General features: G+C 47.7%; 12 non-coding genes across 12 annotated transcripts in view; all 12 read right to left on the bottom strand.

Annotated features, from left to right (window-relative positions):
- Positions 1-2798: 2798 nt before the first annotated feature.
- Positions 2799-3098, bottom strand: LOC146854349 (signal recognition particle RNA). Its single transcript, XR_014981628.1, has one exon.
- A 4787-nt stretch (positions 3099-7885) lies between these two features.
- On the bottom strand, positions 7886-8181 carry LOC146854348 (signal recognition particle RNA). The gene has a single exon (XR_014958880.1).
- Positions 8182-24627: 16446 nt separating this feature from the next.
- LOC146854347 (signal recognition particle RNA) lies at positions 24628-24928 on the bottom strand. The gene has a single exon (XR_014981653.1).
- Positions 24929-29680: 4752 nt separating this feature from the next.
- Positions 29681-29980, bottom strand: LOC146854346 (signal recognition particle RNA). Its single transcript, XR_014959124.1, has one exon.
- Positions 29981-34736: 4756 nt separating this feature from the next.
- LOC146854345 (signal recognition particle RNA) lies at positions 34737-35036 on the bottom strand. Its single transcript, XR_014959123.1, has one exon.
- Positions 35037-39823: 4787 nt separating this feature from the next.
- Positions 39824-40123, bottom strand: LOC146854344 (signal recognition particle RNA). Its single transcript, XR_014958879.1, has one exon.
- A 4789-nt stretch (positions 40124-44912) lies between these two features.
- On the bottom strand, positions 44913-45212 carry LOC146854343 (signal recognition particle RNA). The gene has a single exon (XR_014959067.1).
- A 4792-nt stretch (positions 45213-50004) lies between these two features.
- LOC146854342 (signal recognition particle RNA) lies at positions 50005-50304 on the bottom strand. The gene has a single exon (XR_014959345.1).
- A 4782-nt stretch (positions 50305-55086) lies between these two features.
- On the bottom strand, positions 55087-55386 carry LOC146854341 (signal recognition particle RNA). The gene has a single exon (XR_014981580.1).
- Positions 55387-60169: 4783 nt separating this feature from the next.
- Positions 60170-60469, bottom strand: LOC146854340 (signal recognition particle RNA). The gene has a single exon (XR_014959339.1).
- Positions 60470-65261: 4792 nt separating this feature from the next.
- Positions 65262-65561, bottom strand: LOC146854339 (signal recognition particle RNA). The gene has a single exon (XR_014959145.1).
- Positions 65562-70352: 4791 nt separating this feature from the next.
- Positions 70353-70481, bottom strand: part of LOC146854338 (signal recognition particle RNA) — a 300-nt gene continuing 171 nt past the window's right edge. Inside the window, exon 1 of the transcript XR_014959165.1 lies at positions 70353-70481. This exon is cut by the window's right edge and continues 171 nt beyond it. This is a non-coding gene — a non-coding RNA (signal recognition particle RNA).

Raw genomic sequence — 70481 nt, 5'->3', positions numbered from 1 at the left:
TCAGGAAAAACCAGTCAATGTTACCCTATGGAGAAGATTGAGTTATCGGTTTAAAGGTAAGTACTCGACTGGCAGAGTTAAGGTTCTGGGCATAGACTCAGGCGTCTCCCAGGGTCAGGTAGGTACAGTTGGTTCACCCTCAGCGGCACAAGGGCGGCCGGGTGCAGAGAGAGTTAGGCCCAATGTTATCCTATGAGAGGTAGGGGGGCCTTGGTTGGTGGCTGCTGACTAGCAGGCCACGTGGCTGTGGGAGCTGGGCTCCTGGTCACTTATCCAGGGCAAGTGGGGAAGTAGATAGATGTAGAGTTTGTACTGCCAGGGCCACTCGGGTGGCTGGGTGCAGGGTGCTTTTGAGCATTCGGGCGCTCAATTGATTTGAATGGGAAATCTCTGGTTTAGAAAAAGACTGCAAGCTCGGGGACGAAGATTCTTCAGGTGCCACCACCACTTCGAGAGGTAAGTTGGGTAGTTGGAGGATAGGTAGGTACCCCGGGATTGGGCACAGGGGGCCGCGGGGCGCCGGGTGCAGGGGTACCTTTTGGTGTCGGGAAATCTTACCCTCTGTTGATCGCGGTTGGGGGGGCACCTGGTTCTGAGGCTGCAGGCTTCTTCAGGAGTGTCGAGGGAGGTCCTTGGGTGCCGGACTCGGGGTCACAGTCGCCGTGGGTTCGTCCTTGTGGTCTTTGTTCACTCTGGCACAGGCCAGGCTTGGTGGGTGCAGAGTGTGAAGGGTTCGCGGTTCCGGGCTGCTGCCAGGGATTAGAAGTAAATTTGAGTAGAGCCTCTACTCATGGGAGTCCCAGGGGTTTAGAGTCAAAAGGTAGCCAGGTCCTCCAGGGTTTGTGAGGTTGCTGGCCAAAAGAGATGCCGGGTTGGAGCAGGAGCAGGTTCGAGGGTCGACAGGCCGGTAGGGCTGGGGCCAAAGCAGTTGGTGTCTTCCTCTTCTTAGCAGCTGCAGGGCAGGTCTTCTTTCTTCTAGCTCTTCTTCGGATTTCGGAATCTGGAATCTGGGGAAGGAAGGTTCAGGGTGCCCCTAAATACTAGATTTAGGGGCGTTACAGGTAGGTGAAGGGCAGGGACCAATGGGTCCCGTTCCTGGGGTGGGTACACCCCCTATCCTGCCTCTCTCCTGTGGGAGGAGGGCAGTAGCCTAGTCCTTATTGGGCAGGGCTTTCCATCTTGAAGATGGCGTGAGCCCGGAGATGTGCTTCACCTCGCCTCCCCCACCTGAGGGGTGGGGTTGGCAGGCTGGCACATCCCCTGTCCTTATTTGGGGTTTCCGGCCAAGCTTCCCGCCAGAGTGGGGGTTTGCAGTGGCCTGGGGAAGCTCACAGAGGCGGCATGCCTTTGAAGCTTCCCCCTGCCCATCCTGGGGGAGGAGATTTAGCACCTCGCCCAGGATGTGCATTGTTGCAGGCCCAGGAGAGCAGGGGCTCTCCTACCCAGGGGTCCAGCAACATGTCTGCAGTGTGGCAGCCTGGGCAGTCTCAGAACAGACATGGGTTGTAGGCTAGGTTTTAGGGGGCATCTCTAAGATGCCCTCTGGGGGGCTTGGTACATTAAATCCCACACTGGCATCAGTGTGGGTTTAATGTGCTGAGAAGTTTGATACCAAACTTCTCAGTCTTCAGTGTTGCCATTATGGTGCTGGGAAGTTCGTGTTTGACGAGCTCTCAGCACCATGTATTCTTAAATGGCAGCACTGCACTTACAGTGCCCAGGAATGTACCTGGGTACTGTAGGGGCACAGGGCTCCTGCTCCTGTGCCCACACCATTGGTATAGGGCACCCAGCTAGAGGGGTGGCTGATGTATGCCATGGCAGTGTAGGTGGTGGGCATGGCACACAGGGATGTGTGCCATGTCGACTCTTTGTTTTGTCTTGTACCCAGACACCCAGCCTGCAAGGGCAGTGTGTGTGTGTAAGGGTACAGGGCCTCTAAGGGTGGCACAATGAGTGCTGCAGCCCTTAGAGGCCTTCCCTAGGCAGAAGGCCCTGGGTACCCAGGTTACCATTTACCAGGGGCTGACATGTGTCCAGGGTTTGCCAATTTGTGTTTTGTGTTTTTAGGGAAGGAACATAGGCCCTGGGCACCTGATTGGCAGGAGTCCAGGGCACACTCAGTCAAAGTACATTCAGCAATTCAGCAAAAAGTGGGGACATACCATGCAAGAAAGATGGCACTTTCTCACATGCAGCGCCTGTCAACCTTCTCCTTATCCTGAGATTTTTAAACAACATCAACATTTAAAAGTATTAAACCGGTAAGAGTTAGCTGGAGTAAAGCCAGAGGCTCCAACGTTTGGGAGTTGCACAGCCCTCAGTCTTTTCAAGTTTCGCTCAAAGAGTGAAGGGCCCTGTAATTTCTCCTTGTCATTCACATATGAAAAGAATGAGGGCTAATCAAAAAATGAATTAGAGCTGGACGTAGAAATGCAGCAGAAGGGCCAGCAAGCGCATTTCTAAGTTGCTCTATGAAGGATGCTTTTGTACTTGACAGATCAGTTTAATCCTACAGGTGCTCTAAAAGGAAGAATGCATTTGAGTCATCCTTGCTGAAAATCACACAGCCATTTATTCTAGGTTGCACTGAGTTTTCAGTCCTCTCCGCCTGCTAGCTTGTTGTTGCAATATGTTTCAATTCTGGAGAATTGTCTGCTATGCTGAAATGCGTGGCCCAGTTCAAATGTTCATCATATTTCCTGGAAAAATATCAAAAGGAAAACAAAGATTTGGTTTTAAGAAAATAATTTATTACACCTTGTAAAAATCAAAACTTTCACATTTGAGTCAAAAAAGAGAGGCTAGGTCTCACTATTTTGCTCAGGCTGTTTTACACGTACTGCTCACAGGTGCTGTCCTGCTACCAATGGGCATGGAAGCTTTGGCCTCCTCTGTTTCCAGCCTGGGTCGGTGCACCTCTCGTTACACAACCTGAAATTCTAGAGCTCCCTCTAGAACACCATATTGATGCCCAATGCAGCATGGACACCTGATCAACACAGCTGAGTGCAGCCCAGAACCCCTGAGCTCAAGCAGTCCACAAGCCTCTGCCTCCCAAGTAACTAGGACAACAGGCACACGCTACCTTGCCCGGCAAACACTGCAGCTGTCCTAATGATGAAATGCATTCCATAAGTAAGGATAATGATAAAGTAAGGTGGAATGAATTGATGGTTTCCCAACTATGTTTCAAGAAAATCAATTTCACTATCCTTCAAAGAAAGGAAAAAAATGTCTTATCAAGAAGCAGTGTGAATATGGGAAGGGCCTTTAAAAAAGATGTGGAGTTTCCTAAAGTAAAAAAGAGGGTTGAACTGATTGAAGGGAGAGAGGAAGTAGGGTCGGAAAGATTGTGACGGGGAAGTGAATACAACATAAATACTAGTATTTAGAGAGTGAGAGACAGGTAGAGGGACAGAAGGGAAAGGAGAGTGAGAGTGAGAGAGAAGAGCCAGGTTAGGGCTTAGTTTCTCTTTATCTGCCAGTGACTCCCTGTAGAAGCTTGCCGGCACAATTTAGGCTGTCCTGTAGGCATCCCTTGTTATGCCGAGCCAGCCAATATTGAGAAAAATAGCATGGGTCACAATGATGGAGCTCGTCTGCAACATCTGAAGTTTTAAAGTGGAATGGAGTGGGAGGGCTAGAAGAGTTACCATAAAGAATGAATACGCATCATTCTGTTCTCTAGCCTCAACAGCTGCAAGAGAGGAACTCCTGCTGGCCAAGAGGACCAATGTCAGTTCAGCTTTAGCAGGTGAAAGCATGCCTGATTCTGCAAAGGTATGAGATTACACTTTTGCGTCAGAGGTGGTCACGGGCTATTGCACATTAGGAAACCGTTTATTGAGGTGCAGTTGGATTACTCTATCTTCTACCACCTCAAAATCAGCTGCTCATGCAGTGTTCTATACCGATGAGCTATTTTGGTCCTCCCTGCCCCTTCCAGCTAGTGGGTCCCCTGACTAGGGAAAGTGATTCGAACAGATTTGCATATCTTTTCATAGGAGACTTCTTGACTTATTTTATACTGTGCCAAATCAAGGTAGATTGAGTAATGATCTTGACAGACCTATATTGGAGAACTGCAGTGTGAGAAAGTGGCTCTGTATATACTGTTCCCAAATAGATACAGGGTGTACAGAGTCCACAGTCCCCAGAGGTTTGGCAGAGGCTAAAGTTAGATATAACCTTACTCTCTAAAGTGGTAGCTTGGTCGAGCAGTAAGGCAGTATCAGAGGACAGTGTAAAGCATTTGTTGCACACACTCAGTCAGCAAATGGTCTCACACACTCAATAACTGAACTCTAGGCCAATGGTTTATCTACAAAAAATATATGCTTGTTTTATTTTAGAACCAACAATAGGTATTAAAATATACTTTCTCAGAATGAGATGCTTTATATGAATACTTTGGCAATATGCAATTGACTTTTGTAGAAAGTTACAAGTGGTTGCAATAGGCAACAAAATTTTAAACACAATAATGCATTGAGCTCAATGGAAGTTTCAAGTTATTTGCAACAGATTACTTTTAGGATTACTTTTGGAGTTCCAGGACTGGATCCTAGATTCAGTCCTGGGTCAGCACTTGGAATCAAGTGATAGAAGTCGACTTAATTACTGTGATGATTTTTAGACAATATGTTGCTATTTTAAAAGTTGATAGAAAATATTTCATTGAAAACAGTCAATGATTCCCTATGGCAGAAAATTCAAGTTGCAGGTATAGTATGTTCTCGTTACTTTTGTAATCCAGAACTGGGTGCCTAGACTCAGTACTGGGATCTTTATCCAAAACAGGTAAGTAATTACGTTTTCAGAAATTATACGATTTTTAAAGAATATTTAAAGTTTGCAGAAATTGACACTTAGAAGAAATTTCACAGAAAAACAGTCAATGATTTCCTATGGGAGAAAATTGGGTTACTGGTAAGTACAGTTGTAAGTATTTTTCAGTCAGTGCTGGGCACCAAGATCCAGCACTGGGAGCTCACCTAATAGCAGGTGAGTATTTTCGTTTTCGTTACTCGGCTGATTTTTGGTGAATATTTTAAGTTTTGAAAAGTCCACACTTAGAAGAAATTTCAGTAAAAACCAGTCAATGTTACCCTATGGAGAAGATTGAGTTATCGGTTTAAAGGTAAGTACTCGACTGGCAGAGTTAAGGTTCTGGGCATAGACTCAGGCATCTCCCAGGGTCAGGTAGGTACAGTTGGTTCACCCTCAGCGGCACAAGGGCGGCCGGGTGCAGAGAGAGTTAGGCCCAATGTTATCCTATGAGAGGTAGGGGGGCCTTGGTTGGTGGCTTCTGACTAGCAGGCCACGTGGCTGTGGGAGCTGGGCTCCTGGTCACTTATTCAGGGCAAGTGGGGAAGTAGATAGATGTAGAGGTTGCACTGCCAGGGCCACTCGGGCGGCTGGGTGCAGGGTGCTTTTGAGCATTCGGGCGCTCAATTGATTTGAATGGGAAATCTCTGGTTTAGAAAAAGACTGCAAGCTCGGGGACGAAGATTCTTCAGGTGCCACCACCACTTCGAGAGGTAAGTTGGGTAGTTGGAGGATAGGTAGGTACCCCGGGATTGGGCACAGGGGGCCGCGGGGCGCCGGGTGCAGGGGTACCTTTTGGTGTCGGGAAATCTTACCCTCTGTTGATCGCGGTTGGGGGGGCACCTGGTTCTGAGGCTGCAGGCTTCTTCAGGAGTGTCGAGGGAGGTCCTTGGGTGCCGGACTCGGGGTCACAGTCGCCGTGGGGTCGTCCTTGTGGTCTTTGTTCACTCTGGCACAGGCCAGGCTTGGTGGGTGCAGAGTGTGAAGGGTTCGCGGTTCCGGGCTGCTGCCAGGGATTAGAAGTAGATTTGAGTAGTGCCTTTACTCATGGGAGTCCCAGGGGTTTAGAGTCAACAGGTAGCCAGGTCCTCCAGGGTTTGTGAGGTTGCTGGCCACAAGAGATGCCGGGTTGGAGCAGGAGCAGGTTCGAGGGTCGACAGGCCGGTAGGGCTGGGGCCAAAGCAGTTGGTGTCTTCCTCTTCTTAGCAGCTGCAGGGCAGGTCTTCTTTCTTCTAGCTCTTCTTCGGATTTCGGAATCTGGAATCTGGGGAAGGAAGGTTCAGGGTGCCCCTAAATACTAGATTTAGGGGCGTTACAGGTAGGTGAAGGGCAGGGACCAATGGGTCCCTGTCCTGGGGTGGGTACACCCCCTATCCTGCCTCTCTCCTGTGGGAGGAGGGCAGTAGCCTAGTCCTTATTGGGCAGGGCTTTCCATCTTCAAGATGGCGAGAGCCCGGAGATGTGCTTCACCTCGCCTCCCCCACCTGAGGGGTGGGGTTGGCAGGCTGGCACATCCCCTGTCCTTATTTGGGGTTTCCGGCCAAGCTTCCCGCCAGAGTGGGGGGTTGCAGTGGCCTGGGGAAGCTCACAGAGGCGGCATGCCTTTGAAGCTTCCCCCTGCCCATCCTGGGGGAGGAGATTTAGCACCTCGCCCAGGATGTGCATTGTTGCAGGCCCAGGAGAGCAGGGGCTCTCCTACCCAGGGGTCCAGCAACATGTCTGCAGTGTGGCAGCCTGGGCAGTCTCAGAACAGACATGGGTTGTAGGCTAGGTTTTAGGGGGCATCTCTAAGATGCCCTATGGGGTGCTAGGTACATTAAATCCCACACTGGCATCAGTGTGGGTTTAATGTGCTGAGAAGTTTGATACCAAACTTCTCAGTCTTCAGTGTTGCCATTATGGTGCTGGGAAGTTCGTGTTTGACGAGCTCTCAGCACCATGTACTCTTAAATGGCAGCACTGCACTTACAGTGCCCAGGAATGTACCTGGGTACTGTAGGGGCACAGGACTCCTGCTCCTGTGCCCACACCATTGGTATAGGGCACCCAGCTAGAGGGGTGGCTGATGTATGCCATGGCAGTGTAGGTGGTGGGCATGGCACACAGGGATGTGTGCCATGTCGACTCTTTGTTTTGTCTTGTACCCAGACACCCAGCCTGCAAGGGCAGTGTGTGTGTGTAAGGGTACAGGGCCTCTAAGGGTGGCACAATGAGTGCTGCAGCCCTTAGAGGCCTTCCCTAGGCAGAAGGCCCTGGGTACCCAGGTTACCATTTACCAGGGGCTGACATGTGTCCAGGGTTTGCCAATTTGTGTTTTGTGTTTTTAGGGAAGGAACATAGGCCCTGGGCACCTGATTGGCAGGAGTCCAGGGCACACTCAGTCAAAGTACATTCAGCAATTCAGCAAAAAGTGGGGACATACCATGCAAGAAAGATGGCACTTTCTCACATGCAGCGCCTGTCAACCTTCTCCTTATGCAGAGATTTTTAAACAACATCAACATTTAAAAGTATTAAACCGGTAAGAGTTAGCTGGAGTAAAGCCAGAGGCTCCAACGTTTGGGAGTTGCACAGCCCTCAGTCTTTTCAAGTTTCGCTCAAAGAGTGAAGGGCCCTGTAATTTCTCCTTGTCATTCACATATGAAAAGAATGAGGGCTAATCAAAAAATGAATTAGAGCTGGACGTAGAAATGCAGCAGAAGGGCCAGCAAGCGCATTTCTAAGTTGCTCTATGAAGGATGCTTTTGTACTTGACAGATCAGTTTAATCCTACAGGTGCTCTAAAAGGAAGAATGCATTTGAGTCATCCTTGCTGAAAATCACACAGCCATTTATTCTAGGTTGCACTGAGTTTTCAGTCCTCTCCGCCTGCTAGCTTGTTGTTGCAATATGTTTCAATTCTGGAGAATTGTCTGCTATGCTGAAATGCGTGGCCCAGTTCAAATGTTCATCATATTTCCTGGAAAAATATCAAAAGGAAAACAAAGATTTGGTTTTAAGAAAATAATTTATTACACCTTGTAAAAATCAAAACTTTCACATTTGAGTCAAAAAAGAGAGGCTAGGTCTCACTATTTTGCTCAGGCTGTTTTACACGTACTGCTCACAGGTGCTGTCCTGCTACCAATGGGCATGGAAGCTTTGGCCTGCTCTGTTTCCAGCCTGGGTCGGTGCACCTCTCGTTACACAACCTGAAATTCTAGAGCTCCCTCTAGAACACCATATTGATGCCCAATGCAGCATGGACACCTGATCAACACAGCTGAGTGCAGCCCAGAACCTCTGAGCTCAAGCAATCCACAAGCCTCTGCCTCCCAAGTAACTAGGACAACAGGCACACGCCACTGTAGAAATAAGATCCTTCCAAGTTTGATAGATGAAAAGGTTTATTCAGTTAAACAGGTCCACCATTAACGGTCTAGCCAGCAGCACAGCTCCTCAAGTAATGAACACATAACCCCCCAACATTCCATGACATACCCAAGGTTCTTTCAATAACATTCCTGGCTAGATTACAACACATCTCCCTTCCCATAAAAACAAAAAAAACAATAACAATAAAAACTAATGATAAAATTAAAAACACGATTCACCTCCAAGGTCATGCTGGTTCACTTCATAACATAGTCTTTGAACCTAACAGGGAGACTCCCACTTCTTCGAGCAGACCTATTAGAAGTAGAATCCCTGTTCAAAACCTGACCACCTCTATGAGGAGAAACACTCTAATTTCCATTATCACCAACACCCCTCTCACTTCCAATAGGAAGACACAAATCCTTGGAACTCCTCAAACATTTCACCAACCTAGACATACTCCACACACACCCAGTGTTCACCCTCACAACATTTTTCCAAATAGAAACTATCGTGAAAGGGCCAATGAAAGAAGATCTCCCCTTCAACGTGTGTTTAGGATTCTTAACCATGACTCTGTTACCAACATTCCACTTTTTACTCTTCACACGCATCCTGGATTCATAATCTACTTTATACTTGTTTTGGTAATCCAAAATTCTCCTTCGTCTCACTTCCATAGGAACTACAACACCAGAACTCACAGGCAGCCAAGATGGATTCAGCTTAGAAATAGCTTTCCTTCCCCTCAAAGCCTCAAAAGGCGACACCAAAGTGATCGCATTCGGTGTTGTACGATGTGCCCACCAAGTGTCTCTCAACACATTACTGAACGAAACCCTAGAACTAACAGCACGCTGTGCGCAATCTTTCACTATACGATTCATTCTTTCTGACAAACCATTGGCTTGAGGTGCATATAGTGCAGTCTTCTGATGCACAATATCGTGATCTTTGAGAAACTTTTGCATTTCATGAGATACGAATTGCACCCCATTGTCTGTGATTAAAAATCTAGGCACACCCTCTGAGACAAAAACATCCTTTAAGAAATCAATCACTGTCCTAGTATTCACTGATGGAACACACTTCGTAACCACCCATTTGGAGGTGTAATCCACAAGCAGAATGACATATCGCTCATATGATGGTAACAATTCAAATGGGCCCACAATATCCAGTCCTAACTTAGACCAGACTTTATCAGGAACCTCTACAGGGGATAACGGCGCTCGGCTGGACACATGAGATTTGTCACTAGATGCACAAGACACACAATCTTTAACAACCTCCTCAACCATGCGATCCATGCCAGGCCACCAGTATCTTTCCCTCACCCGAGCCTTGGTGAGACTCCTTCCCAGGTGTCCCTCATGAGCCGTGTTGATGATCTTACTTTTGAATTCTACAGGCGGCACTACTCTATGACCTCTCATAAGATTTCCACCAATATATGAGAGTTCGTCCATAACTGACCAATATGCCTGCATCCCAGGATCCAACACTTTGTAGTCTGGCCAACCTTGATTGGCCCATAACCTTAACAACTTCAATTCCTTGTCTTTATCCATACCATCAACCCATGCATCCTGTGTCAACGAAGATTCTACGACCCAACACACACTCTCTTCTTCAACATCCTCATCTGTCACTTCCAATGGCAGCCGGGAAAGACAATCTGCAGACTTGTTTTTGGACCCTGGTATGTATTGTACTGTGAAATTAAATTCTTGCAGACCTTCACTCCAGCGTTTTATCCTAGGTGTGATATGTTCACTGCGCCTGCAAGAAAATATCTGTACGATGATCCGTCCTAACTAGAAAAGGAATTCCCCATAAATAGAATTTAAAATGTTGTGCAGTCCAATAAATACTCAGAGCCTCCCTCTCAATACAAGAATAATTCTTCTCCGCTCCCCTAAGAGCCCTTGAAGCAAAAGCAACAGTCCTGTGTTCTCCATTGACCTCTTGAGACAGAACTGCACCTAATCCCTTAAGACTAGCATCCGTAGTTAATATTGTCTTTTTATTAACATCAAAATGCCCTAACGTCGGCATCTTTCCAATCTCAACCTTGATCTTATCAAAAGTCTTTTGACAATCACTAGACCACCCAAAATGTGCCCCCTTCTTCAATAAAGCTCTGATAGGCTCAGTCACACATGCAAAACCCTCAACAAACTTCGCATAAAACTCTGCGAGACCTAAAAATGACCTCACTTCTTCTTTATCCTTTGGAGTTGGAGCATTCACCACACTTTGTGCTAGCTCCACTTTCGGTTGAATACCCTCACCGGATATCACATGACCCAAGTACGAAACTGTCTCAACCTCAATTCGACATTTCTCTTTCTTCACAGTTAGTCCCTTTGCCTTCAACCTTTCTAAAAACTCAATCAATGTTTGGCCGTGTTCTGCTTTTCCTTTGCCATAAATCAAGATATCGTCCTGAAAAAACATGATGTTATTTATACCTCCCAATACCTTCTTCATGACCCTCTGGAAACATGCCGCCGCAGATGCCAATCCAAACAGCATCCTTAAAAAGCGGAATGCACCCAGAGGAGTCACAAATGATGTAAGGTGTCTAGAATCTTTGTGCAAAGGAACTTGGTGGTAAGCTGACGATAGATCCAGCACACTAAAAACGCGAGCCCCTTTCAGTGTGCTGAGAGACTCCGATATATTAGGTAGGGGTTGGCGATCTACCCAAATCCACTCATTCAAACCCCTCAAGTCCACACACATCCTGATCGCCGTACCACCATCCTTCGGGGCCAAAACAATCGGAGCCAACCATTCTGAGGACTCTATCTCCTCAATAACTCCTAATTTCAACAACTTGTCCAGCTCAATTTTCAATGGTTCCATCATCATATTGGGTACCTTTCTCACTTTATGTACACAAGGTACAGCTCGGTCCTTTAAAATGATTTGGTGTTCAAAATCCTTCAAGCACCCCAAATTCTCAGTAAATACCTCAGGAAATTTACTGAAATACACACAGTTTTGATCGCCATTTCGATCACTTAGTGTACCTCCAGCTATTTCCCCATCTATCAACATGACTTGCTCGTCGGGATTTTTAGCATTAGGATTTAGCATGATGCCCAAATCACGCTGATGCCTCCAGCCCAATAAATTGTCACCTCTTTCTGCCACATAGACCTTTCCTATTGTGTTCCTATCTTTGAATCTGATACAAGCTTGAATATACCCTAAAACATTTATTTTCGCACCACCATAACTGACTGGGCTAATGTCCGGAGGGAGAAGCATTACATTGTCAAAACCTACCACCTCATCCCATTGTCTGTTTCCTATCATGGTGAAAGGAGAACCTGAATCCGCGAACACTACAAAATTAAAATCATCAACTAAAATCTTACATTCAGGCATGACCAACTTCCCTCCATCAATCTCACCATTGCTATCTTCCACATTCAAAATTATTGTGCGCACCACATCAGTCTTCTTGTCAGGGTTACGAGTTGACTTGCAAACCCGTGCATAATGTCCCTTTATCCCACACTTCATACAAATAGACTCTTTGGCATAACAGTGAGGATAATTTGAAAAATGGGAAGAACTGCCACACCTATAACACTTCACCTTGGGTAAATCTTTGGGTTTCTTTTCACTTTCACTCAAGTTAGTGCGAGCCTCTTTATCCGATCTATCTGGTTGATTTTTTGATTTTTGCATACGTGAATCTTTTTCAACTTTTTCAACAGATTTTGACTTCTCATGCGGGGAAATTCTTGCTACATTCTCTCCACCTCCCAAATCCTCTGCCTCATGAATTACATGAACCTCACTGGTCTCTTTTTTTTCATCATGGTTTTTCCTCATCTCTTTTACCCAGGAGGAGGTGTTCTCCATTCCCTCTACAATTGCTACTGCTTCCACTAATGTAGGATTCTTAGATAACAACTTCTCTTGCACACGGGTGCTATTAGTGCATCGCACCAATTGATCCCTGACCAGAGAATCAGACAAATCCCCAAACTCACATGTCCGCGCAAGAGTCTTAAGGGATGCAACATAACTCTTCACTCTTTCATTGCTCCCTTGTATTCTAGTAAAAAACTTATGTCTCTCAAGAACCACATTTATCCTGGGCCCAAAATACCTTTCTAACGTTGTCATAGACATTTCATACACATCATTAGCGTCACCATCCCCAGTTCCCACCGGAATAAGGTCCAAACTGTCATAAATATTTCGTCCCTCGACACCTAAATTGTGCAACAATATAGCTTGTTTCCTAGTGGCCGAAAACCTCCACCTTTTCCATGGAAGTATGGGGTCACCTTTTTCAGAGAGAAAAGCAGGGGGCTGCGACATACTAGTTGAAGAGGCCATCCTAGAATGATTCCCCTCCCCTATCTAAGTCAAGTTGTGTATGTTTTTTTTCCAAATTAATATAATATATTGTAGCCTAGCATACAATTCCCCCCCTTCTTTTCCTCCTAGCAAACAAATGTAAAATCACATTTAGTCATTCCTCAAAACTAAAGGGAAGAAACCAAAATAAGGAAGGTAGGAGGAGCCTAGCGCGCAACCAAGATGGCCGCGTAGGCTTGTGGCTCCCGAGGGCCTCCGCAACCTCCCCCGTCTATCCTGTCATAATCCTGGTTTTCTCGATGGGCTTCTGTTTATGATCTTGCGCCAAGGTGCCACTCGTATTCCAAATCGAAATTGGACTCCGGGAACCGGTTTTGTGGCGATCTGAAGTTTGCGGCCTTCTTCGGCCTTGGTCCCGAACTCGAGTTGGTGAGGTGCCCGGGTGCGAAGTGAACAACAGCGGCATGCCAGGCTGGGCCAGCCCGGGACCCCGTGCTTTCACTTTCGGTTTCGAGTTGATCTGCGGAAACTGACGTCGGGACATTGGGTGGCCAGCGCTGAGGACGGAGTGCATAGCTTGACTCTTGAACTGTAAACGGGCCTATTTCAGTTGGTGGCCCTGATCTCCTGGCCTTCCTTCGGGTGCTGACCTTGGTGGTCGCCGACGATGACGACGAGAGTGGACGGCGATAAGCTTAAACCCAAGTCTACCCGGAGGGGAGCCTATTCCCAGGCCAACAATATGGACCGCTATGCACAGCCAACGGGATCCCCTAGTGGATCACGTAAATCGCCTGAGACGCCCAAGGAGGCCTCGGGCGCATCATCCGAATTGACTCTGCTGGATGTCATGGGGGCCATTGAGGAGATGAAGGCGACTGTGAACCAGTAATTTGATACCTTGGCTAATAAATTGGACTCGGTGTTGATTGATGTCACTTTGGTCAGAGCGGACCTGTCCAAAACTAATGACCGGGTCGATTCATTGACTCAAGCGGCGTCGAGCCTAACGGTAGATGTGGCTGCGTTGCAGACGACGGTGCGGAGGTTGCAGCTCGCCAGTGACCTCACTGATCGTCGTGTTGAGGACTCCGAAAGCAGGGCCAGGCGGAATAACGTCCGTATCATCGGGGTGCCCGAACGATCGGAGGAGTCTGCTGTGGATCTTTTTGTGGAGGATCTAGTGGTGACTCATCTAGCACCCAAAGGGCTGAGCAAGTTCTTCGCTGTGGAACGGGCCCACAGGATTCCAGGGGGTGCGCCGAAGGTGGGTGCCCCCCCGCGGCCTATCATTGCCCGACTTTTTAATTTTCGGGATAGAGACGCTATCCTTCAGGCATCGAGGGTGGCTGGGCCAATAAAATTTGAGAACTCTAATGTTAGCTTTTACCCAGACTTCACGCAAGCGGTTCAAAGGCAACGGATGGGATTCTCGGCCATCAAACGGCGCTTGAGAGACATGGAGTTGAAGTATGCGATGCTATTCCCGGCTAAGCTGCGGGTCGAGTTAGATGGTCGCTCACACTTCTTCGACCGGCCGGAGGCGGTGGGAGAGTGGCTGGATGCCCTACCCAGGAGTCGAGGTCGGGAAGGTCGGATGGCGGAGAGCGGAGAGGGTTGACGGAGTAGGAATGGAACTGTGATCCTCTTGATGGACTGGACTGGTAACGTTTTGCACCTGTGGCTGCACTGGACTCCAGTTTGTAACTCTTTGCCCCGTGGTATTTGGAGGTTGCGGGGGGCTTGCTGGGGCCCTTTCCTCCTTCTGGGGTTTTTCTTGTCCTTTCTGTAGTGAGTTTCATATTGGGGCGACAGGCACACTGCAGGTTGGGGGGGCTGTTCGGGCTCACGCAGGGGTGCAGGGAGGGGGGAGTTCTGTCGGGGTTGTTGGGGTGGGGTTGGGGTTTGTTTGTTTGTTTCACAAGGCGGGGTAATGTTTTTTGTTGTGCTTTTATGATTGTGCTCTCCAGAAGGGGGATAGTTTGTGCTGGGAGGGATGGGGGGTAAGGGGTTGAGACTTCTTTCATGGAATGTGAACGGACTGGGGCACAGGATAAAGCGGCGGGTAGTCCTGCAGTTTTTGAAACGTATTTCGCCTGACATTGTGTTTCTGCAGGAAACGCACCTCATAGGGAACTATTTCCATGCCATGAACAGACGAGGATATCGCCTTCTGGCCCATTCTGGTTTCACCTCTGGCTCGAGGGGAGTGGGCATTTTAGTCAGGACCTCTCTCCCGTTGATGGTGGATGAGGTGCTCCATGACGACAGAGGGCGGTACACTGCGCTGGTGGGGAGGTGGGAGGGTAAGCTGATTTCGCTGGTCACGGTTTACGTGCCGCCGGGCCTGCAGACGGCCACCTTTGCTGATTTGGGGCGCCTGCTACTTGGGCTTCCGGGGGGGGTTTGGTCCTGGGGGGGGATTTTAACGCGGTGGTTTCCGGAGTTGAAGATCGACACCCCCTAGGGACCTCCCTCGGGCCCAGAATTGGATGGGGGGATTTCTGGATACCCTGGGACTGATAGACTGCTGGCGGTTGAAACACCCTGGACAAGCGCAATATACCTTCCACTCTGGGGCCCACGGCAGTCTTTCGAGGCTTGATTATATGCTAGTGCCTGCGGCTCAAGCTGGGATGATCGGGGAAGTGCGACACTTGGCACGCGGTATATCTGACCACTCCCCTCTTTTGCTACACCTAGATATCGCCTTGGGGGTGGAGGGGAGGGTGGCGCCGATCAACCCCTGGTACCTACGAAACCCCACGATCCGTGCAGACCTGGTTAAGTCCCTGGAACACTATTTTAGTGACAACGTGGGGTCGGTGTCTTCCGCCATCTCCCTTTGGGAGGCCTTTAAGACGGTGCTCCGGGGCCAGGCTCTATCTCTCATTTCCCACACCAAAAAATGCGAGGCACAGGAGGTTGTGCGGCTAGAAAATGAGATCACCGAGTTGGAGATTGATTTGGAGCGAGGTGTTACGGATGACAGACTGCATGTGCTGGCGCTTAAGCAAGCCGACTACAAGGCGCTGGTTACCGAATCTGCTAGGAGTATGAGCAGGGAGCAACAGGGGCGTCTGTACGATATGGGTGATAAGGCCGGGAAGTTGATTGCCTGGTTGGATAAGAAGGAGAGAGCAAGTCGAGTGGTGCCGGATGTTGAGAGGGTGGATGGTGTGCGTGTGACGGACCCCGGTGATATTGTTGATTGCTTTGCGGAGTATTTTCACGGGGTTTACTCTCCGGTCTCAGAGCGATCGGAGGAAGACTCTCGACTACTGCTTCGAGATATTGCTCTGCCATCTTTATCTGATGAGGATAAATTATTGATGGATGCGGCCCCGTCGCCGGATGAGATTGCTTTGGCCATTCGCTCTATTGCCTCTGGTAAGGCCATGGGTCCTAATGGCCTTCCCATCGAGTTATATAAGTTGCGCCCAGATAAGATTGTGCCGTATCTCCGGGACATGTTCCTTGAGGCTCAGGCGGCGGGTTCACTCCCCCCTGACCAACGTCTTGCTACTATTGTTGTTATCCATAAGGAAGGGAAGCCGCGGGATCGGTGTACTTCTTACAGGCCTATCTCTTTGCTAAACGCGGAGCCCAAAATCCTTGCCAAGGTACTGGCCAATCGCCTGGTCCGGGTTGTGGGCGACCTGATTCATCAAGATCAATCCGGTTTTATACCCCATCGCAATACCGCCTTGAACCTGCGGCGACTGCATGGCGTTCTCGCTAGAGCGCCATTCATCCGTGAGCCGGCCATTTTGGCGTCCCTGGACGCCACCATGGCGTTTGACACCTTGGAATGGCCGTATATTTGGGCAGCATTGGCTAAGTTTGGGTTTGGCCCGGGGTTCATCGGTTGGGTGAAATTGCTTTATGATAACCCACTGGCACAGGTGGTGGTCAACGGACGGGTGTCGGCTCCCTTTGTTTTGGGTAGGGGCACCCGACAGGGATGTCCGCTGTCGCCTCTTCTCTTTGCGCTTTGTTTGGAGACCCTTGCGGAGTGGCTGCGGTGGCACCCCTCGATGCGTGGCCTTAGATGGACGCCGGAATACGAGGATCGTGTCTCCCTATATGCGGACGATATCCTCCTGTATCTTGCATCTCCGCGCGAATCGCTTATTGTATTGGTGGATGTGTTGAGCTCCTTTGGTCGCAACTCCGGATTGGTCATTAACTGGGCTAAGTCTTGTGTGTACGTTCTCTCCGGGGAGGCCCCCCCCCTTCCACGGGGGTGCCCTATCCAGGTTGCGCAGTCGGGGTTCAAGTATTTGGGAATCTTTATAACCCTGGACCCGGTGGCCCGGTATGAACGTAATCTTCTCCCCCCCCTTCAGCGCCTCAGGGCAGATGTGGCGGGTTGGCGGTGGCTGCCGCTCTCGCCGCTCGGCCGGGCGGCGTTGTTCAAAATGATGTCGCGGCCGCGCTTTTTGTATGCCCTGCAGAACACTATGGACGTAGTGCCGGCCCGCTATTTTCGGGAGGTGGAGTGTCTTCAGCGTCGATTGTTTTGGGATGGGCGGCCGCGGATTGCTCTTGCTAAACTAACCCTACCGTGGTATGATAGGGGGGTCGCTCTCCCTGACATTAAACGATATTATTGGGCTTCCCAGTTGGCTGCTATCAATCACGGGATGTATGGGCCTGCTTTGAACCCGGCTTTTGAGATGGACAAATTGTTATTGCCAAGCGGGGATTATAATCGAGCATTATACTCGGAGTCCCTTGATGCAAGGTTGACTGGCCCGACGCGGGTCGCGGTGGAGGTGTGGCATGCAGCAAATGCGGCGATGGGGTGGAGGGATCGCTTGACTCGGGCAACGCCATTGTACGCTTCCCAGCGTTTGGGTTATCTGTGTACTACGAAAGGCTTTGAGAAATGGGATATGATTGGTATCAGCAAGGTAGGGGATCTCTGGACGAAAGGGAAATTTAAGACGTTCGACATGCTGAAAACTGAATATCAGTTGAACGATAGGGAATACTTTCGGTATGCTCAGGTTCATCATGCCTTGTGTTCCGTGTTCCCGGACGTGGCGGCTATTCCAGAGTATTCCCCGTTGGAAGACAGAGTATTGGACGGCTATGTGCCGGATAGCACCATTTCGCTGATTTATAAGAAGCTTATCAATGATCGAATGGGTCTGCTGACCTCATTGCGGGAGACATGGACTGCCGACGGTTTGGAACTTGACGACGAGGATTGGGTGTCAGCGGTGGCCTCCCCGAAAGAGGTGGCTATCCCGGCCCGCTTGCGTTTCGTCCAGCTTAAGATACTTCATAGAGTGTACGTCACGGGGCCTGGTTTGATGCGTATGGGGTATTCGGTGGATGGTCTGTGTAAGCGAGGCTGTGGACTACTGGGGACTTTCCTCCATATCCTGTGGGAGTGTCCGGAGGTGACTCGGTTTTGGTGTAGAGTGCATGCGGTGTTAGAAGAAGTCACGCATGTTGCCTTATTGCCGGAGGCACGGAGATGTTTGCTGAATGTCTGGGAGCCGACTGATTACAATGTGATGCAGACGCAGTGGGTGACTCTGGGCTATATGAAAGCGAAGCGTGCAATTGCGCAATTGTGGGGCTCCCAGAGGCCACCAACGGTCTCAGCGTGGAAGGAACACATGGACTGGTGTATGTTCAGAGAGAAAACGGTGTATGTGGCGAGAGGCAAGCCTGGGAAGTGGATTAAGGTGTGGGGTCCCTGGAACTCTTACCGTGGAGGTATTTGCGCCCCGCCCCCGACGCGTGAGATGGATGCTGCCCTGTCTCCTTAGCCCGCGCATTCCTATATGCTCCTGCGACATGCGAATTTGATTTCTTCTGCCTGGCCCCCCCCCCTCTGTCTCCTTGGGTTTGTTTACTCCTTCGAAGCGGGGAGCACATGTTATTGCCATTAATCCCCTCTGCCTTGTGTGTGTGATGTTTTTCGTTTTTTCAAAATATGAAACCTTTCTTTGTTTGCTTATGGACTGCGGCTGCGGCCGGCTGAGTTGATTAGCACTCCAGTAGCTCTTTTGTTGCTTCATCGATGTAATGTTAAGCTGTACCTAGGCTTACTCTGTGCATTAGCGGCCGGCCTGTTGGTTGTAGGCCCATATTTGTATATCTCTGAAACTGTAATAAAGGTTTTTCAAAAAAAACCAACAAAAAATAAGGAAGGTAGGCAATGCAGTCCAAATGAACAAGATAGACCAGCAAATGTAAGCAGTAAAATACTAGCGAGTCTGAGAAAATCCCATGTGAGCACGTAACACTATTCCACACTCCCAATGAAAAAAACAAACTAAAATAAACAAGGTAGTCACCGTGGTCTATGTAGTCCAGATAGTCCAACAGTCTTGGAAATGCTGCCGCTGTGTTCCGCAATATAGCCTTATCAGTCTTCAGCGTAATGACACTGAGAAGACTCACTGCTTCCGGCTCAACGCAAAGTCACGTTGTACAATCTCTGCGTGAAACGTCACAGGTGCCCCTCCGGGAAGAACGTTCCGATGCCGATGCCGAATGAAGTTACCAGAGAGAGCTCGCGGTGTCCTCACTGCTTCCGGCTCAACGCAAAGTCACGTTGCACAATCTCTGCATGAAACGTCACAGGTGCCCCTCCGGGAAGAACGTTCCGATGCCGATGCCGAATGAAGTTACCAGGGAGAGCTCGCGGTGTCCTCGCATCAGAACACTACTCCCAGTCAAAAGGTAACAACTGATGGCCGTTCCTCGTAGATGAGCAACGAGGCATCCAACAGTTCTTTAAATAGTATTACCAATGCGTTTTCTTTAAGCGAGTCGTTGATCTCCGCACACACAACGAAAAATTAGTGTGTGAAAACCAGAACACCCATTTGCTTGCAACGTTGCTCACGACGTAAAATTCCTCCCAGAGTCCCAGAGTCCCAGAGTCCGAAAATTCTTCAATTACAATCCGTAAGGCACCAATAAATGTCATCCGATGTAAAGTTCACAACCAAAAAAAAAAATCGTCCTTGTTCGTGGGTTCGAGGCACAACTTCAACAGTTAAATTGCCCAAACAAAAAGAAATGTTGGAGAATTAATGCTGGGATGCTTGTCTCCAATCAAGCAGAAGTGCCAATCGTCGCCAGTGTAGAAATAAGGTCCTTCCAAGTTTGATAGATGAAAAGGTTTATTCAGTTAAACAGGTCCAGCATTAACGGTCTAGCCAGCAGCACAGCTCCTCAAGTAATGAACACATAACCCCCCAACATTCCATGACATACCCAAGGTTCTTTCAATAACATTCCTGGCTAGATTACAACAGCCACCTTGCCCGTCAAACACTGCAGCTGTCCTAATGATTAAATGCATTCCATAAGTAAGGATAATGATAAAGTAAGGTGGAATGAATTGATGGTTTCCCAACCATGTTTCAAGAAAATCAATTTCACTATCCTTCAAAGAAAGGAAAAAATGTCTCATCAAGAAGCAGTGTGAATATGGGAAGGGCCTTTAAAAAAGATGTGGAGTTTCCTAAAGTAAAAAAGAGGGTTGAACTGATTGAAGGGAGAGAGGAAGTAGGGTCGGAAAGATTGTGACGGGGAAGTGAATACAACATAAATACTAGTATTTAGAGAGTGAGAGACAGGTAGAGGGACAGAAGGGAAAGGAGAGTGAGAGTGAGAGTGAGAGAGAAGAGCCTGGTTAGGGCTGAGTTTCTCTTTATCTGCCAGTGACTCCCTGTAGAAGCTTGCCGGCACAATTTAGGCTGTCCTGTAGGCATCCCTTGTTATGCCGAGCCAGCCAATATTGAGAAAAATAGCATGGGTCACAATGATGGAACTCGTCTACAACATCGGAAGTTTTCAAGTGGTATGGAGTGGGAGGGCTAGAAGAGTTACCATAAAGAATGAATACGCGTCATTCTGTTCTCTAGCCTCAACAGCTGCAAGAGAGGAACTCCTGCTGGCCAAGAAGACCAATGTCAGTTCAGCTTGAACAGGTGAAAGCATGCCTGATTCTGCAAAGGTATGAGATTACACTTTTGCGTCAGAGGTGGTCACGGGCTATTGCACATTAGGAAACCGTTTATTGAGGTCCAGTTGGATTACTCTATCTTCTACCACCTCAAAATCAGCTGCTCATGCAGTGTTCTATACCGATGAGCTATTTTGGTCCTCCCTGCCCCTTCCAGCTAGTGGGTCCCCTGACTAGGGAAAGTGATTCGAACAGATTTGCATATCTTTTCATAGGAGACTTCTTGACTTATTTTATACTGTGCCAAATCAAGGTAGATTGAGTAATGATCTTGACAGACCTATATTGGAGAACTGCAGTGTGAGAAAGTGGCTCTGTATATACTGTTCCCAAATAGATACAGGGTGTACAGAGTCCACAGTCCCCAGAGGTTTGGCAGAGGCTAAAGTTAGATATAACCTTACTCTCTAAAGTGGTAGCTTGGTCGAGCAGTAAGGCAGTATCAGAGGACAGTGTAAAGCATTTGTTGCACACACTCAGTCAGCAAATGGTCTCACACACTCAATAACTGAACTCTAGGCCAATGGTTTATCTACAAAAAATATATGCTTGTTTTATTTTAGAACCAACAATAGGTATTAAAATATACTTTCTCAGAATGAGATGCTTTATATAAATACTTTTGCAATATGCAATTGACTTTTGTAGAAAGTTACAAGTGGTTGCAATAGGCAACAAAATTTTAAACACAATAATGCATTGAGCTCAATGGAAGTTTCAAGTTATTTGCAACAGATTACTTTTAGGATTACTTTTGGAGTTCCAGGACTGGATCCTAGATTAAGTCCTGGGTCAGTACTTGGAATCAAGTGATAAAAGTCGACTTAATTACTGTGATGATTTTTAGACAATATTTTGCTATTTTAAAAGTTGACAGAAAATATTTCATAGAAAACAGTCAAAGATTCCCTATGGCAGAAAATTCAAGTTGCAGGTATAGTATGTTCTCGTTACTTTTGTAATCCAGAACTGGGTGCCTAGACTCAGTACTGGGACCTTTATCCAAAACAGGTAAGTAATTACGTTTTCAGAAATTATACGATTTTTAAAGAATATTTAAAGTTTGCAGAAATTGACACTTAGAAGAAATTTCACAGAAAAACAGTCAATGATTTCCTATGGGAGAAAATTGGGTTACTGGTAAGTACAGTTGTAAGTATTTTTCAGAGTCAGTGCTGGGCACCAAGATCCAGCACTGGGAGCTCACCTAATAGCAGGTGAGTATTTTCATTTCGTTACTCGGCTGATTTTTGGTGAATATTTTAAGTTTTGAAAAGTCCACACTTAGAAGAAATTTCAGGAAAAACCAGTCAATGTTACCCTATGGAGAAGATTGAGTTATCGGTTTAAAGGTAAGTACTCGACTGGCAGAGTTAAGGTTCTGGGCATAGACTCAGGCGTCTCCCAGGGTCAGGTAGGTACAGTTGGTTCACCCTCAGCGGCACAAGGGCGGCCGGGTGCAGAGAGAGTTAGGCCCAATGTTATCCTATGAGAGGTAGGGGGGCCTTGGTTGGTGGCTGCTGACTAGCAGGCCACGTGGCTGTGGGAGCTGGGCTCCTGGTCACTTATTCAGGGCAAGTGGGGAAGTAGATAGATGTAGAGGTTGCACTGCCAGGGCCACTCGGGCGGCTGGGTGCAGGGTGCTTGTGAGCATTCGGGCGCTCAATTGATTTGAATGGGAAATCTCTGGTTTAGAAAAAGACTGCAAGCTCGGGGACGAAGATTCTTCAGGTGCCACCACCACTTCGAGAGGTAAGTTGGGTAGTTGGAGGATAGGTAGGTACCCCGGGATTGGGCACAGGGGGCCGCGGGGCGCCGGGTGCAGGGATACCTTTTGGTGTCGGGAAATCTTACCCTCTGTTGATCGCGGTTGCGGGGGCACCTGGTTCTGAGGCTGCAGGCTTCTTCAGGAGTGTCGAGGGAGGTCCTTGGGTGCCGGACTCGGGGTCACAGTCGCCGTGGGGTCGTCCTTGTGGTCTTTGTTCACTCTGGCACAGGCCAGGCTTGGTGGGTGCAGAGTGTGAAGGGTTCGCGGTTCCGGGCTGCTGCCAGGGATTAGAAGAAGATTTGAGTAGAGCCTCTACTCATGGGAATCCCACGGGTTTAGAGTCAAAAGGTAGGCAGGTCCTCCAGGGTTTGTGAGGTTGCTGGCCACAAGAGATGCCGGGTTGGAGCAGGAGCAGGTTCGAGGGTCGACAGGCCGGTAGGGCTGGGGCCAAAGCAGTTGGTGTCTTCCTCTTCTTAGCAGCTGCATGGCAGGTCTTCTTTCTTCTAGCTCTTCTTCGGATTTCGGAATCTGGAATCTGGGGAAGGAAGGTTCAGGGTGCCCCTAAATACTAGATTTAGGGGCGTTACAGGTAGGTGGAGGGTAGGGACCAATGGGTCCCTGTCCTGTGGTGGGTACAGCCCCTATCCTGCCTCTCTCCTGTGGGAGGAGGGCAGTAGCCTAGTCCTTATTGGGCAGAGCTTTCCATCTTCAAGATGGCGAGAGCCCGGAGATGTGCTTCACCTCGCCTCCCCCACCTGAGGGGTGGGGTTGGCAGGCTGGCACATCCCCTATCCTTATTTGGGGTTTCCGGCCAAGCTTCCTGCCAGAGTGGGGGGTTGCAGTGGCCTGGGGAAACTCACAGAGGCGGCATGCCTTTGAAGCTTCCCCCTGCCCATCCTGGGGGAGGAGATTTAGCACCTCGCCCAGGATGTGCATTGTTGCAGGCCCAGGAGAGCAGGGGCTCTCCTACCCATGGGTCCAGCAACATGTCTGCAGTGTGGCAGCCTGGGCAGTCTCAGAACAGACATGGGTTGTAGGCTAGGTTTTAGGGGGCATCTCTAAGATGCCCTCTGGGGGGCTTGGTACATTAAATCCCACACTGGCATCAGTGTGGGTTTAATGTGCTGAGAAGTTTGATACCAAACTTCTCAGTCTTCAGTGTTGCCATTATGGTGCTGGGAAGTTCGTGTTTGACGAGCTCTCAGCACCATGTACTCTTAAATGGCAGCACTGCACTTACAGTGCCCAGGAATGTACCTGGGTACTGTAGGGGCACAGGGCTCCTGCTCCTGTGCCCACACCATTGGTATAGGGCACCCAGCTAGAGGGGTGGCTGATGGATGCCATGGCAGTGTAGGTGGTGGGCATGGCACACAGGGATGTGTGCCATGTCGACTCTTTGTTTTGTCTTGTACCCAGACACCCAGCCTGCAAGGGCAGTGTGTGTGTGTAAGGGTACAGGGCCTCTAAGGGTGGCACAATGAGTGCTGCAGCCCTTAGAGGCCTTCCCTAGTCAGAAGGCCCTGGGTACCCAGGGTACCATTTACCAGGGGCTGACATGTGTCCAGGGTGTGCCAATTTGTGTTTTGTGTTTTTAGGGAAGGAACATAGGCCCTGGGCACCTGATTGGCAGGAGTCCAGGGCACACTCAGTCAAAGTACATTCAGCAATTCAGCAAAACGTGGGGGCATACCATGCAAGAAAGATGGCACTTTCTCACATGCAGCGCCTGTCAACCTTCTCCTTATGCTGAGATTTTTAAACAACATCAACATTTAAAAGTATTAAACCGGTAAGAGTTAGCTGGAGTAAGGCCAGAGGCTCCAACGTTTGGGAGTTGCACAGCCCTCAGTCTTTTCATGTTTCGCTCAAAGAGTGAAGGGCCCTGTAATTTCTCCTTCTCATTCACATATGAAAAGAATGAGGGCTAATCAAAAAATGAATTAGAGCTGGACGTAGAAATGCAGCAGAAGGGCCAGCAAGCGCATTTCTAAGTTGCTCTATGAAGGATGCTTTTGTACTTGACAGATCAGTTTAATCCTACAGGTGCTCTAAAAGGAAGAATGCATTTGAGTCCTCCTTGCTGAAAATCACACAGCCATTTATTCTAGGTTGCACTGAGTTTTCAGTCCTCTCCGCCTGCTAGCTTGTTGTTGCAATATGTCTCAATTCTGGAGAATTGTCTGCTATGCTGAAATGCGTGGCCCAGTTCAAATGTTCATCATATTTCCTGGAAAAATATCAAAAGGAAAACAAAGATTTGGTTTTGGGAAAATAATTTATTACACCTTGTAAAAATCAAAACTTTCACATTTGAGTCAAAAAAGAGAGGCTAGGTCTCACTATTTTGCTCAGGCTGTTTCACACGTACTGCTCACAGGTGCTGTCCTGCTACCAATGGGCATGGAAGCATTTGGCCTGCTCTGTTTCCAGCCTGGGTCGGTGCACCTCTCGTTACACAACCTGAAATTCTAGAGCTCCCTCTAGAACACCATATTGATGCCCAATGCAGCATAGACACCTGATCAACACAGCTGAGTGCAGCCCAGAACCCCTGAGCTCAAGCAATCCACAAGCCTCTGCCTCCCAAGTAACTAGGACAACAGGCACACGCCACCTTGCCCGGCAAACACTGCAGCTGTCCTAATGATGAAATGCATTCCATAAGTAAGGATAATGATAAAGTAAGGTGGAATGAATTGATGGTTTACCAACCATGTTTCAAGAAAATCAACTTCACTATCATTTAAAGAAAGGAAAAAAATGTCTTATCAAGAAGCAGTGTGAATATGGGAAGGGCCTTTAAAAAAGATGTGGAGTTTCCTAAAGTAAAAAAGAGGGTTGAACTGATTGAAGGGAGAGAGGAAGTAGGGTCGGAAAGATTGTGACGGGGAAGTGAATACAACATAAATACTAGTATTTAGAGAGTGAGAGACAGGTAGAGGGACAGAAGGGAAAGAAGAGTGAGAGTGAGAGAGAAGAGCCAGGTTAGGGCTGAGTTTCTCTTTATCTGCCAGTGACTCCCTGTAGAAGCTTGCCGGCACAATTTAGGCTGTCCTGTAGGCATCCCTTGTTATGCCGAGCCAGCCAATATTGAGAAAAATAGCATGGGTCACAATGATGGAATTCGTCTGCAACATCGGAAGTTTTAAAGTGGTATGGAGTGGGAGGGCTAGAAGAGTTACCATAAAGAATGAATACGCGTCATTCTGTTCTCTAGCCTCAACAGCTGCAAGAGAGGAACTCCTGTTGGCCAAGAAGACCAATGTCAGTTCAGCTTGAACAGGTGAAAGCATGCATGATTCTGCAAAGGTATGAGATTACACTTTTGCGTCAGAGGTGGTCAGGGCTATTGCACATTAGGAAACCGTTTATTGAGGTGCAGTTGGATTACTCTATCTTCTACCACCTCAAAATCAGCTGCTCATGCAGTGTTCTATACCGATGAGCTATTTTGGTCCTCCCTGCCCCTTCCAGCTAGTGGGTCCCCTGAATAGGAAAAGTGATTCAAACAGATTTGCATATCTTTTCATAGGAGACTTCTTGACTTATTTTATACTGTGCCAAATCAAGGTAGATTGAGTAATGATCTTGACAGACCTATATTGGAGAACTGCAGTGTGAGAAAGTGGCTCTGTATATACTGTTCCCAAATAGATACAGGGTGTACAGAGTCCACAGTCCCCAGAGGTTTGGCAGAGGCTAAAGTTAGATATAACCTTACTCTCTAAAGTGGTAGCTTGGTCGAGCAGTAAGGCAGTATCAGAGGACAGTGTAAAGCATTTGTTGCACACACTCAGTCAGCAAATGGTCTCACACACTCAATAACTGAACTCTAGGCCAATGGTTTCTCTACAAAAAATATATGCTTGTTTTATTTTAGAACCAACAATAGGTATTAAAATATACTTTCTCAGAATGAGATGCTTTATATAAATACGTTTGCAATATGCAATTGACTTTTGTAGAAAGTTACAAGTGGTTGCAATAGGCAACAACATTTTAAACACAATAATGCATTGAGCTCAATGGAAGTTTCAAGTTATTTGCAACAGATTACTTTTAGGATTACTTTTGGAGTTCCAGGACTGGATCCTAGATTCAGCCCTGGGTCAGTACTTGGAATCAAGTGATAAAAGTCGACTTAATTACTGTGATGATTTTTAGACAATATTTTGCTATTTTAAAAGTTGATAGAAAATATTTCATAGAAAACAGTCAATGATTCCCTATGGCAGAAAATTCAAGTTGCAGGTATAGTATGTTCTTGTTACTTTTGTAATCCAGTACTGGGTGCCTAGACTCAGTACTGGGACCTTTATCCAAAACAGGTAAGTAATTACGTTTTCAGAAATTATACGCTTTTTAAAGAATATTCAAAGTTTGCAGAAATTGACACTTAGAAGAAATTTCACAGAAAAACAGTCAATGATTTCCTACGGGAGAAAATTGGGTTACTGGTAAGTACAGTTGTAAGTATTTTTCAGAGTCAGTGCTGGGCACCAAGATCCAGCACTGGGAGCTTACCTAATAGCAGGTGAGTATTTTCGTTTTCGTTACTCGGCTGATTTTTGGTGAATATTTTAAGTTTTGAAAAGTCCACACAGAAGAAATTTCAGGAAAAACCAGTCAATGTTACCCTATGGAGAAGATTGAGTTATCGGTTTAAAGGTAAGTACTCGACTGGCAGAGTTAAGGTTCTGGGCATAGACTCAGGCGTCTCCCAGGGTCAGGTAGGTACAGTTGGTTCACCCTCAGCGGCACAAGGGCGGCCGGGTGCAGAGAGTTAGGCCCAATGTTATCCTATGAGAGGTAGGAGGGTCTTGGTTGGTGGCTGCTGACTAGCAGGCCACGTGGCTGTGGGAGCTGGGCTCCTGGTCACTTACTCAGGGCAAGTGGGGAAGTAGATAGATATAGAGGTTGCACTGCCAGGGCCACTCGGGCGGCTGGGTGCAGGGTGCTTTTGAGCATTCAGTCGCTCAATTGATTTGAATGGGAAATCTCTGGTTTAGAAAAAGACTGCAAGCTCGGGGATGAAGATTCTTCAGGTGCCACCACCACTTCGAGAGGTAAGTTGGGTAGTTGGAGGATAGGTAGGTACCCCGGGATTGGGCACAGGGGGCCGCGGGGCGCCGGGTGCAGGGGTACCTTTTGGTGTCGGGAAATCTTACCCTCTGTTGATCGCGGTTGGGGGGGCACCTGGTTCTAAGGCTGCAGGCTTCTTCAGGAGTGTCAAGGGAGGTCCTTGGGTGCCGGACTCGGGGTCACAGTCGCCGTGGGGTCGTCCTTGTGGTCTTTGTTCACTCAGGCACAGGCCAGGCTTGGTGGGTGCAGAGTGTGAAGGGTTTGCGGTTCCGGGCTGCTGCCAGGGATTAGAAGTAGATTTGAGTAGAGCCTCTACTCATGGGAGTCCCAGGGGTTTAGAGTCAAAAGGTAGCCAGGTCCTCCAGGGTTTGTGAGGTTGCTGGCCACAAGAGATGCCGGGTTGGAGCAGGAGCAGGTTCGAGGGTCGACAGGCCGGTAGGGCTGGGGCCAAAGCAGTTGGTGTCTTCCTCTTCTTAGCAGCTGCAGGGCAGGTCTTCTTTCTTCTAGCTCTTCTTCGGATTTCGGAATCTGGAATCTGGGGAAGGAAGGTTCAGGGTGCCCCTAAATACTAGATTTAGGGGCGTTACAGGTAGGTGAAGGGCAGGGACCAATGGGCCCCTGTCCTGGGGTGGGTACACCCCCTATCCTGCCTCTCTCCTGTGGGAGGAGGGCAGTAGCCTAGTCCTTATTGGGCAGGGCTTTCCATCTTCAAGATGGCGAGAGCCCGGAGATGTGCTTCACCTCGCCTCCCCCACCTGAGGGGTGGGGTTGGCAGGCTGGCACATCCCCTGTCCTTATTTGGGGTTTCCGGCCAAGCTTCCCGCCAGAGTGGAGGGTTGCAGTGGCCTGGGGAAGCTCACAGAGGCGGCATTCCTTTGAAGATTCCCCCTGCCCATCCTGGGGGAGGAGATTTAGCACCTCGCCCAGGATGTGCATTGTTGCAGGCCCAGGAGAGCAGGGGCTCTCCTACCCAGGGGTCCAGCAACATGTCTGCAGTGTGGCAGCCTGGGCAGTCTCAGAACAGACATGGGTTGTAGGCTAGGTTTTAGGGGGCATCTCTAAGATGCCCTCTGGGGGGCTTGGTACATTAAATCCCACACTGGCATCAGTGTGGGTTTAATGTGCTGAGAAGTTTGATACCAAACTTCTCAGTCTTCAGTGTTGCCATTATGGTGCTGGGAAGTTCGTGTTTGACGAGCTCTCAGCACCATGTACTCTTAAATGGCAGCACTGCACTTACAGTGCCCAGGAATGTACCTGGGTACTGTAGGGGCACAGGGCTCCTGCTCCTGTGCCCACACCATTGGTATAGGGCACCCAGCTAGAGGGGTGGCTGATGGATGCCACGGCAGTGTAGGTGGTGGGCATGGCACACAGGGATGTGTGCCATGTCGACTCTTTGTTTTGTCTTGTACCCAGACACCCAGCCTGCAAGGGAAGTGTGTGTGTGTAAGGGTACAGGGCCTCTAAGGGTGGCACAATGAGTGCTGCAGCCCTTAGAGGCCTTCCCTAGTCAGAAGGCCCTGGGTACCCAGGGTACCATTTACCAGGGGCTGACATGTGTCCAGGGTGTGCCAATTTGTGTTTTGTGTTTTTAGGGAAGGAACATAGGCCCTGGGCACCTGATTGGCAGGAGTCCAGGGCACACTCAGTCAAAGTACATTCAGCAATTCAGCAAAACGTGGGGGCATACCATGCAAGAAAGATGGCACTTTCTCACATGCAGCGCCTGTCAACCTTCTCCTTATGCTGAGATTTTTAAACAACATCAACATTTAAAAGTATTAAACCGGTAAGAGTTAGCTGGAGTAAGGCCAGAGGCTCCAACGTTTGGGAGTTGCACAGCCCTCAGGCTTTTCATGTTTCGCTCAAAGAGTGAAGGGCCCTGTAATTTCTCCTTCTCATTCACATATGAAAAGAATGAGGGCTAATCAAAAAATGAATTAGAGCTGGACGTAGAAATGCAGCAGAAGGGCCAGCAAGCGCATTTCTAAGTTGCTCTATGAAGGATGCTTTTGTACTTGACAGATCAGTTTAATCCTACAGGTGCTCTAAAAGGAAGAATGCATTTGAGTCATCCTTGCACTGAGTTTTCAGTCCTCTCCGCCTGCTAGCTTGTTGTTGCAATATGTCTCAATTCTGGAGAATTGTCTGCTATGCTGAAATGCTTGGCCCAGTTCAAATGTTCATCATATTTCCTGGAAAAATATCAAAAGGAAAACAAAGATTCGGTTTTGGGAAAATAATTTATTACACCTTGTAAAAATCAAAACTTTCACTTTTGAGTCAAAAAAGAGAGGCTAGGTCTCACTATTTTGCTCAGGCTGTTTTACACATACTGCTCACAGGTGCTGTCCTGCTACCAACGGGCATGGAAGCTTTGGCCTGCTCTGTTTCCAGCCTGGGTCAGTGCACCTCTCGTTACACAACCTGAAATTCTAGAGCTCCCTCTAGAACACCATATTGATGCCCAATGCAGCATGGACACCTGATCAACACAGCTGAGTGCAGCCCAGAACCCCTGAGCTCAAGCAATCCACAAGCCTCTGCCTCCCAAGTAACTAGGACAACAGGCACACGCCACCTTGCCCGGCAAACACTGCAGCTGTCCTAATGATGAAATGCATTCCATAAGTAAGGATAATGATAAAGTAAGGTGGAATGAATTGATGGTTTACCAACCATGTTTCAAGAAAATCAACTTCACTATCCTTCAAAGAAAGGAAAAAAATATCTTATCAAGAAGCAGTGTGAATATGGGAAGGGCCTTTAAAAAAGATGTGGAGATTCCTAAAGTAAAAAAGAGGGTTGAACTGATTGAAGGGAGAGAGGAAGTAGGGTCGGAAAGATTGTGACGGGGAAGTGAATACAACATAAATACTAGTATTTAGAGAGTGAGAGACAGGTAGAGGGACAGAAGGGAAAGGAGAGTGAGAGTGAGAGAGAAGAGCCAGGTTAGGGCTGAGTTTCTCTTTATCTGCCAGTGACTCCCTGTAGAAGCTTGCCGGCACAATTTAGGCTGTCCTGTAGGCATCCCTTGTTATGCCGAGCCAGCCAATATTGAGAAAAATAGCATGGGTCACAATGATGGCACTCGTCTGCAACATCGGAAGTTTTAAAGTGGTATGGAGTGGGAGGGCTAGAAGAGTTACCATAAAGAATGAATACACGTCATTCTGTTCTCTAGCCTCAACAGCTGCAAGAGAGGAACTCCTGCTGGCCAAGAAGACCAATGTCAGTTCAGCTTGAGCAGGTGAAAGCATGCCTGATTCTGCAAAGGTATGAGATTACACTTTTGCGTCAGAGGTGGTCACGGGCTATTGCACATTAGGAAACCGTTTATTGAGGTGCAGTTGGATTACTCTATCTTCGACCACCTCAAAATCAGCTGCTCATGCAGTGTTCTATACCGATGAGCTATTTTGATCCTCCCTGCCCCTTCCAGCTAGTGGGTCCCCTGACTAGGGAAAGTGATTCAAACAGATTTGCATATCTTTTCATAGGAGACTTCTTGACTTCTTTTATACTGTGCAAATCAAGGTAGATTGAGTAATGATCTTGACAGACCTATATTGGAGAACTGCAGTGTGAGAAAGTGGCTCTGTATATACTGTTCCCAAATAGATACAGGGTGTACAGAGTCCACAGTCCCCAGAGGTTTGGCAGAGGCTAAAGTTAGATATAACCTTACTCTCTAAAGTGGTAGCTTGGTCGAGCAGTAAGGCAGTATCAGAGGACAGTGTAAAGCATTTGTTGCACACACTCAGTCAGCAAATGGTCTCACACACTCAATAACTGAACTCTAGGCCAATGGTTTATCTACAAAAAATATATGCTTGTTTTATTTTAGAACCAACAATAGGTATTTAAATATACTTTCTCAGAATGAGATGCTTTATATAAATACGTTTGCAATATGCAATTGACTTTTGTAGAAAGTTACAAGTGGTTGCAATAGGCAACAACATTTTAAACACAATAATGCATTGAGCTCAATGGAAGTTTCAAGTTATTTGCAACAGATTACTTTTAGGATTACTTTTGGAGTTCCAGGACTGGATCCTAGATTCAGCCCTGGGTCAGTACTTGGAATCAAGTGATAAAAGTCGACTTAATTACTGTGATGATTTTTAGACAATATTTTGCTATTTTAAAAGTTGATAGAAAATATTTCATAGAAAACAGTCAATTATTCCCTATGGCAGAAAATTCAAGTTGCAGGTATACTATGTTCTCGTTACTTTTGTAATCCAGTACTGGGTGCCTAGACTCAGTACTGGGACCTTTATCCAAAACAGGTAAGTAATTACGTTTTCAGAAATTATACGATTTTTAAAGAATATTCAAAGTTTGCAGAAATTGACACTTAGAAGAAATTTCACAGAAAAACAGTCAATGATTTCCTACGGGAGAAAATTGGGTTACTGGTAAGTACAGTTGTAAGTATTTTTCAGAGTCAGTGCTGGGCACCAAGATCCAGCACTGGGAGCTCACCTAATAGCAGGTGAGTATTTTCGTTTTCGTTACTCGGCTGATTTTTGGTGAATATTTTAAGTTTTGAAAAGTCCACACTTGGAAGAAATTTCAGGAAAAACCAGTCAATGTTACCCTATGGAGAAGATTGAGTTATCGGTTTAAAGGTAAGTACTCGACTGGCAGAGTTAAGGTTCTGGGCATAGACTCAGGCGTCTCCCAGGGTCAGGTAGGTACAGTTGGTTCACCCTCAGCGGCACAAGGGCGGCCGGGTGCAGAGAGTTAGGCCCAATGTTATCCTATGAGAGGTAGGGGGGTCTTGGTTGGTGGCTGCTGACTAGCAGGCCACGTGGCCGTGGGAGCTGGGCTCCTGGTCACTTACTCAGGGCAAGTTGGGAAGTAGATAGATATAGAGGTTGCACTGCCAGGGCCACTCGGGCGGCTGGGTGCAGGGTGCTTTTGAGCATTCAGTCGCTCAATTGATTTGAATGGGAAATCTCTGGTTTAGAAAAAGACTGCAAGCTCGGGGATGAAGATTCTTCAGGTGCCACCACCACTTCGAGAGGTAAGTTGGGTAGTTGGAGGATAGGTAGGTACCCCGGGATTGGGCACAGGGGGCCGCGGGGCGCCGGGTGCAGGGGTACCTTTTGGTGTCGGGAAATCTTACCCTCTGTTGATCGCGGTTGGGGGGGCACCTGGTTCTAAGGCTGCAGGCTTCTTCAGGAGTGTCGAGGGAGGTCCTTGGGTGCCGGACTCGGGGTCACAGTCGCCGTGGGGTCGTCCTTGTGGTCTTTGTTCACTCAGGCACAGGCCAGGCTTGGTGGGTGCAGAGTGTGAAGGGTTTGCGGTTCCGGGCTGCTGCCAGGGATTAGAAGTAGATTTGAGTAGAGCCTCTACTCATGGGAGTCCCAGGGGTTTAGAGTCAAAAGGTAGCCAGGTCCTCCAGGGTTTGTGAGGTTGCTGGCCACAAGAGATGCCGGGTTGGAGCAGGAGCAGGTTCGAGGGTCGACAGGCCGGTAGGGCTGGGGCCAAAGCAGTTGGTGTCTTCCTCTTCTTAGCAGCTGCAGGGCAGGTCTTCTTTCTTCTAGCTCTTCTTCGGATTTCGGAATCTGGAATCTGGGGAAGGAAGGTTCAGGGTGCCCCTAAATACTAGATTTAGGGGCGTTACAGGTAGGTGAAGGGCAGGGACCAATGGGCCCCTGTCCTGGGGTGGGTACACCCCCTATCCTGCCTCTCTCCTGTGGGAGGAGGGCAGTAGCCTAGTCCTTATTGGGCAGGGCTTTCCATCTTCAAGATGGCGAGAGCCCGGAGATGTGCTTCACCTCGCCTCCCCCACCTGAGGGGTGTGGTTGGCAGGCTGGCACATCCCCTGTCCTTATTTGGGGTTTCCGGCCAAGCTTCCCGCCAGAGTGGAGGGTTGCAGTGGCCTGGGGAAGCTCACAGAGGCGGCATTCCTTTGAAGATTCCCCCTGCCCATCCTGGGGGAGGAGATTTAGCACCTCGCCCAGGATGTGCATTGTTGCAGGCCCAGGAGAGCAGGGGCTCTCCTACCCAGGGGTCCAGCAACATGTCTGCAGTGTGGCAGCCTGGGCAGTCTCAGAACAGACATGGGTTGTAGGCTAGGTTTTAGGGGGCATCTCTAAGATGCCCTCTGGGGGGCTTGGTACATTAAATCCCACACTGGCATCAGTGTGGGTTTAATGTGCTGAGAAGTTTGATACCAAACTTCTCAGTCTTCAGTGTTGCCATTATGGTGCTGGGAAGTTCGTGTTTGACGAGCTCTCAGCACCATGTACTCTTAAATGGCAGCACTGCACTTACAGTGCCCAGGAATGTACCTGGGTACTGTAGGGGCACAGGGCTCCTGCTCCTGTGCCCACACCATTGGTATAGGGCACCCAGCTAGAGGGGTGGCTGATGGATGCCACGGCAGTGTAGGTGGTGGGCATGGCACACAGGGATGTGTGCCATGTCGACTCTTTGTTTTGTCTTGTACCCAGACACCCAGCCTGCAAGGGCAGTGTGTGTGTGTGTAAGGGTACAGGGCCTCTAAGGGTGGCACAATGAGTGCTGCAGCCCTTAGAGGCCTTCCCTAGTCAGAAGGCCCTGGGTACCCAGGGTACCATTTACCAGGGGCTGACATGTGTCCAGGGTGTGCCAATTTGTGTTTTGTGTTTTTAGGGAAGGAACATAGGCCCTGGGCACCTGATTGGCAGGAGTCCAGGGCACACTCAGTCAAAGTACATTCAGCAATTCAGCAAAACGTGGGGGCATACCATGCAAGAAAGATGGCACTTTCTCACATGCAGCGCCTGTCAACCTTCTCCTTATGCTGAGATTTTTAAACAACATCAACATTTAAAAGTATTAAACCGGTAAGAGTTAGCTGGAGTAAGGCCAGAGGCTCCAACGTTTGGGAGTTGCACAGCCCTCAGGCTTTTCATGTTTCGCTCAAAGAGTGAAGGGCCCTGTAATTTCTCCTTCTCAGTCACATATGAAAAGAATGAGGGCTAATCAAAAAATGAATTAGAGCTGGACGTAGAAATGCAGCAGAAGGGCCAGCAAGCGCATTTCTAAGTTGCTCTATGAAGGATGCTTTTGTACTTGACAGATCAGTTTAATCCTACAGGTGCTCTAAAAGGAAGAATGCATTTGAGTCATCCTTGCACTGAGTTTTCAGTCCTCTCCGCCTGCTAGCTTGTTGTTGCAATATGTCTCAATTCTGGAGAATTGTCTGCTATGCTGAAATGCTTGGCCCAGTTCAAATGTTCATCATATTTCCTGGAAAAATATCAAAAGGAAAACAAAGATTTGGTTTTGGGAAAATAATTTATTACACCTTGTAAAAATCAAAACTTTCACATTTGAGTCAAAAAAGAGAGGCTAGGTCTCACTATTTTGCTCAGGCTGTTTTACACATACTGCTCACAGGTGCTGTCCTGCTACCAACGGGCATGGAAGCTTTGGCCTGCTCTGTTTCCAGCCTGGGTCAGTGCACCTCTCGTTACACAACCTGAAATTCTAGAGCTCCCTCTAGAACACCATATTGATGCCCAATGCAGCATGGACACCTGATCAACACAGCTGAGTGCAGCCCAGAACCCCTGAGCTCAAGCAATCCACAAGCCTCTGCCTCCCAAGTAACTAGGACAACAGGCACACGCCACCTTGCCCGGCAAACACTGCAGCTGTCCTAATGATGAAATGCATTCCATAAGTAAGGATAATGATAAAGTAAGGTGGAATGAATTGATGGTTTACCAACCATGTTTCAAGAAAATCAACTTCACTATCCTTCAAAGAAAGGAAAAAAATATCTTATCAAGAAGCAGTGTGAATATGGGAAGGGCCTTTAAAAAAGATGTGGAGTTTCCTAAAGTAAAAAAGAGGGTTGAACTGATTGAAGGGAGAGAGGAAGTAGGGTCGGAAAGATTGTGACGGGGAAGTGAATACAACATAAATACTAGTATTTAGAGAGTGAGAGACAGGTAGAGGGACAGAAGGGAAAGGAGAGTGAGAGTGAGAGAGAAGAGCCAGGTTAGGGCTGAGTTTCTCTTTATCTGCCAGTGACTCCCTGTAGAAGCTTGCCGGCACAATTTAGGCTGTCCTGTAGGCATCCCTTGTTATGCCGAGCCAGCCAATATTGAGAAAAATAGCATGGGTCACAATGATGGCACTCGTCTGCAACATCGGAAGTTTTAAAGTGGTATGGAGTGGGAGGGCTAGAAGAGTTACCATAAAGAATGAATACACGTCATTCTGTTCTCTAGCCTCAACAGCTGCAAGAGAGGAACTCCTGCTGGCCAAGAAGACCAATGTCAGTTCAGCTTGAGCAGGTGAAAGCATGCCTGATTCTGCAAAGGTATGAGATTACACTTTTGCGTCAGAGGTGGTCACGGGCTATTGCACATTAGGAAACCGTTTATTGAGGTGCAGTTGGATTACTCTATCTTCGACCACCTCAAAATCAGCTGCTCATGCAGTGTTCTATACCGATGAGCTATTTTGATCCTCCCTGCCCCTTCCAGCTAGTGGGTCCCCTGACTAGGGAAAGTGATTCAAACAGATTTGCATATCTTTTCATAGGAGACTTCTTGACTTCTTTTATACTGTGCAAATCAAGGTAGATTGAGTAATGATCTTGACAGACCTATATTGGAGAACTGCAGTGTGAGAAAGTGGCTCTGTATATACTGTTCCCAAATAGATACAGGGTGTACAGAGTCCACAGTCCCCAGAGGTTTGGCAGAGGCTAAAGTTAGATATAACCTTACTCTCTAAAGTGGTAGCTTGGTCGAGCAGTAAGGCAGTATCAGAGGACAGTGTAAAGCATTTGTTGCACACACTCAGTCAGCAAATGGTCTCACACACTCAATAACTGAACTCTAGGCCAATGGTTTATCTACAAAAAATATATGCTTGTTTTATTTTAGAACCAACAATAGGTATTTAAATATACTTTCTCAGAATGAGATGCTTTATATAAATACGTTTGCAATATGCAATTGACTTTTGTAGAAAGTTACAAGTGGTTGCAATAGGCAACAACATTTTAAACACAATAATGCATTGAGCTCAATGGAAGTTTCAAGTTATTTGCAACAGATTACTTTTAGGATTACTTTTGGAGTTCCAGGACTGGATCCTAGATTCAGCCCTGGGTCAGTACTTGGAATCAAGTGATAAAAGTCGACTTAATTACTGTGATGATTTTTAGACAATATTTTGCTATTTTAAAAGTTGATAGAAAATATTTCATAGAAAACAGTCAATTATTCCCTATGGCAGAAAATTCAAGTTGCAGGTATACTATGTTCTCGTTACTTTTGTAATCCAGTACTGGGTGCCTAGACTCAGTACTGGGACCTTTATCCAAAACAGGTAAGTAATTACGTTTTCAGAAATTATACGATTTTTAAAGAATATTCAAAGTTTGCAGAAATTGACACTTAGAAGAAATTTCACAGAAAAACAGTCAATGATTTCCTACGGGAGAAAATTGGGTTACTGGTAAGTACAGTTGTAAGTATTTTTCAGAGTCAGTGCTGGGCACCAAGATCCAGCACTGGGAGCTCACCTAATAGCAGGTGAGTATTTTCGTTTTCGTTACTCGGCTGATTTTTGGTGAATATTTTAAGTTTTGAAAAGTCCACACTTAGAAGAAATTTCAGGAAAAACCAGTCAATGTTACCCTATGGAGAAGATTGAGTTATCGGTTTAAAGGTAAGTACTCGACTGGCAGAGTTAAGGTTCTGGGCATAGACTCAGGCGTCTCCCAGGGTCAGGTAGGTACAGTTGGTTCACCCTCAGCGGCACAAGGGCGGCCGGGTGCAGAGAGAGTTAGGCCCAATGTTATCCTATGAGAGGTAGGGGGGTCTTGGTTGGTGGCTGCTGACTAGCAGGCCACGTGGCTGTGGGAGCTGGGCTCCTGGTCACTTACTCAGGGCAAGTGGGGAAGTAGATAGATATAGAGGTTGCACTGCCAGGGCCACTCGGGCGGCTGGGTGCAGGGTGCTTTTGAGCATTCAGGCGCTCAATTGATTTGAATGGGAAATCTCTGGTTTAGAAAAAGACTGCAAGCTCGGGGATGAAGATTCTTCAGGTGCCACCACCACTTCGAGAGGTAAGTTGGGTAGTTGGAGGATAGGTAGATACCCCGGGATTGGGCACAGGGGGCCGCGGGGCGCCGGGTGCAGGGGTACCTTTTGGTGTCGGGAAATCTTACCCTCTGTTGATCGCGGTTGGGGGGGCACCTGGTTCTGAGGCTGCAGGCTTCTTCAGGAGTGTCGAGGGAGGTCCTTGGGTGCCGGACTCGGGGTCACAGTCGCCGTGGGGTCGTCCTTGTGGTCTTTGTTCACTCTGGCACAGGCCAGGCTTGGTGGGTGCAGAGTGTGAAGGGTTCGCGGTTCCGGGCTCCTGCCAGGGATTAGAAGTAGATTTGAGTAGAGCCTCTACTCATGGGAGTCCCAGGGGTTTAGAGTCAAAAGGTAGCCAGGTCCTCCAGGGTTTGTGAGGTTGCTGGCCACAAGAGATGCCGGGTTGGAGCAGGAGCAGGTTCGAGGGTCGACAGGCCGGTAGGGCTGGGGCCAAAGCAGTTGGTGTCTTCCTCTTCTTAGCAGCTGCAGGGCAGGTCTTCTTTCTTCTAGCTCTTCTTCGGATTTTGGAATCTGGAATCTGGGGAAGGAAGGTTCAGGGTGCCCCTAAATACTAGATTTAGGGGCGTTACAGGTAGGTGAAGGGCAGGGACCAATGGGCCCCTGTCCTGGGGTGGGTACACCCCCTATCTTGCCTCTCTCCTGTGGGAGGAGGGCAGTAGCCTAGTCCTTATTGGGCAGGGCTTTCCATCTTCAAGATGGCGAGAGCCCGGAGATGTGCTTCACCTCGCCTCCCCCACCTGAGGGCTGGGGTTGGCAGGCTGGCACATCCCCTGTCCTTATTTGGGGTTTCCGGCCAAGCTTCCCGCCAGAGTGGGGGGTTGCAGTGGCCTGGGGAAGCTCACAGAGGCGGCATGCCTTTGAAGCTTCCCCCTGCCCATCCTGGGGGAGGAGATTTAGCACCTCGCCCAGGATGTGCATTGTTGCAGGCCCAGGAGAGCAGGGGCTCTCCTACCCAGGGGTCCAGCAACATGTCTGCAGTGTGGCGGCCTGGGCAGTCTCAGAACAGACATGGGTTGTAGGCTAGGTTTTAGGGGGCATCTCTAAGATGCCCTCTGGGGGCTTGGTACATTAAATCCCACACTGGCATCAGTGTGGGTTTAATGTGCTGAGAAGTTTGATACCAAACTTCTCAGTCTTCAGTGTTGCCATTATGGTGCTGGGAAGTTCGTGTTTGACGAGCTCTCAGAACCATGTACTCTTAAATGGCAGCACTGCACTTACAGTGCCCAGGAATGTACCTGGGTACTGTAGGGGCACAGGGCTCCTGCTCCTGTGCCCACACCATTGGTATAGGGCACCCAGCTAGAGGGGTGGCTGATGGATGCCATGGCAGTGTAGGTGGTGGGCATGGCACACAGGGATGTGTGCCATGTCGACTCTTTGTTTTGTCTTGTACCCAGACACCCAGCCTGCAAGGGCAGTGTGTGTGTCTAAGGGTACAGGGCCTCTAAGGGTGGCACAATGAGTGCTGCAGCCCTTAGAGGCCTTCCCTAGTCAGAAGGCCCTGGGTACCCAGGGTACCATTTACAAGGGGCTGACATGTGTCCAGGGTGTGCCAATTTGTGTTTTGTGTTTTTAGGGAAGGAACATAGGCCCTGGGCATCTGATTGGCAGGAGTCCAGGGCACACTCAGTCAAAGTACATTCAGCAATTCAGCAAAACGTGGGGGCATACCATGCAAGAAAGATGGCACTTTCTCACATGCAGCGCCTGTCAACCTTCTCCTTATGCTGAGATTTTTAAACAACATCAACATTTAAAAGTATTAAACCGGTAAGAGTTAGCTGGAGTAAGGCCAGAGGCTCCAACGTTTGGGAGTTGCACAGCCCTCAGTCTTTTCATGTTTCGCTCAAAGAGTGAAGGGCCCTGTAATTTCTCCTTCTCATTCACATATGAAAAGAATGAGGGCTAATCAAAAAATGAATTAGAACTGGACGTAGAAATGCAGCAGAAGGGCCAGCAAGCGCATTTCCAAGTTGCTCTATGAAGGATGCTTTTGTACTTGACAGATCAGTTTAATCCTACAGGTGCTCTAAAAGGAAGAATGCATTTGATTCATCCTTGCTGAAAATCACACAGCCATTTATTCTAGGTTGCACTGAGTTTTCAGTCCTCTCCGCCTGCTAGCTTGTTGTTGCAATATGTCTCAATTCTGGAGAATTGTCTGCTATGCTGAAATGCGTGGCCCAGTTCAAATGTTCATCATATTTCCTGGAAAAAAATCAAAAGGATAACAAAGATTTGGTTTTGGGAAAATAATTTATTACACCTTGTAAAAATCAAAACTTTCACATTTCAGGCAAAAAAGAGAGGCTAGGTGTCACTATTTTGCTCAGGCTGTTTTACATGTACTGCTCACAGGTGCTGTCCTGCTACCAATGGGCATGGAAGCTTTGGCCTGCTCTGTTTCCAGCCTGGGTCGGTGCACCTTTCGTTACACAACCTGAAATTCTAAAGCTCCCTCTAGAACACCATATTGATGCCCAATGCAGCATGGACACCTGATCAACACAGCTGAGTGCAGGCCAGAACCCCTGAGCTCAAGCAATCCACAAGCCTCTGCCTCCCAAGTAACTAGGACAACATGCACACGCCACCTTGCCCGGCAAACACAGCAGCTGTCCTAATGATGAAATGCATTCCATAAGTAAGGATAATGATAAAGTAAGGTGGAATGAATTGATGGTTTACCAACCATGTTTCAAGAAAATCAATTTCCCTATCCTTCAAAGAAAGGAAAAAAATGTCTTATCAAGAAGCAGTGTGAATATGGGAAGGGCCTTTAAAAAAGATGTGGAGTTTCCTAAAGTGAAAAAGAGGGTTGAACTGATTGAAGGGAGAGAGGAAGTAGGGTCGGAAAGATTGTGATGGGGAAGTGAATACAACATAAATACTAGTATTTAGAGAGTGAGAGACAGGTAGAGGGACAGAAGGGAAAGGAGAGTGAGAGTGAGAGAGAAGAGCCAGGTTAGGGCTGAGTTTCTCTTTATCTGCCAGTGACTCCCTGTAGAAGCTTGCCGGCACAATTTAGGCTGTCCTGTAGGCATCCCTTGTTATGCCGAGCCAGCCAATATTGAGAAAATTAGCATGGGTCAGAATGATGGAACTCGTCTGCAACATCGGAAGTTTTAAAGTGGTATGGAGTGGGAGGGCTAGAAGAGTTACCATAAAGAATGAATACGCGTCATTCTGTTCTCTAGCCTCAACAGCTGCAAGAGAGGAACTCCTGCTGGCCAAGAAGACCAATGTCAGTTCAGCTTGAACAGGTGAAAGCATGCCTGATTCTGCAAAGGTATGAGATTACACTTTTGCGTCAGAGGTGGTCACGGGCTATTGCACATTAGGAAACCGTTTATTGAGGTGCAGTTGGATTACTCTATCTTCTACCACCTCAAAATCAGCTGCTCATGCAGTGTTCTATACCGATGAGCTATTTTGGTCCTCCCTGCCCCTTCCAGCTAGTAGGTCCCCTGACTAGGGAAATTGATTCAAACACATTTGCATATCTTTTCATAGGAGACTTCTTGACTTATTTTATACTGTGCCAAATCAAGGTAGATTGAGTAATGATCTTGACAGACCTATATTGGAGAACTGCAGTGTGAGAAAGTGGCTCTGTATATACTGTTCCCAAATAGATACAGGGTGTACAGAGTCCACAGTCCCCAGAGGTTTGGCAGAGGCTAAAGTTAGATATAACCTTACTCTCTAAAGTGGTAGCTTGGTCGAGCAGTAAGGCAGTATCAGAGGACAGTGTAAAGCATTTGTTGCACACACTCAGTCAGCAAATGGTCTCACACACTCAATAACTGAACTCTAGGCCAATGGTTTATCTACAAAAAATATATGCTTGTTTTATTTTAGAACCAACAATAGGTATTAAAATATACTTTCTCAGAATGAGATGCTTTATATAAATACTTTTGCAATATGCAATTGACTTTTGTAGAAAGTTACAAGTGGTTGCAATAGGCAACAAAATTTTAAACACAATAATGCATTGAGCTCAATGGAAGTTTCAAGTTATTTGCAACAGATTACTTTTAGGAATACTTTTGGAGTTCCAGGACTGGATCCTAGATTCAGTCCTGGGTCAGTACTTGGAATCAAGTGATAAAAGTCGACTTAATTACTGTGATGATTTTTAGACAATATTTTGCTATTTTAAAAGTTGATAGAAAATATTTCATAGAAAACAGTCAATGATTCCCTATGGCAGAAAATTCAAGTTGCAGGTATAGTATGTTCTCGTTACTTTTGTAATCCAGTACTGGGTGCCTAGACTCAGTACTGGGACCTTTATCCAAAACAGGTAGGTAATTACGTTTTCAGAAATTATACTATTTTTAAAGAATATTCAAAGTTTGCAGAAATTGACACTTAGAAGAAATTTCACAGAAAAACAGTCAATGATTTCCTACGGGAGAAAATTGGGTTACTGGTAAGTACAGTTGTAAGTATTTTTCAGAGTCAGTGCTGGGCACCAAGATCCAGCACTGGGAGCTCACCTAATAGCAGGTGAGTATTTTCGTTTTCGTTACTCGGCTGATTTTTGGTGAATATTTTAAGTTTTGAAAAGTCCACACTTAGAAGAAATTTCAGGAAAAACCAGTCAATGTTACCCTATGGAGAAGATTGAGTTATCGGTTTAAAGGTAAGTACTCGACTGGCAGAGTTAAGGTTCTGGGCATAGACTCAGGCGTCTCCCAGGGTCAGGTAGGTACAGTTGGTTCACCCTCAGCGGCACAAGGGCGGCCGGGTGCAGAGAGAGTTAGGCCCAATGTTATCCTATGAGAGGTAGGGGGGCCTTGGTTGGTGGCTGCTGACTAGCAGGCACGTGGCTGTGGGAGCTGGGCTCCTGGTCACTTACTCAGGGCAAGTGGGGAATTAGATAGATATAGAGGTTGCACTGCCAGGGCCACTCGGGCGGCTGGGTGCAGGGTGCTTTTGAGCATTCAGGCGCTCAATTGATTTGAATGGGAAATCTCTGGTTTAGAAAAAGACTGCAAGCTCGGGGACGAAGATTCTTCAGGTGCCACCACCACTTCGAGAGGTAAGTTGGGTAGTTGGAGGATAGGTAGGTACCCCGGGATTGGGCACAGGGGGCCGAGGGGCGCCGGGTGCAGGGGTACCTTTTGGTGTCAGGAAATCTTACCCTCTGTTGATCGCGGTTGGGGGGGCACCTGGTTCTGAGGCTGCAGGCTTCTTCAGGAGTGTCGAGGGAGGTCCTTGGGTGCCGGACTCGGGGTCACAGTCGCCGTGGGGTCGTCCTTGTGGTCTTTGTTCACTCTGGCACAGGCCAGGCTTGGTGGGTGCAGAGTGTGAAGGGTTCGCGGTTCCGGGCTGCTGCCAGGGATTAGAAGTAGATTTGAGTAGAGCCTCTACTCATGGGAGTCCCAGGGGTTTAGAGTCAAAAGGTAGCCAGGTCCTCCAGGGTTTGTGAGGTTGCTGGCCACAAGAGATGCCGGGTTGGAGCAGGAGCAGGTTCGAGGGTCGACAGGCAGGTAGGGCTGGGGCCAAAGCAGTTGGTGTCTTCCTCTTCTTAGCAGCTGCAGGGCAGGTCTTCTTTCTTCTAGCTCTTCTTCGGATTTTGGAATCTGGAATCTGGGGAAGGAAGGTTCAGGGTGCCCCTAAATACTAGATTTAGGGGCGTTACAGGTAGGTGAAGGGCAGGGACCAATGGGCCCCTGTCCTGGGGTGGGTACACCCCCTATCCTGCCTCTCTCCTGTGGGAGGAGGGCAGTAGCCTAGTCCTTATTGGGCAGGGCTTTCCATCTTCAAGATGGCGAGAGCCCGGAGATGTGCTTCACCTCGCCTCCCCCACCTGAGGGGTGGGGTTGGCAGGCTGGCACATCCCCTGTCCTTATTTGGGGTTTCCGGCCAAGCTTCCCGCCAGAGTGGGGGGTTGCAGTGGCCTGGAGAAGCTCACAGAGGTGGCATGCCTTTGAAGCTTCCCCCTGCCCATCCTGGGGAAGGAGATTTAGCACCTCGCCCAGGATGTGCATTGTTGCAGGCCCAGGAGAGCAGGGGCTCTCCTACCCAGGGGTCCAGCAACATGTCTGCAGTGTGGCAGCCTGGGCAGTCTCAGAACAGACATGGGTTGTAGGCTAGGTTTTAGGGGGCATCTCTAAGATGCCCTCTGGGGGGCTTGGTACATTAAATCCCACACTGGCATCAGTGTGGGTTTAATGTGCTGAGAAGTTTGATACCAAACTTCTCAGTCTTCAGTGTTGCCATTATGGTGCTGGGAAGTTCGTGTTTGACGAGCTCTCAGCACCATGTACTCTTAAATGGCAGCACTGCACTTACAGTGCCCAGGAATGTACCTGGGTACTGTAGGGGCACAGGGCTCCTGCTCCTGTGCCCACACCATTGGTATAGGGCACCCAGCTAGAGGGGTGGCTGATGTATGCCATGGCAGTGTAGGTGGTGGGCATGGCACACAGGGATGTGTGCCATGTCGACTCTTTGTTTTGTCTTGTACCCAGACACCCAGCCTGCAAGGGCAGTGTGTGTGTGTGTAAGGGTACAGGGCCTCTAAGGGTGGCACAATGAGTGCTGCAGCCCTTAGAGGCCTTCCCTAGTCAGAAGGCCCTGGGTACCCAGGGTACCATTTACCAGGGGCTGACATGTGTCCAGGGTGTGCCAATTTGTGTTTTGTGTTTTTAGGGAAGGAACATAAGCCCTGGGCAGCTGATTGGCAGGAGTCCACGCTCACTCAGTCAAAGTACATTCAGCAATTCAGCAAAACGTGGGGGCATACCATGCAAGAAAGATGGCACTTTCTCACATGCAGCGCCTGTCAACCTTCTCCTTATGCTGAGATTTTTAAACAACATCAACATTTAAAAGTATTAAACCAGTAAGAGTTAGCTGGAGTAAGGCCAGAGGCTCCAACGTTTGGGAGTTGCACAGCCCTCAGTCTTTTCATGTTTCGCTCAAAGAGTGAAGGGCCCTGTAATTTCTCCTTCTCATTCACATATGAAAAGAATGAGGGCTAATCAAAAAATGAATTAGAGCTGGACGTAGAAATGCAGCAGAAGGGCCAGCAAGCGCATTTCTAAGTTGCTCTATGAAGGATGTTTTTGTACTTGACAGATCAGTTTAATCCTAGAGGTGCTCTAAAAGGAAGAATGCATTTGAGTCATCCTTGCTGAAAATCACACAGCCATTTATTCTAGGTTGCACTCAGTTTTCAGTCCTCTCCGCCTGCTAGCTTGTTGTTGCTATATGTCTCAATTCTGGAGAATTGTCTGCTATGCTGAAATGCGCGGCCCAGTTCAAATGTTCATCATATTTCCTGGAAAAATATCAAAAGGAAAAAAAAGATTTGGTTTTGGGAAAATAATTTATTACACCTTGTAAAAATCAAAACTTTCACATTTGAGTCAAAAAAGAGAGGCTAGGTCTCACTATTTTGCTCAGGCTGTTTTACACGTACTGCTCACAGGTGCTGTCCTGCTACCAATGGGCATGGAAGCTTTGGCCTGCTCTGTTTCCAGCCTGGGTCGGTGCACCTCTCGTTACACAACCTGAAATTCTAGAGCTCCCTCTAGAACACCATATTGATGCCCAATGCAGCATGGACACCTGATCAACACAGCTGAGTGCAGCCCAGAACCCCTGAGCTCAAGCAATCCACAAGCCTCTGCCTCCCAAGTAACTAGGACAACAGGCACACGCCACCTTGCCCGGCAAACACAGCAGCTGTCCTAATGATGAAATGCATTCCATGAGTAAGGATAATGATAAAGTAAGGTGGAATGAATTGATGGTTTACCAACCATGTTTCAAGAAAATCAATTTCACTATCCTTCAAAGAAAGGAAAAAAATGTCTTATCAAGAAGCAGTGTGAATATGGGAAGGGCCTTTAAAAAAGATGTGGAGTTTCCTAAAGTAAAAAAGAGGGTTGAACTGATTGAAGGGAGAGAGGAAGTAGGGTCGGAAAGATTGTGACGGGGAAGTGAATACAACATAAATACTAGTATTTAGAGAGTGAGAGACAGGTAAAGGGACAGAAGGGAAAGGAGAGTGAGAGTGAGAGAGAAGAGCCAGGTTAGGGCTGAGTTTCTCTTTATCTGCCAGTGACTCCCTGTAGAAGCTTGCCGGCACAATTTAGGCTGTCCTGTAGGCATCACTTGTTATGCCGAGCCAGCCAATATTGAGAAAAATAGCATGGGTCACAATGATGGAACTCGTCTGCAACATCGGAAGTTTTAAAGTGGTATGGAGTGGGAGGGCTAGAAGAGTTACCATAAAGAATGAATACGCGTCATTCTGTTCTCTAGCCTCAACAGCTGCAAGAGAGGAACTCCTGCTGGCCAAGAAGACCAATGTCAGTTCAGCTTGAACAGGTGAAAGCATGCCTGATTCTGCAAAGGTATGAGATTACACTTTTGCGTCAGAGGTGGTCACGGGCTATTGCACATTAGGAAACCGTTTATTGAGGTGCAGTTGGATTACTCTATCTTCTACCACCTCAAAATCAGCTGCTCATGCAGTGTTCTATACCGATGAGCTATTTTGGTCCTCCCTGCCCCTTCCAGCTAGTAGGTCCCCTGACTAGGGAAAGTGATTCAAACACATTTGCATATCTTTTCATAGGAGACTTCTTGACTTATTTTATACTGTGCCAAATCAAGGTAGATTGAGTAATGATCTTGACAGACCTATATTGGAGAACTGCAGTGTGAGAAAGTGGCTCTGTATATACTGTTCCCAAATAGATACAGGGTGTACAGAGTCCACAGTCCCCAGAGGTTTGGCAGAGGCTAAAGTTAGATATAACCTTACTCTCTAAAGTGGTAGCTTGGTCGAGCAGTAAGGCAGTATCAGAGGACAGTGTAAAGCATTTGTTGCACACACTCAGTCAGCAAATGGTCTCACACACTCAATAACTGAACTCTAGGCCAATGGTTTATCTACAAAAAATATATGCTTGTTTTATTTTAGAACCAACAATAGGTATTAAAATATACTTTCTCAGAATGAGATGCTTTATATAAATACTTTTGCAATATGCAATTGACTTTTGTAGAAAGTTACAAGTGGTTGCAATAGGCAACAAAATTTTAAACACAATAATGCATTGAGCTCAATGGAAGTTTCAAGTTATTTACAACAGATTACTTTTAGGATTACTTTTGGAGTTCCAGGACTGGATCCTAGATTCAGTCCTGGGTCAGTACTTGGAATCAAGTGATAAAAGTCGACTTAATTACTGTGATGATTTTTAGACAATATTTTGCTATTTTAAAAGTTGATAGAAAATATTTCATAGAAAACAGTCAATGATTCCCTATGGCAGAAAATTCAAGTTGCAGGTATAGTATGTTCTCGTTACTTTTGTAATCCAGTACTGGGTGCCTAGACTCAGTACTGGGACCTTTATCCAAAACAGGTAAGTAATTACGTTTTCAGAAATTATACTATTTTTAAAGAATATTCAAAGTTTGCAGAAATTGACACTTAGAAGAAATTTCACAGAAAAACAGTCAATGATTTCCTATGGGAGAAAATTGGGTTACTGGTAAGTACAGTTGTAAGTATTTTTCAGAGTCAGTGCTGGGCACCAAGATCCAGCACTGGGAGCTCACCTAATAGCAGGTGAGTATTTTCGCTTTCGTTACTCGGCTGATTTTTGGTGAATATTTTAAGTTTTGAAAAGTCCACACTTTGAAGAAATTTCAGGAAAAACCAGTCAATGTTACCCTATGGAGAAGATTGAGTTATCGGTTTAAAGGTAAGTACTCGACTGGCAGAGTTAAGGTTCTGGGCATAGACTCAGGCGTCTCCCAGGGTCAGGTAGGTACAGTTGGTTCACCCTCAGCGGCACAAGGGCGGCCGGGTGCAGAGAGAGTTAGGCCCAATGTTATCCTATGAGAGGTAGGGGGCCTTGGTTGGTGGCTGCTGACTAGCAGGCCACGTGGCTGTGGGAGCTGGGCTCCTGGTCACTTACTCAGGGCAAGTGGGGAATTAGATAGATATAGAGGTTGCACTGCCAGGGCCACTCGGGCGGCTGGGTGCAGGGTGCTTTTGAGCATTCAGGCGCTCAATTGATTTGAATGGGAAATCTCTGGTTTAGAAAAAGACTGTAAGCTCGGGGACGAAGATTCTTCAGGTGCCACCACCACTTCGAGAGGTAAGTTGGGTAGTTGGAGGATAGGTAGGTACCCCGGTATTGGGCACAGGGGGCCGCGGGGCGCCGGGTGCAGGGGTACCTTTTGGTGTCGGGAAATCTTACCCTCTGTTGATCGCGGTTGGGGGGGCACCTGGTTCTGAGGCTGCAGGCTTCTTCAGGAGTGTCGAGGGAGGTCCTTGGGTGCCGGACTCGGGGTCACAGTCGCCGTGGGGTCGTCCTTGTGGTCTTTGTTCACTCTGGCACAGGCCAGGCTTGGTGGGTGCAGAGTGTGAAGGGTTCGCGGTTCCGGGCTGCTGCCAGGGATTAGAAGTAGATTTGAGTAGAGCCTCTACTCATGGGAGTCCCAGGGGTTTAGAGTCAAAAGGTAGCCAGGTCCTCCAGGGTTTGTGAGGTTGCTGGCCACAAGAGATGCCGGGTTGGAGCAGGAGCAGGTTCGAGGGTCGACAGGCCGGTAGGGCTGGGGCCAAAGCAGTTGGTGTCTTCCTCTTCTTAGCAGCTGCAGGGCAGGTCTTCTTTCTTCTACCTCTTCTTCGGATTTTGGAATCTGGAATCTGGGGAAGGAAGGTTCAGGGTGCCCCTAAATACTAGATTTAGGGGCGTTACAGGTAGGTGAAGGGCAGGGACCAATGGGCCCCTGTCCTGGGGTGGGTACACCCCCTATCCTGCCTCTTTCCTGTGGGAGGAGGGCAGTAGCCTAGTCCTTATTGGGCAGGGCTTTCCATCTTCAAGATGGCGAGAGCCCGGAGATGTGCTTCACCTCGCCTCCCCCACCTGAGGGGTGGGGTTGGCAGGCTGGCACATCCCCTGTCCTTATTTGGGGTTTCCGGCCAAGCTTCCCGCCAGAGTGGGGGGTTGCAGTGGCCTGGTGAAGCTCACAGAGGCGGCATGCCTTTGAAGCTTCCCCCTGCCCATCCTGGGGAAGGAGATTTAGCACCTCGCCCAGGATGTGCATTGTTGCAGGCCCCGGAGAGCAGGGGCTCTCCTACCCAGGGGTCCAGCAACATGTCTGCAGTGTGGCAGCCTGGGCAGTCTCAGAACAGACATGGGTTGTAGGCTAGGTTTTAGGGGGCATCTCTAAGATGCCCTCTGGGGGGCTTGGTACATTAAATCCCACACAGGCATCAGTGTGGGTTTAATGTACTGAGAAGTTTAATACCAAACTTCTCAGTCTTCAGTGTTGCCATTATGGTGCTGGGAAGTTCGTGTTTGACGAGCTCTCAGCACCATGTACTCTTAAATGGCAGCACTGCACTTACAGTGCCCAGGAATGTACCTGGGTACTGTAGGGGCACAGTGCTCCTGCTCCTGTGCCCACACCATTGGTATAGGGCACCCAGCTAGAGGGGTGGCTGATGTATGCCATGGCAGTGTAGGTGGTGGGCATGGCACACAGGGATGTGTGCCATGTCGACTCTTTGTTTTGTCTTGTACCCAGACACCCAGCCTGCAAGGGCAGTGTGTGTGTGTGTGTAAGGGTACAGGGCCTCTAAGGGTGGCACAATGAGTGCTGCAGCCCTTAGAGGCCTTCCCTAGTCAGAAGGCCCTGGGTACCCAGGGTACCATTTACCAGGGGCTGACATGTGTCCAGGGTGTGCCAATTTGTGTTTTGTGTTTTTAGGGAAGGAACATAAGCCCTGGGCAGCTGATTGGCAGGAGTCCAGGGCACACTCAGTCAAAGTACATTCAGCAATTCAGCAAAACGTGGGGGCATACCATGCAAGAAAGATGGCACTTTCTCACATGCAGCGCCTGTCAACCTTCTCCTTATGCTGAGATTTTTAAACAACATCAACATTTAAAAGTATTAAACCAGTAAGAGTTAGCTGGAGTAAGGCCAGAGGCTCCAACGTTTGGGAGTTGCACAGCCCTCAGTCTTTTCATGTTTCGCTCAAAGAGTGAAGGGCCCTGTAATTTCTCCTTCTCATTCACATATGAAAAGAATGAGGGCTAATCAAAAAATGAATTAGAGCTGGACGTAGAAATGCAGCAGAAGGGCCAGCAAGCGCATTTCTAAGTTGCTCTATGAAGGATGTTTTTGTACTTGACAGATCAGTTTAATCCTAGAGGTGCTCTAAAAGGAAGAATGCATTTGAGTCATCCTTGCTGAAAATCACACAGCCATTTATTCTAGGTTGCACTGAGTTTTCAGTCCTCTCCGCCTGCTAGCTTGTTGTTGCAATATGTCTCAATTCTGGAGAATTGTCTGCTATGCTGAAATGCGTGGCCCAGTTCAAATGTTCATCATATTTCCTGGAAAAATATCAAAAGGAAAACAAAGATTTGGTTTTGGGAAAATAATTTATTACACCTTGTTAAAATCAAAACTTTCACATTTGAGTCAAAAAAGAGAGGCTAGGTCTCACTATTTTGCTCAGGCTGTTTTACATGTACTGCTCACAGGTGCTGTCCTGCTACCAATGGGCATGGAAGCTTTGGCCTGCTCTGTTTCCAGCCTGGGTCGGTGCACCTCTCGTTACACAACCTGAAATTCTAGAGCTCCCTCTAGAACACCATATTGATGCCCAATGCAGCATGGACACCTGATCAACACAGCTGAGTGCAGCCCAGAACCCCTGAGCTCAAGCAATCAACAAGCCTCTGCCTCCCAAGAAACTAGGACAACAGGCACACGCCACCTTGCCCAGCAAACACTGCAGCTGTCCTAATGATGAAATGCATTCCATAAGTAAGGATAATGATAAAGTAAGGTGGAATGAATTGATGGTTTACAACCATGTTTCAAGAAAATCAATTTCACTATCCTTCAAAGAAAGGAAAAAAATGTCTTATCAAGAAGCAGTGTGAATATGGGAAGGGCCTTTAAAAAAGATGTGGAGTTTCCTAAAGTAAAAAAGAGGGTTGAACTTATTGAAGGGAGAGAGGAAGTAGGGTCGGAAAGATTGTGACGGGGAAGTGAATACAACATAAATACTAGTATTTAGAGAGTGAGAGACAGGTAGAGGGACAGAAGGGAAAGGAGAGTGAGAGTGAGAGAGAAGAGCCAGGTTAGGGCTGAGTTTCTCTTTATCTGCCAGTGACTCCCTGTAGAAGCTTGCCGGCACAATTTAGGCTGTCCTGTAGGCATCCCTTGTTATGCCGAGCCAGCCAATATTGAGAAAAATAGCATGGGTCACAATGATGGAACTCGTCTGCAACATCGGAAGTTTTAAAGTGGTATGGAGTGGGAGGGCTAGAAGAGTTACCATAAAGAATGAATACGCGTCATTCTGTTCTCTAGCCTCAACAGCTGCAAGAGAGGAACTCCTGCTGGCCAAGAAGACCAATGTCAGTTCAGCTTGAACAGGTGAAAGCATGCCTGATTCTGCAAAGGTATGAGATTACACTTTTGCGTCAGAGGTGGTCACGGGCTATTGCACATTAGGAAACCGTTTATTGAGGTGCAGTTGGATTACTCTATCTTCTACCACCTCAAAATCAGCTGCTCATGCAGTGTTCTATACCGATGAGCTATTTTGGTCCTCCCTGCCCCTTCCAGCTAGTGGGTCCCCTGACTAGGGAAAGTGATTCAAACACATTTGCATATCTTTTCATAGGAGACTTCTTGACTTATTTTATACTGTGCCAAATCAAGGTAGATTGAGTAATGATCTTGACAGACCTATATTGGAGAACTGCAGTGTGAGAAAGTGGCTCTGTATATACTGTTCCCAAATAGATACAGGGTGTACAGAGTCCACAGTCCCCAGAGGTTTGGCAGAGGCTAAAGTTAGATATAACCTTACTCTCTAAAGTGGTAGCTTGGTCGAGCAGTAAGGCAGTATCAGAGGACAGTGTAAAGCATTTGTTGCACACACTCAGTAAGCAAATGGTCTCACACACTCAATAACTGAACTCTAGGCCAATGGTTTATCTACAAAAAATATATGCTTGTTTTATTTTAGAACCAACAATAGGTATTAAAATATACTTTCTCAGAATGAGATGCTTTATATAAATACTTTTGCAATAGGCAATTGACTTTTGTAGAAAGTTAAAAGTGGTTGCAATAGGCAACAAAATTTTAAACACAATAATGCATTGAGCTCAATGGAAGTTTCAAGTTATTTGCAACAGATTACTTTTAGGATTACTTTTGGAGTTCCAGGACTGGATCCTAGATTCAGTCCTGGGTCAGTACTTGGAATCAAGTGATAAAAGTCGACTTAATTACTGTGATGATTTTTAGACAATATTTTGCTATTTTAAAAGTTGATAGAAAATATTTCATAGAAAACAGTCAATGATTCCCTATGGCAGAAAATTCAAGTTGCAGGTATAGTATGTTCTCGTTACTTTTGTAATCCAGTACTGGGTGCCTAGACTCAGTACTGGGACCTTTATCCAAAACAGGTAAGTAATTACGTTTTCAGAAATTATACTATTTTTAAAGAATATTCAAAGTTTGCAGAAATTGACACTTGGAAGAAATTTCACAGAAAAACAGACAATGATTTCCTATGGGAGAAAATTGGGTTACTGGTAAGTACAGTTGTAAGTATTTTTCAGAGTTAGTGCTGGGCACCAAGATCCAGCACTGGGAGCTCACCTAATAGCAGGTGAGTATTTTCGTTTTCGTTACTCGGCTGATTTTTGGTGAATATTTTAGGTTTTGAAAATTCCACACTTAGAAGAAATTTCAGGAAAAACCAGTCAATGTTACCCTATGGAGAAGATTGAGTTATCGGTTTAAAGGTAAGTACTCGACTGGCAGAGTTAAGGTTCTGGGCATAGACTCAGGCGTCTCCCAGGGTCAGGTAGGTACAGTTGGTTCACCCTCAGCGGCACAAGGGCGGCCGGGTGCAGAGAGAGTTAGGCCCAATGTTATCCTATGAGAGGTAGGGGGGCCTTGGTTGGTGGCTGCTGACTAGCAGGCCACGTGGCTGTGGGAGCTGGGCTCCTGGTCACTTACTCAGGGCAAGTGGGGAATTAGATAGATATAGAGGTTGCACTGCCAGGGCCACTCGGGCGGCTGGGTGCAGGGTGCTTTTGAGCATTCAGGCGCTCAATTGATTTGAATGGGAAATCTCTGGTTCAGAAAAAGACTGTAAGCTCGGGGACGAAGATTCTTCAGGTGCCACCACCACTTCGAGAGGTAAGTTGGGTAGTTGGAGAATAGGTAGGTACCCCGGTATTGGGCACAGGGGGCCGCGGGGCGCCGGGTGCAGGGGTACCTTTTGGTGTCGGGAAATCTTACCCTCTGTTGATCGCGGTTGGGGGGGGCACCTGGTTCTGAGGCTGCAGGCTTCTTCAGGAGTGTCGAGGGAGGTCCTTGGGTGCCGGACTCGGGGTCACAGTCGCCGTGGGGTCGTCCTTGTGGTCTTTGTTCACTCTGGCACAGGCCAGGCTTGGTGGGTGCAGAGTGTGAAGGGTTCGCGGTTCCGGGCTGCTGCCAGGGATTAGAAGTAGATTTGAGTAGAGCCTCTACTCATGGGAGTCCCAGGGGTTTAGAGTCAAAAGGTAGCCAGGTCCTCCAGGGTTTGTGAGGTTGCTGGCCACAAGAGATGCCGGGTTGGAGCAGGAGCAGGTTCGAGGGTCGACAGGCCGGTAGGGCTGGGGCCAAAGCAGTTGGTGTCTTCCTCTTCTTAGCAGCTGCAGGGCAGGTCTTCTTTCTTCTAGCTCTTCTTCGGATTTTGGAATCTGGAATCTGGGGAAGGAAGGTTCAGGGTGCCCCTAAATACTAGATTTAGGGGCGTTACAGGTAGGTGAAGGGCAGGGACCCCTGTCCTGGGGTGGGTACACCCCCTATCCTGCCTCTCTCCTGTGGGAGGAGGGCAGTAGCCTAGTCCTTATTGGGCAGGGCTTTCCATCTTCAAGATGGCGAGAGCCCGGAGATGTGCTTCACCTCGCCTCCCCCACCTGAGGGTTGGGGTTGGCAGACTGGCACATCCCCTGTCCTTATTTGGGGTTTCCGGCCAAGCTTCCCGCCAGAGTGGGGGGTTGCAGTGGCCTGGGGAAGCTCACAGAGGTGGCATGCCTTTGAAGCTTCCCCCTGCCCATCCTGGGGAAGGAGATTTAGCACCTCGCCCAGGATGTGCATTGTTGCAGGCACAGGAGAGCAGGGGCTCTCCTACCCAGGGGTCCAGCAACATGTCTGCAGTGTGGCAGCCTGGGCAGTCTCAGAACAGACATGGGTTGTAGGCTAGGTTTTAGGGGGCATCTCTAAGATGCCCTCTGGGGGGCTTGGTACATTAAATCCCACACTGGCATCAGTGTGGGTTTAATGTGCTGAGAAGTTTGATACCAAACTTCTCAGTCTTCAGTGTTGCCATTATGGTGCTGGGAAGTTCGTGTTTGACGAGCTCTCAGCACCATGTACTCTTAAATGGCAGCACTGCACTTACAGTGCCCAGGAATGTACCTGGGTACTGTAGGGGCACAGGGCTCCTGCTCCTGTGCCCACACCATTGGTATAGGGCACCCAGCTAGAGGGGTGGCTGATGTATGCCATGGCAGTGTAGGTGGTGGGCATGGCACACAGGGATGTGTGCCATGTCGACTCTTTGTTTTGTCTTGTACCCAGACACCCAGCCTGCAAGGGCAGTGTGTGTGTGTGTAAGGGTACAGGGCCTCTAAGGGTGGCACAATGAGTGCTGCAGCCCTTAGAGGCCTTCCCTAGTCAGAAGGCCCTGGGTACCCAGGGTACCATTTACCAGGGGCTGACATGTGTCCAGGGTGTGCCAATTTGTGTTTTGTGTTTTTAGGGAAGGAACATAAGCCCTGGGCAGCTGATTGGCAGGAGTCCACGCTCACTCAGTCAAAGTACATTCAGCAATTCAGCAAAACGTGGGGGCATACCATGCAAGAAAGATGGCACTTTCTCACATGCAGCGCCTGTCAACCTTCTCCTTATGCTGAGATTTTTAAACAACATCAACATTTAAAAGTATTAAACCAGTAAGAGTTAGCTGGAGTAAGGCCAGAGGCTCCAACGTTTGGGAGTTGCACAGCCCTCAGTCTTTTCATGTTTCACTCAAAGAGTGAAGGGCCCTGTAATTTCTCCTTCTCATTCACATATGAAAAGAATGAGGGCTAATCAAAAAATGAATTAGAGCTGGACGTAGAAATGCAGCAGAAGGGCCAGCAAGCGCATTTCTAAGTTGCTCTATGAAGGATGTTTTTGTACTTGACAGATCAGTTTAATCCTAGAGGTGCTCTAAAAGGAAGAATGCATTTGAGTCATCCTTGCTGAAAATCACACAGCCATTTATTCTAGGTTGCACTGAGTTTTCAGTCCTCTCCGCCTGCTAGCTTGTTGTTGCTATATGTCTCAATTCTGGAGAATTGTCTGCTATGCTGAAATGCGCGGCCCAGTTCAAATGTTCATCATATTTCCTGGAAAAATATCAAAAGGAAAACAAAGATTTGGTTTTGGGAAAATAATTTATTACACCTTGTAAAAATCAAAACTTTCACATTTGAGTCAAAAAAGAGAGGCTAGGTCTCACTATTTTGCTCAGGCTGTTTTACACGTACTGCTCACAGGTGCTGTCCTGCTACCAATGGGCATGGAAGCTTTGGCCTGCTCTGTTTCCAGCCTGGGTCGGTGCACCTCTCGTTACACAACCTGAAATTCTAGAGACCCCTCTAGAACACCATATTGATGCCCAATGCAGCATGGACACCTGATCAACACAGCTGAGTGCAGCCCAGAACGCCTGAGCTCAAGCAATCCACAAGCCTCTGCCTCCCAAGTAACTAGGACAACAGGCACACGCCACCTTGCCCGGCAAACACTGCAGCTGTCCTAATGATGAAATGCATTCCATAAGTAAGGATAATGATAAAGTAAGGTGGAATGAATTGATGGTTTACCAACCATGTTTCAAGAAAATCAATTTCACTATCCTTCAAAGAAAGGAAAAAAATGTCTTATCAAGAAGCAGTGTGAATATGGGAAGGGCCTTTAAAAAAGATGTGGAGTTTCCTAAAGTAAAAAAGAGGGTTGAACTGATTGAAGGGAGAGAGGAAGTAGGGTCGGAAAGATTGTGACGGGGAAGTGAATACAACATAAATACTAGTATTTAGAGAGTGAGAGACAGGTAGAGGGACAGAAGGGAAAGGAGAGTGAGAGTGAGAGAGAAGAGCCAGGTTAGGGCTGAGTTTCTCTTTATCTGCCAGTGACTCCCTGTAGAAGCTTGCCGGCACAATTTAGGCTGTCCTGTAGGCATCCCTTGTTATGCCGAGCCAGCCAATATAGAGAAAAATAGCATGGGTCACAATGATGGAACTCGTCTGCAACATCGGAAGTTTTAAAGTGGTATGGAGTGGGAGGGCTAGAAGAGTTACCATAAAGAATGAATACGCGTCATTCTGTTCTCTAGCCTCAACAGCTGCAAGAGAGGAACTCCTGCTGGCCAAGAAGACCAATGTCAGTTCAGCTTGAACAGGTGAAAGCATGCCTGATTCTGCAAAGGTATGAGATTACACTTTTGCGTCAGAGGTGGTCACGGGCTATTGCACATTAGGAAACTGTTTATTGAGGTGCAGTTGGATTACTCTATCTTCTACCACCTCAAAATCAGCTGCTCATGCAGTGTTCTATACCGATGAGCTATTTTGGTCCTCCCTGCCCCTTCCAGCTAGTGGGTCCCCTGACTAGGGAAAGTGATTCAAACACATTTGCATATCTTTTCATAGGAGACTTCTTGACTTATTTTATACTGTGCCAAATCAAGGTAGATTGAGTAATGATCTTGACAGACCTATATTGGAGAACTGCAGTGTGAGAAAGTGGCTCTGTATATACTGTTCCCAAATAGATACAGGGTGTACAGAGTCCACAGTCCCCAGAGGTTTGGCAGAGGCTAAAGTTAGATATAACCTTACTCTCTAAAGTGGTAGCTTGGTCGAGCAGTAAGGCAGTATCAGAGGACAGTGTAAAGCATTTGTTGCACACACTCAGTCAGCAAATGGTCTCACACACTCAATAACTGAACTCTAGGCCAATGGTTTATCTACAAAAAATATATGCTTGTTTTATTTTAGAACCAACAATAGGTATTAAAATATACTTTCTCAGAATGAGATGCTTTATATAAATACTTTTGCAATATGCAATTGACTTTTGTAGAAAGTTACAAGAGGTTGCAATAGGCAACACAATTTTAAACACAATAATGCATTGAGCTCAATGGAAGTTTCAAGTTATTTACAACAGATTACTTTTAGGATTACTTTTGGAGTTCCAGGACTGGATCCTAGATTCAGTCCTGGGTCAGTACTTGGAATCAAGTGATAAAAGTCGACTTAATTACTGTGATGATTTTTAGACAATATTTTGCTATTTTAAAAGTTGATAGAAAATATTTCATAGAAAACAGTCAATGATTCCCTATGGCAGAAAATTCAAGTTGCAGGTATAGTATGTTCTCGTTACTTTTGTAATCCAGTACTGGGTGCCTAGACTCAGTACTGGGACCTTTATCCAAAACAGGTAAGTAATTACGTTTTCAGAAATTATACGATTTTTAAAGAATATCTAAAGTTTTCAGAAATTGACAGTTAGAAGAAATTTCACAGAAAAACAGTCAATGATTTCCTATGGGAGAAAATTGGGTTACTGGTAAGTACAGTTGTAAGTATTTTTCAGAGTCAGTGCTGGGCACCAAGATCCAGCACTGGGAGCTCACCTAATAGCAGGTGAGTATTTTCGTTTTCGTTACTCGGCTGATTTTTGGTGAATATTTTAAGTTTTGAAAAGTCCACACTTAGAAGAAATTTCAGGAAAAACCAGTCAATGTTACCCTATGGAGAAGATTGAGTTATCGGTTTAAAGGTAAGTACTCGACTGGCAGAGTTAAGGTTCTGGGCATAGACTCAGGCGTCTCCCAGGGTCAGGTAGGTACAGTTGGTTCACCCTCAGCGGCACAAGGGCGGCCGGGTGCAGAGAGAGTTAGGCCCAATGTTATCCTATGAGAGGTAGGGGGGCCTTGGTTGGTGGCTGCTGACTAGCAGGCCACGTGGCTGTGGGAGCTGGGCTCCTGGTCACTTACTCAGGGCAAGTGGGGAATTAGATAGATATAGAGGTTGCACTGCCAGGGCCACTCGGGCGGCTGGGTGCAGGGTGCTTTTGAGCATTCAGGCGCTCAATTGATTTGAATGGGAAATCTCTGGTTTAGAAAAAGACTGTAAGCTCGGGGACGAAGATTCTTCAGGTGCCACCACCACTTCGAGAGGTAAGTTGGGTAGTTGGAGGATAGGTAGGTACCCCGGTATTGGGCACAGGGGGCCGCGGGGCGCCGGGTACAGGGGTACCTTTTGGTGTCGGGAAATCTTACCCTCTGTTGATCGCGGTTGGGGGGGGCACCTGGTTCTGAGGCTGCAGGCTTCTTCAGGAGTGTCGAGGGAGGTCCTTGGGTGCCGGACTCGGGGTCACAGTCGCCGTGGGGTCGTCCTTGTGGTCTTTGTTCACTCTGGCACAGGCCAGGCTTGGTGGGTGCAGAGTGTGAAGGGTTCGCGGTTCCGGGCTGCTGCCAGGGATTAGAAGTAGATTTGAGTAGAGCCTCTACTCATGGGAGTCCCAGGGGTTTAGAGTCAAAAGGTAGCCAGGTCCTCCAGGGTTTGTGAGGTTGCTGGCCACAAGAGATGCCGGGTTGGAGCAGGAGCAGGTTCGAGGGTCGACAGGCCGGTAGGGCTGGGGCCAAAGCAGTTGGTGTCTTCCTCTTCTTAGCAGCTGCAGGGCAGGTCTTCTTTCTTCTAGCTCTTCTTCGGATTTTGGAATCTGGAATCTGGGGAAGGAAGGTTCAGGGTGCCCCTAAATACTAGATTTAGGGGCGTTACAGGTAGGTGAAGGGCAGGGACCCCTGTCCTGGGGTGGGTACACCCCCTATCCTGCCTCTCTCCTGTGGGAGGAGGGCAGTAGCCTAGTCCTTATTGGGCAGGGCTTTCCATCTTCAAGATGGCGAGAGCCCGGAGATGTGCTTCACCTCGCCTCCCCCACCTGAGGGTTGGGGTTGGCAGGCTGGCACATCCCCTGTCCTTATTTGGGGTTTCCGGCCAAGCTTCCCGCCAGAGTGGGGGGTTGCAGTGGCCTGGGGAAGCTCACAGAGGTGGCATGCCTTTGAAGCTTCCCCCTGCCCATCCTGGGGAAGGAGATTTAGCACCTCGCCCAGGATGTGCATTGTTGCAGGCCCAGGAGAGCAGGGGCTCTCCTACCCAGGGGTCCAGCAACATGTCTGCAGTGTGGCAGCCTGGGCAGTCTCAGAACAGACATGGGTTGTAGGCTAGGTTTTAGGGGGCATCTCTAAGATGCCCTCTGGGGGGCTTGGTACATTAAATCCCACACTGGCATCAGTGTGGGTTTAATGTGCTGAGAAGTTTGATACCAAACTTCTCAGTCTTCAGTGTTGCCATTATGGTGCTGGGAAGTTCGTGTTTGACGAGCTCTCAGCACCATGTACTCTTAAATGGCAGCACTGCACTTACAGTGCCCAGGAATGTACCTGGGTACTGTAGGGGCACAGGGCTCCTGCTCCTGTGCCCACACCATTGGTATAGGGCACCCAGCTAGAGGGGTGGCTGATGTATGCCATGGCAGTGTAGGTGGTGGGCATGGCACACAGGGATGTGTGCCATGTCGACTCTTTGTTTTGTCTTGTACCCAGACACCCAGCCTGCAAGGGCAGTGTGTGTGTGTGTAAGGGTACAGGGCCTCTAAGGGTGGCACAATGAGTGCTGCAGCCCTTAGAGGCCTTCCCTAGTCAGAAGGCCCTGGGTACCCAGGGTACCATTTACCAGGGGCTGACATGTGTCCAGGGTGTGCCAATTTGTGTTTTGTGTTTTTAGGGAAGGAACATAAGCCCTGGGCAGCTGATTGGCAGGAGTCCACGCTCACTCAGTCAAAGTACATTCAGCAATTCAGCAAAACGTGGGGGCATACCATGCAAGAAAGATGGCACTTTCTCACATGCAGCGCCTGTCAACCTTCTCCTTATGCTGAGATTTTTAAACAACATCAACATTTAAAAGTATTAAACCAGTAAGAGTTAGCTGGAGTAAGGCCAGAGGCTCCAACGTTTGGGAGTTGCACAGCCCTCAGTCTTTTCATGTTTCGCTCAAAGAGTGAAGGGCCCTGTAATTTCTCCTTCTCATTCACATATGAAAAGAATGAGGGCTAATCAAAAAATGAATTAGAGCTGGACGTAGAAATGCAGCAGAAGGGCCAGCAAGCGCATTTCTAAGTTGCTCTATGAAGGATGTTTTTGTACTTGACAGATCAGTTTAATCCTAGAGGTGCTCTAAAAGGAAGAATGCATTTGAGTCATCCTTGCTGAAAATCACACAGCCATTTATTCTAGGTTGCACTGAGTTTTCAGTCCTCTCCGCCTGCTAGCTTGTTGTTGCTATATGTCTCAATTCTGGAGAATTGTCTGCTATGCTGAAATGCGCGGCCCAGTTCAAATGTTCATCATATTTCCTGGAAAAATATCAAAAGGAAAACAAAGATTTGGTTTTGGGAAAATAATTTATTACACCTTGTAAAAATCAAAACTTTCACATTTGAGTCAAAAAAGAGAGGCTAGGTCTCACTATTTTGCTCAGGCTGTTTTACACGTACTGCTCACAGGTGCTGTCCTGCTACCAATGGGCATGGAAGCTTTGGCCTGCTCTGTTTCCAGCCTGGGTCGGTGCACCTCTCGTTACACAACCTGAAATTCTAGAGACCCCTCTAGAACACCATATTGATGCCCAATGCAGCATGGACACCTGATCAACACAGCTGAGTGCAGCCCAGAACCCCTGAGCTCAAGCAATCCACAAGCCTCTGCCTCCCAAGTAACTAGGACAACAGGCACACGCCACCTTGCCCGGCAAACACTGCAGCTGTCCTAATGATGAAATGCATTCCATAAGTAAGGATAATGATAAAGTAAGGTGGAATGAATTGATGGTTTACCAACCATGTTTCAAGAAAATCAATTTCACTATCCTTCAAAGAAAGGAAAAAAATGTCTTATCAAGAAGCAGTGTGAATATGGGAAGGGCCTTTAAAAAAGATGTGGAGTTTCCTAAAGTAAAAAAGAGGGTTGAACTGATTGAAGGGAGAGAGGAAGTAGGGTCGGAAAGATTGTGACGGGGAAGTGAATACAACATAAATACTAGTATTTAGAGAGTGAGAGACAGGTAGAGGGACAGAAGGGAAAGGAGAGTGAGAGTGAGAGAGAAGAGCCAGGTTAGGGCTGAGTTTCTCTTTATCTGCCAGTGACTCCCTGTAGAAGCTTGCCGGCACAATTTAGGCTGTCCTGTAGGCATCCCTTGTTATGCCGAGCCAGCCAATATAGAGAAAAATAGCATGGGTCACAATGATGGAACTCGTCTGCAACATCGGAAGTTTTAAAGTGGTATGGAGTGGGAGGGCTAGAAGAGTTACCATAAAGAATGAATCCGCGTCATTCTGTTCTCTAGCCTCAACAGCTGCAAGAGAGGAACTCCTGCTGGCCAAGAAGACCAATGTCAGTTCAGCTTGAACAGGTGAAAGCATGCCTGATTCTGCAAAGGTATGAGATTACACTTTTGCGTCAGAGGTGGTCACGGGCTATTGCACATTAGGAAACTGTTTATTGAGGTGCAGTTGGATTACTCTATCTTCTACCACCTCAAAATCAGCTGCTCATGCAGTGTTCTATACCGATGAGCTATTTTGGTCCTCCCTGCCCCTTCCAGCTAGTGGGTCCCCTGACTAGGGAAAGTGATTCAAACACATTTGCATATCTTTTCATAGGAGACTTCTTGACTTATTTTATACTGTGCCAAATCAAGGTAGATTGAGTAATGATCTTGACAGACCTATATTGGAGAACTGCAGTGTGAGAAAGTGGCTCTGTATATACTGTTCCCAAATAGATACAGGGTGTACAGAGTCCACAGTCCCCAGAGGTTTGGCAGAGGCTAAAGTTAGATATAACCTTACTCTCTAAAGTGGTAGCTTGGTCGAGCAGTAAGGCAGTATCAGAGGACAGTGTAAAGCATTTGTTGCACACACTCAGTCAGCAAATGGTCTCACACACTCAATAACTGAACTCTAGGCCAATGGTTTATCTACAAAAAATATATGCTTGTTTTATTTTAGAACCAACAATAGGTATTAAAATATACTTTCTCAGAATGAGATGCTTTATATAAATACTTTTGCAATATGCAATTGACTTTTGTAGAAAGTTACAAGAGGTTGCAATAGGCAACACAATTTTAAACACAATAATGCATTGAGCTCAATGGAAGTTTCAAGTTATTTACAACAGATTACTTTTAGGATTACTTTTGGAGTTCCAGGACTGGATCCTAGATTCAGTCCTGGGTCAGTACTTGGAATCAAGTGATAAAAGTCGACTTAATTACTGTGATGATTTTTAGACAATATTTTGCTATTTTAAAAGTTGATAGAAAATATTTCATAGAAAACAGTCAATGATTCCCTATGGCAGAAAATTCAAGTTGCAGGTATAGTATGTTCTCGTTACTTTTGTAATCCAGTACTGGGTGCCTAGACTCAGTACTGGGACCTTTATCCAAAACAGGTAAGTAATTACGTTTTCAGAAATTATACGATTTTTAAAGAATATTCAAAGTTTGCAGAAATTGACACTTAGAAGAAATTTCACAGAAAAACAGTCAATGATTTCCTATGGGAGAAAATTGGGTTACTGGTAAGTACAGTTGTAAGTATTTTTCAGAGTCAGTGCTGGGCACCAAGATCCAGCACTGGGAGCTCACCTAATAGCAGGTGAGTATTTTCGTTTTCGTTACTCGGCTGATTTTTGGTGAATATTTTAAGTTTTGAAAAGTCCACACTTAGAAGAAATTTCAGGAAAAACCAGTCAATGTTACCCTATGGAGAAGATTGAGTTATCGGTTTAAAGGTAAGTACTCGACTGGCAGAGTTAAGGTTCTGGGCATAGACTCAGGCGTCTCCCAGGGTCAGGTAGGTACAGTTGGTTCACCCTCAGCGGCACAAGGGCGGCCGGGTGCAGAGAGAGTTAGGCCCAATGTTATCCTATGAGAGGTAGGGGGGCCTTGGTTGGTGGCTGCTGACTAGCAGGCCACGTGGCTGTGGGAGCTGGGCTCCTGGTCACTTACTCAGGGCAAGTGGGGAATTAGATAGATATAGAGGTTGCACTGCCAGGGCCACTCGGGCGGCTGGGTGCAGGGTGCTTTTGAGCATTCAGGCGCTCAATTGATTTGAATGGGAAATCTCTGGTTTAGAAAAAGACTGTAAGCTCGGGGACGAAGATTCTTCAGGTGCCACCACCACTTCGAGAGGTAAGTTGGGTAGTTGGAGAATAGGTAGGTACCCCGGTATTGGGCACAGGGGGCCGCGGGGCGCCGGGTGCAGGGGTACCTTTTGGTGTCGGGAAATCTTACCCTCTGTTGATCGCGGTTGGGGGGGGCACCTGGTTCTGAGGCTGCAGGCTTCTTCAGGAGTGTCGAGGGAGGTCCTTGGGTGCCGGACTCGGGGTCACAGTCGCCGTGGGGTCGTCCTTGTAGTCTTTGTTCACTCTGGCACAGGCCAGGCTTGGTGGGTGCAGAGTGTGAAGGGTTCGTGGTTCCGGGCTGCTGCCAGGGATTAGAAGTAGATTTGAGTAGAGCCTCTACTCATGGGAGTCCCAGGGGTTTAGAGTCAAAAGGTAGCCAGGTCCTCCAGGGTTTGTGAGGTTGCTGGCCACAAGAGATGCCGGGTTGGAGCAGGAGCAGGTTCGAGGGTCGACAGGCCGGTAGGGCTGGGGCCAAAGCAGTTGGTGTCTTCCTCTTCTTAGCAGCTGCAGGGCAGGTCTTCTTTCTTCTAGCTCTTCTTCGGATTTCGGAATCTGGAATCTGGGGAAGGAAGGTTCAGGGTGCCCCTAAATACTAGATTTAGGGGCGTTACAGGTAGGTGAAGGGCAGGGACCAATGGGCCCCTGTCCTGGGGTGGGTACACCCCCTATCCTGCCTCTCTCCTGTGGGAGGAGGGCAGTAGCCTAGTCCTTATTGGGCAGGGCTTTCCATCTTCAAGATGGCGAGAGCCCGGAGATGTGCTTCACCTCGCCTCCCCCACCTGAGGGGTGGGGTTGGCAGGCTGGCACATCCCCTGTCCTTATTTGGGGTTTCCGGCCAAGCTTCCCGCCAGAGTGGGGGGTTGCAGTGGGCTGGGGAAGCTCACAGAGGCGGCATGCCTTTGAAGCTTCCCCCTGCCCATCCTGGGGAAGGAGATTTAGCACCTCGCCCAGTATGTGCATTGTTGCAGGCCCAGGAGAGCAGGGGCTCTCCTACCCAGGGGTCCAGCAACATGTCTGCAGTGTGGCAGCCTGGGCAGTCTCAGAACAGACATGGGTTGTAGGCTAGGTTTTAGGGGGCATCTCTAAGATGCCCTCTGGGGGGCTTGGTACATTAAATCCCACACTGGCATCAGTGTGGGTTTAATGTGCTGAGAAGTTTGATACCAAACTTCTCAGTCTTCAGTGTTGCCATTATGGTGCTGGGAAGTTCGTGTTTGACGAGCTCTCAGCACCATGTACTCTTAAATGGCAGCACTGCACTTACAGTGCCCAGGAATGTACCTGGGTACTGTAGGGGCACAGTGCTCCTGCTCCTGTGCCCACACCATTGGTATAGGGCACCCAGCTAGAGGGGTGGCTGATGTATGCCATGGCAGTGTAGGTGGTGGGCATGGCACACAGGGATGTGTGCCATGTCGACTCTTTGTTTTGTCTTGTACCCAGACACCCAGCCTGCAAGGGCAGTGTGTGTGTGTGTAAGGGTACAGGGCCTCTAAGGGTGGCACAATGAGTGCTGCAGCCCTTAGAGGCCTTCCCTAGTCAGAAGGCCCTGGGTACCCAGGGTACCATTTACCAGGGGCTGACATGTGTCCAGGGTGTGCCAATTTGTGTTTTGTGTTTTTAGGGAAGGAACATAAGCCCTGGGCAGCTGATTGGCAGGAGTCCAGGGCTCACTCAGTCAAAGTACATTCAGCAATTCAGCAAAACGTGGGGGCATACCATGCAAGAAAGATGGCACTTTCTCACATGCAGCGCCTGTCAACCTTCTCCTTATGCTGAGATTTTTAAACAACATCAACATTTAAAAGTATTAAACCAGTAAGAGTTAGCTGGAGTAAGGCCAGAGGCTCCAACGTTTGGGAGTTGCACAGCCCTCAGTCTTTTCATGTTTCGCTCAAAGAGTGAAGGGCCCTGTAATTTCTCCTTCTCATTCACATATGAAAAGAATGAGGGCTAATCAAAAAATGAATTAGAGCTGGACGTAGAAATGCAGCAGAAGGGCCAGCAAGCGCATTTCTAAGTTGCTCTATGAAGGATGTTTTTGTACTTGACAGATCAGTTTAATCCTAGAGGTGCTCTAAAAGGAAGAATGCATTTGAGTCATCCTTGCTGAAAATCACACAGCCATTTATTCTAGGTTGCACTGAGTTTTCAGTCCTCTCCGCCTGCTAGCTTGTTGTTGCTATATGTCTCAATTCTGGAGAATTGTCTGCTATGCTGAAATGCGCGGCCCAGTTCAAATGTTCATCATATTTCCTGGAAAAATATCAAAAGGAAAACAAAGATTTGGTTTTGGGAAAATAATTTATTACACCTTGTAAAAATCAAAACTTTCACATTTGAGTCAAAAAAGAGAGGCTAGGTCTCACTATTTTGCTCAGGCTGTTTTACACGTACTGCTCACAGGTGCTGTCCTGCTACCAACGGGCATGGAAGCTTTGGCCTGCTCTGTTTCCAGCCTGGGTCAGTGCACCTCTCGTTACACAACCTGAAATTCTAGAGCTCCCTCTAGAACACCATATTGATGCCCAATGCAGCATGGACACCTGATCAACACAGCTGAGTGCAGCCCAGAACCCCTGAGCTCAAGCAATCCACAAGCCTCTGCCTCCCAAGTAACTAGGACAACAGGCACACGCCACCTTGCCCGGCAAACACTGCAGCTGTCCTAATGATGAAATGCATTCCATAAGTAAGGATAATGATAAAGTAAGGTGGAATGAATTGATGGTTTACCAACCATGTTTCAAGAAAATCAATTTCACTATCCTTCAAAGAAAGGAAAAAAATGTCTTATCAAGAAGCAGTGTGAATATGGGAAGGGCCTTTAAAAAAGATGTGGAGTTTCCTAAAGTAAAAAAGAGGGTTGAACTGATTGAAGGGAGAGAGGAAGTAGGGTCGGAAAGATTGTGACGGGGAAGTGAATACAACATAAATACTAGTATTTAGAGAGTGAGAGACAGGTAGAGGGACAGAAGGGAAAGGAGAGTGAGAGTGAGAGAGAAGAGCCAGGTTAGGGCTGAGTTTCTCTTTATCTGCCAGTGACTCCCTGTAGAAGGTTGCCGGCACAATTTAGGCTGTCCTGTAGGCATCCCTTGTTATGCCGAGCCAGCCAATATTGAGAAAAATAGCATGGGTCACAATGATGGAACTCGTCTGCAACATCGGAAGTTTTAAAGTGGTATGGAGTGGGAGGGCTAGAAGAGTTACCATAAAGAATGAATACGCGTCATTCTGTTCTCTAGCCTCAACAGCTGCAAGAGAGGAACTCCTGCTGGCCAAGAAGACCAATGTCAGTTCAGCTTGAACAGGTGAAAGCATGCCTGATTCTGCAAAGGTATGAGATTACACTTTTGCGTCAGAGGTGGTCACGGGCTATTGCACATTAGGAAACCGTTTATTGAGGTGCAGTTGGATTACTCTATCTTCTACCACCTCAAAATCAGCTGCTCATGCAGTGTTCTATACCGATGAGCTATTTTGGTCCTCCCTGCCCCTTCCAGCTAGTGGGTCCCCTGACTAGGGAAAGTGATTCAAACACATTTGCATATCTTTTCATAGGAGACTTCTTGACTTATTTTATACTGTGCCAAATCAAGGTAGATTGAGTAATGATCTTGACAGACCTATATTGGAGAACTGCAGTGTGAGAAAGTGGCTCTGTATATACTGTTCCCAAATAGATACAGGGTGTACAGAGTCCACAGTCCCCAGAGGTTTGGCAGAGGCTATAGTTAGATATAACCTTACTCTCTAAAGTGGTAGCTTGGTCGAGCAGTAAGGCAGTATCAGAGGACAGTGTAAAGCATTTGTTGCACACACTCAGTCAGCAAATGGTCTCACACACTCAATAACTGAACTCTAGGCCAATGGTTTATCTACAAAAAATATATGCTTGTTTTATTTTAGAACCAACAATAGGTATTAAAATATACTTTCTCAGAATGAGATGCTTTATATAAATACTTTTGCAATATGCAATTGACTTTTGTAGAAAGTTAAAAGTGGTTGCAATAGGCAACAAAATTTTAAACACAATAATGCATTGAGCTCAATGGAAGTTTCAAGTTATTTGCAACAGATTACTTTTAGGATTACTTTTGGAGTTCCAGGACTGGATCCTAGATTCAGTCCTGGGTCAGTACTTGGAATCAAGTGATAAAAGTCGACTTAATTACTGTGATGATTTTTAGACAATATTTTGCTATTTTAAAAGTTGATAGAAAATATTTCATAGAAAACAGTCAATGATTCCCTATGGCAGAAAATTCAAGTTGCAGGTATAGTATGTTCTCGTTACTTTTGTAATCCAGTACTGGGTGCCTAGACTCAGTACTGGGACCTTTATCCAAAACAGGTAAGTAATTACGTTTTCAGAAATTATACTATTTTTAAAGAATATTCAAAGTTTGCAGAAATTGACACTTGGAAGAAATTTCACAGAAAAACAGACAATGATTTCCTATGGGAGAAAATTGGGTTACTGGTAAGTACAGTTGTAAGTATTTTTCAGAGTCAGTGCTGGGCACCAAGATCCAGCACTGGGAGCTCACCTAATAGCAGGTGAGTATTTTCATTTCGTTACTCGGCTGATTTTTGGTGAATATTTTAAGTTTTGAAAATTCCACACTTAGAAGAAATTTCAGGAAAAACCAGTCAATGTTACCCTATGGAGAAGATTGAGTTATCGGTTTAAAGGTAAGTACTCGACTGGCAGAGTTAAGGTTCTGGGCATAGACTCAGGCGTCTCCCAGGGTCAGGTAGGTACAGTTGGTTCACCCTCAGCGGCACAAGGGCGGCCGGGTGCAGAGAGAGTTATGCCCAATGTTATCCTATGAGAGGTAGGGGGGCCTTGGTTGGTGGCTGCTGACTAGCAGGCCACGTGGCTGTGGGAGCTGGGCTCCTGGTCACTTACTCAGGGCAAGTGGGGAATTAGATAGATATAGAGGTTGCACTGCCAGGGCCACTCGGGCGGCTGGGTGCAGGGTGCTTTTGAGCATTCAGGCGCTCAATTGATTTGAATGGGAAATCTCTGGTTTAGAAAAAGACTGTAAGCTCGGGGACGAAGATTCTTCAGGTGCCACCACCACTTCGAGAGGTAAGTTGGGTAGTTGGAGGATAGGTAGGTACCCCGGTATTGGGCACAGGGGGCCGCGGGGCGCCGGGTGCAGGGGTACCTTTTGGTGTCGGGAAATCTTACCCTCTGTTGATCGCGGTTGGGGGAGGCACCTGGTTCTGAGGCTGCAGGCTTCTTCAGGAGTGTCGAGGGAGGTCCTTGGGTGCCGGACTCGGGGTCACAGTCGCCGTGGGGTCGTCCTTGTGGTCTTTGTTCACTCTGGCACATGCCAGGCTTGGAGGGTGCAGAGTGTGAAGGGTTCGTGGTTCCGGGCTGCTGCCAGGGATTAGAAGTAGATTTGAGTAGAGCCTCTACTCATGGGAGTCCCAGGGGTTTAGAGTCAAAAGGTAGCCAGGTCCTCCAGGGTTTGTGAGGTTGCTGGCCACAAGAGATGCCGGGTTGGAGCAGGAGCAGGTTCGAGGGTCGACAGGCCGGTAGGGCTGGGGCCAAAGCAGTTGGTGTCTTCCTCTTCTTAGCAGCTGCAGGGCAGGTCTTCTTTCTTCTAGCTCTTCTTCGGATTTCGGAATCTGGAATCTGGGGAAGGAAGGTTCAGGGTGCCCCTAAATACTAGATTTAGGGGCGTTACAGGTAGGTGAAGGGCAGGGACCAATGGGCCCCTGTCCTGGGGTGGGTACACCCCCTATCCTGCCTCTCTCCTGTGGGAGGAGGGCAGTAGCCTAGTCCTTATTGGGCAGGGCTTTCCATCTTCAAGATGGCGAGAGCCCGGAGATGTGCTTCACCTCGCCTCCCCCACCTGAGGGGTGGGGTTGGCAGGCTGGCACATCCCCTGTCCTTATTTGGGGTTTCCGGCCAAGCTTCCCGCCAGAGTGGGGGGTTGCAGTGGCCTGGGGAAGCTCACAGAGGCGGCATGCCTTTGAAGCTTCCCCCTGCCCATCCTGGGGAAGGAGATTTAGCACCTCGCCCAGTATGTGCATTGTTGCAGGCCCAGGAGAGCAGGGGCTCTCCTACCCAGGGGTCCAGCAACATGTCTGCAGTGTGGCAGCCTGGGCAGTCTCAGAACAGACATGGGTTGTAGGCTAGGTTTTAGGGGGCATCTCTAAGATGCCCTCTGGGGGGCTTGGTACATTAAATCCCACACTGGCATCAGTGTGGGTTTAATGTGCTGAGAAGTTTGATACCAAACTTCTCAGTCTTCAGTGTTGCCATTATGGTGCTGGGAAGTTCGTGTTTGACGAGCTCTCAGCACCATGTACACTTAAATGGCAGCACTGCACTTACAGTGCCCAGGAATGTACCTGGGTACTGTAGGGGCACAGTGCTCCTGCTCCTGTGCCCACACCATTGGTATAGGGCGCCCAGCTAGAGGGGTGGCTGATGTATGCCATGGCAGTGTAGGTGGTGGGCATGGCACACAGGGATGTGTGCCGTGTCGACTCTTTGTTTTGTCTTGTACCCAGACACCCAGCCTGCAAGGGCAGTGTGTGTGTGTGTAAGGGTACAGGGCCTCTAAGGGTTGCACAATGAGTGCTGCAGCCCTTAGAGGCCTTCCCTAGTCAGAAGGCCCTGGGTACCCAGGGTACCATTTACCAGGGGCTGACATGTGTCCAGGGTGTGCCAATTTGTGTTTTGTGTTTTTAGGGAAGGAACATAAGCCCTGGGCAGCTGATTGGCAGGAGTCCAGGGCTCACTCAGTCAAAGTACATTCAGCAATTCAGCAAAACGTGGGGGCATACCATGCAAGAAAGATGGCACTTTCTCACATGCAGCGCCTGTCAACCTTCTCCTTATGCTGAGATTTTTAAACAACATCAACATTTAAAAATATTAAACCAGTAAGAGTTAGCTGGAGTAAGGCCAGAGGCTCCAACGTTTGGGAGTTGCACAGCCCTCAGTCTTTTCATGTTTCGCTCAAAGAGTGAAGGGCCCTGTAATTTCTCCTTCTCATTCACATATGAAAAGAATGAGGGCTAATCAAAAAATGAATTAGAGCTGGACGTAGAAATGCAGCAGAAGGGCCAGCAAGCGCATTTCTAAGTTGCTCTATGAAGGATGTTTTTGTACTTGACAGATCAGTTTAATCCTAGAGGTGCTCTAAAAGGAAGAATGCATTTGAGTCATCCTTGCTGAAAATCACACAGCCATTTATTCTAGGTTGCACTGAGTTTTCAGTCCTCTCCGCCTGCTAGCTTGTTGTTGCTATATGTCTCAATTCTGGAGAATTGTCTGCTATGCTGAAATGCGCGGCCCAGTTCAAATGTTCATCATATTTCCTGGAAAAATATCAAAAGGAAAACAAAGATTTGGTTTTGGGAAAATAATTTATTACACCTTGTAAAAATCAAAACTTTCACATTTGAGTCAAAAAAGAGAGGCTAGGTCTCACTATTTTGCTCAGGCTGTTTTACACGTACTGCTCACAGGTGCTGTCCTGCTACCAACGGGCATGGAAGCTTTGGCCTGCTCTGTTTCCAGCCTGGGTCGGTGCACCTCTCATT

Source organism: Triturus cristatus, chromosome 4_1 (genome assembly GCF_964204655.1).
Source record: "Triturus cristatus chromosome 4_1, aTriCri1.1, whole genome shotgun sequence".
Lineage (NCBI taxonomy): Eukaryota > Metazoa > Chordata > Amphibia > Caudata > Salamandridae > Triturus > Triturus cristatus.
The sequence above is the reverse complement of the archived record's forward strand: the minus strand, read 5'-3'. Positions and strand labels throughout refer to the sequence as shown.